The following is a 60,948-nucleotide window of genomic DNA, read 5'->3' as shown; positions in this document are numbered from 1 at the left end:
ATACCCGGCAAATTGAAGTGATCCCAGTTTTGGTGGCATCAATACAGCTCTCTGATTGAAATTCCAGATCATCAGATAGGTGAGTAGGTGACTATGCATATATCTGCCACATATTGAATCTCAGCATTAAATTCATCAGATGCAGCCGATGTAGAGATCCCATTCACTCGATGTAAACAAATATAATCAGTGTGACAGAATCAATGTACCATCTTAGTCTACAGTCCAATGCAGAAATTTAGAAAATGAAAATTTACTAAAAGAAAAGCTGGAGAAGATAAAGTTATCATGTTCAGTGATTCCATAGAAGGCTTTCAAGTAGAATCTCACTATGACAACCACAAGCTTTCAACAGAATTTGATTAAGAGAGAGCGAACTTCCTTGAAATTTTGATGAATGCTCTTGGCCTGTGATGTTTCAAAAGCTGGTACTAAACATTCAGGTCTACAAAAGGGTAAAAACCATAAGCTATTTTGGCACATAACAGGCAATTTTGACAACATTCGTGTGTAGTTTGTCAACAATGAAGAACGGGCAACAACATCCGTATTTCTCAACTTCCTATTAAGTAATGCATAGGAATTCCGAAATTGACTAGACTTCTGAAGTAAAAGTGAGCTCCCAATCTCTTTATTAGAACTAAGTTCTCTACTTCCCCTAAACAATCTGTAGAAACCACACTAGTAGACAATTGAGAGGCAGCCATTTCGACCAAAATTACAATTCTTGAGCAATCAAGTGAGACTACCCTGAAAGGGAAAAATCAAGCATGCAATGAAACATATGTAAACATTCTACATAGAAAATGCAGCGGAACCAGAAGGAAATTAACCCGGGCTAAAACTCCGGCTGAATAAAAAAAACTCAGTGAATTTTTTAATTTCGATCTTGTTATAACCTTAAAAATCAGTAATTTTATATTTGAGCCCTAGCTGAATTCAAACGATCACCTAAAAAATTACATTTTGTATTTCAGCCCCGGGTCTTTTCAATTCCTGGTTCCGCCAATTACAGTCAACCCAGAAAACAACATGACAGAACTCTAGAAATGCATAGATAAAAAATCTGAAATTTTGCATTGAAGTAATGAGAAAGACCAGATTTTACACATGATAATAACAAGCCTAGCAAGAAAAACAATGCCAAAAACAAATTAAAACAGATACTAGTAAAAACACAACATAAAGAGTAACAAGAATGGTAAAAGAAGCATCAACTAAACAAAAGGCAAAATGGGAAACGTAAACCCAAACGAAAATGAGTAACAAAAACTATTTATATATAATATATGATGTGATATAAAGCTGCAAAGCAAGAACAAGAACCTTAAATAAACAAGAAACAGTCGGGTGTGAGTAAATTAGAAAATACAAGGGCTGCACATAAAGGAAGCTGCATCGTATTAATCCTCTGCCAAGGTTTCGGTGATCATACTAGCCGGCGATTCTTGACGTTATATTTTGACATGTATTCTTTTTAAATTTCTTTTTTCTGAATAAAGTTTGAATTTAAATTTTTATTCAAAAATAAATAAATTACAAAAGTATTATAAAATTAAACGTAAATAACTATTTACCGGGACCGAGGGAGTACTACGTAACTAAATCTTCCACATATTTTTGAGACCTACAACTACGTGCTTGTTATACAAAGTCTCGCCAATTTACATTCCACAAGCAACCTTGACGATTCCATTTAATTCGAATAAAAGATCAGTGTTTGATACAAAACATCTTTTTTATTACATTATCAGGTACATTTAATAAATATTGCTATTCAAATGTTCTATTTTTGTTCCAAGCGGCGGAGCACCGATTCGGCGAAGCTTTTCTGCCTGCAAGTATGAAATCATCGTGAAGATTAGGACACATACAGATCTCTTTATAATCATTATTACGCAAGATAAGTCAAAGGACAAATAAAGCAAGACTGTGCAATCTTTACTGATGCTAGATGCTACCTAATCCAAATAAATTTCTTTGGAATAGCCAAGTAGCTATCAAATGATACAAAATCTACAGACTAAAAACCAGACTTCTGCAGTTTCAATCACTGCTAAGTGCAACTTGATAATGAGAGCATGTGTCTAAGGTCAACACGCTTAATTTAATGCCAGCAAACATAAATAAAAGAAGCCGAACTAGTGTGAAATTGTGTAATGCCCTTACATTGCATGCCTTCAGATCATTTCACAACTTAAAAGCAAGAGTCATTCAGACACCAAACAAATGCCATAGTGGACCTAAACATTTATTTGATCAATGTCTCTATCCACATGATTCAGTTCATATTTTTTGTGCATAAACATGAACTTTTCATATTTCTATTTCCACATACCATGAAGTGTATACAACTTTAACAATGCCACAACTACAATTATATCATCAACTCTTGTCTACATACTTTTTTTTTTCCATTTCAGAAGCAACTTTACCCCTCACACACACACACACACCATCTTTAGAAATAACCAGTTTTTAGAGCTATATTGCCTCTTGTAAATGCCACTAGTTTGCAGGAAGCAATATCAATACAAAGCCCCTTAAAGGAAAATTAATGTCATACCAGCATGGACTCTTGGACATATATTTAATTATTACAGGTGGAAGGTTTCATATTACTTCCATGTAGCATGAATATTTTATACAGTTCATTGTGAGTAAGATGGAGAGCAAGTGAAAAAAATTGAGTAAAATTTCCCAATGCCAACTTACTTTTGTTCTCTGTGCTTGGGGCTAGGTCGAGAATATTTCAAATATCCATCCCACGGAACCATCTTAAGGCCTGCACGCGTAGAAATGATATTCCTGACCCTGAAAGCAGCACCATTTGTTTTTCATATGTTAGGAGCACCATATTTAAGTACAGCAATTGAAAATACTAGAAATCAAGTCAAAGGTATATCGTGTTTCCCAAAGACACTTGACTGTATGATACTAACTATGCAACTTTAAACAGATGTTCACCTCTCCGCAAACTCTATGGGTGTCTCTCCAGGCTTCAGATTTTGGGGCTCCAGGTACCATACATCACATACAACTGCCCATGATGTCATAAGCTGCAAGAGGTGCTTCGTAAAAGACTGCCTGCAGTGATAATACACAGCAATAAAATTACTCGCTTAATTCAACTCAATAACTGAGTATTGTCAAAAAAATGTTAGGCAACATTAAAAAGAACAAACAAATTCTTGTACCACCAAAACCCCTTATAAGCCAAACCTGTTTCATGGGTAAAAAGTAATATACGAACAGTCACAACCTCAGACATCCTCTGAGTTGTGTGTGTATGAGTGCATTAGCACATCATACTGACAACCTCCCTTAAGAAACTTAAGGTTGGATAGCTAGAAGATTAAAAAATCAAAACTGGGCAGATAATAGACAAGTTCCCTTGAGAATATTGAATTTTCAACAAGAAAAATCACTCGTCTCTCCACACAACGAACCTGCTCTGATACCATGTCAAGGTTTATGTTTAAGAGGACAGAATATAGAGAGAAAGATAATGAATACAAGAGGCGCGGTGAACTGTGTGTATTTTCTATGACACTGCTTCTGCTGCATATTCTGTTGTGGGGTGCTATTACGAGGACTAAGCCTCTTTATAAAGATAAACGCAGCTTCCTCCTAGAGCTCACTACAGTATTTAGTTGGTGGCTACTCATGCTGTCATTAGTAATGACTCATTACAGTGACATCATCTTCATTAAGTCACTTCCTAATTCATACTTAACACATAAAAACTGGAGCCTAAATCTTATACTAAAAAGAAATAAACCAATTAGCTTTAAAAGGAAAAAAAAAAAAAGCAGCTAAGAACCAGGCCTTAAAAGAGCAAAAAGTGAAAGTAGCATGCATGGGACAAATGGTAATTTATATCATCAATAACACACACACACACACATTTTCAGAATAGTGGCATTACTGGTCCAGATCAAAATTGGTTCCATAATATTAAAAGGATCTTACTTTCTGCTATTCCAGAAGGCATCTACGAAGATTTTGTTGTACTTGATTGCTATTGGGCAAACGGTGCTGCCAAGTTCAAATGCACCCTAAGCACAAGAGAATTTGGTTAAGGATTATTTAAACAGTGCGATGACTGCAAAACAAGATCAGAAAAACTTACCTTTTTAAACATGACACTGTAATGATTATTTACACAGGTTCCTTCAGGAAATATGAGAAGTGGGTTATTGTCTGCCCCTTCCACATGTTCTCTTAACCTGAAAAGCACAGGTGTAGCTCTTATGAAACATCTTCCTAGATAAATACAATTTTGATCAGTTACTGAGAACATACTTTCTTGCTACAATTTCACGATCTTTTGCTTCTGTTCGGTTGAACCAAATACATCCTACACTTTCCAAAATGGTGCTCTGCAATAGTCCTGCACATTAATCACTTTAAATAAACTACTCCAAATTACAAAATCAAAATCTAAAAGCAGTTGCTATCTACCCCAATCTTCTGTATTAGATAATCTTAAAATACTTGGAAAATGAATTCACAAATTAATTCAGATACTCGACTATTTGAACCATGTCTCTGATATATAGAAAAAAGTTGGAAAGTTGTACTTAAGCAGACGGTATGTTGTCAGCCAAAGCTTGAGGTTAGCTACGTATTAATGATTTCTTCTATATCACCTGACGACCTTAAAGTAATTCAACAAATCAATACAACTTCTAATATATTTGAGGACAAAGGGAAATCTCACTGTTTGTTTCTTGATCCCATTTGTTCGAATGTATTATTTAGTTGAACTACTTGCTAGCTTTCATATATACGTTCCAACTTGATAGACAATTAGACATACACTAGCCATAGTGACTTACCAACCCAACCAGGATGTTTTTGCATGATAACAGCAAAAGCAGTCATCTGCTCTAAAATGATGAAATCAATCATTGATGTGTGATTGGCTACAAAAACCTGTTGACATCATTCACACGACCGTCAGATATTCCTTTAAACCTGAACATCTAAGTTAAATGAGAGCATTAACAAGTCCATTAAAAGAAAACTGAAGTGAACTATAATCATTACCAAGACTGACCTGCTTTGGTCGAATGCTAGGTCGTGGACCATGGTACTTGACAACACCAGTCCAGGACGCAACAAAGAAACTGCAAATTAACTCCACCAGACTTCTCTGAATAATATTAATAAAATAAATACTAGTCAATTTAAGCCATTAAAATATATTCTTCCAGAAGAGGATGCATACATGTAACAAAAGGATGGTTCAGTTCTTAAAAATTCAAGACAGCTAAGCAAATATAAAATAGTTCTTGAAAACATAATCAAGGGTTGAAGATTAAATATAACCACCAAGATACACACCTCTAAATTTTTCCTCAACTTCTCCTGCCCTTTTAATAGGAAATGCACAGAGAAGTAGGATGAAAGGAATATTATCCATCCTATGGTCAATACTATAACCCTGCAGTAGAAAAAAGAAACATCAATTGGCTATCAAGCAATAAGCAAAGTAAGTAATAGGAACATGTGCAAATACTTTCTGCAACTATCACCAACTAAAAACTGACTAAATTGGAATACTTGCAAATGCATAGAAAATTCTTTGCATCTTAATTTTGACTAATATATCCGACATTCTTGTTAAAATTCTTAGCATAATTTAAACTGTGAACTATTTAGTATTTACTAAATAGAAAGTACAGTAAATATCAAATTACTCCGCAAATTGTAGGCTCATTAATATTATTCAGAAGCCGGAAAACTAACCGTATAGGGAAAAGTATCCCATATCTGATTACCACCCCCAAACACCACATTGGAAATAAATATATATTCCAGTTCCAAGGTTCTGGAGGATTAGACTTGAAACATCTTGTAAAAGAGTCCTGCGGATACATCAGAATTTCCTCAAAAACCAATTATGGTCAGTTCACAATATATATTTAATTGAACAGGAGTAGGGTACAAAAAGATGAGTAAGGGAGAGGGAGAGGGGGGATAGAGTTGAGTTATCTGCTGACTTGTACACTCAGGTAGGACATATGCTTGCATAGTACAGCTACTTTATAACGTTTAAGCTAAAATATGGGATATTTTATAAGGTTAAAAGTGAGTTACATGAAGTCATACTTCAAGGTACTCTATTAAGGCAATGGGGAACAACTCATATCTATAAAATTATGCTCTTGGGTCAGTAGTCTGTATACCTCATACGCTATTCAGTTTTTTTTAGGGGTATCCGACCCTAAATATTTTGAAGGTGTAGCCTCCCTCTACAACAAACATGCAAGGATGTGGAATCACTTTTGTGGTGACAGTGACAGGAAATCCTCATAAATAAAGGGAACCTGTGCCCTATGGTAATAAGATCACGTGAGCATAGATGATATACTTTAAACTTTAAATTTTGGCATTACCTACCAAGTAGCACCAATTAGAATGACCTGATTCTTATGACACCAATTTGCTTCTCTTGCATGATCCGGATAATTATGAACTTTCTCAGAGTGTAATAAGCTTTCGCAACCCCTAGTGAAGCTGTGCCCTCCAATTATTTAAGCAACATTAATGCTAAGTAACTTCTATACTAAACCTGGGTTAAGTTCACAGCTAAACATTGAGCTTTGTTTGACTTTCATATTTATTCTTAATTATCTGCATGTGTTATGTTTGACTTGTGCAACTACGAGTCTATATCGGATCCCTATATAGCAATCCATATATAAATGGTGATATTCACCAGCAAACCAAGCACAGTATTCAAATAGCTGTCTATAATATTCTATTTCACTCCAAGTGTTAGAGCATACTAGTAATTGACTGGATCAAAATTATATAATGGCAAAGTCTCATAGAAAACGATAAAGCTGCAAACCATGTGGAGTAGGAAATGTGGAGCATATCAATAGGTTTTCTTGAACACAATATACAAGCATACATGTTGTAGACACCTATCAAGACTGTACTTTACACGTCTTCCATTCGACCAATACATAGGCTTGTTATAACAGATACTTCTGCCTCCCTTTCTCTCAAAGATATATACTCATTTCTATTCAGTTCACACAATATAACTTTTCTTGATTCTTTATTTAGTTGTAAGGTTTCGGACAAAAACAGAATAAGCGAGGTTTTATGTTGCTATATACTTGGCAATCCTGTAGTTGGGAGTTGGGGCATAAAAAAGGCCTGATTAAAACGCCTGAAACAATGAGGAAGACAATAGCATACAGCTAAGCCTAAACCAGCATACATTGTCACTATTATTAATTCATGTAAAGTAGGGGGTTCTAAGATGATCAAAGTGAAGGCATAGCAACTGATTTTCATACAAAAGCTACAATATTGACGGTATAGTCGTTAGAACAGAGCACAAATTTCGCAAATTTTAGCAGACAAGTTAAATAATAAAAAAAAGAGATGAGTAATAGATGCGATACATCGATAATAGCTCCAGCAGCCTCAGTTAGAGTGGGTGAAATGTCAAGCAAATCGCGGCTGCAGATCACATTACATACACACGAACATAATCATGATTAGTCGCAATAAACATTTGAAAATTAGTAGAGTTGAAAGTAGTTCAAGTAAATCAATTTAAAGAGTAAACAGAAGCAATTAGGGAGGGAGGGAGAGAGAGGGAGGGAGAGAGAGAGAGAGAGAGGGAGAGGGAGAGGGAGAGAGAGAGAGGGAGGGAGAGAGGGAGAGAGAGAGAGGGAGAGAGAGAGAGAGAGAGAGAGAGAGAGAGAGAGAGAGAGAGAGAGAGAGAGAGAGACTTACAGGTGAAGAAGGCGAGTGGGGGAAGGAGGGAGAGTGAAGGAATCAGAAGGGAGATAATCTTCAATATTAGGTCGATCCAACTCCAATTCGGAGCTTGAGGACTTCATCTTCTGCTGCACACAACACGCACACTATGCTATGATGATATTTATTGATCCACTATTTCATTCAAGTGTTTTTGTAAGATATATTGTCAGTAAATACGCACTCCGATGCAAACATCTATCTTATGTTCCCGGTAGCCCTGGGTCAAGCCCAAATATATGAGTTGGGCCTAGACTCCCCTCCCTCTCTCTTCATCGTCCTAATACGGCAGCGGGCAGTCAGCAGAATTCGGTTCGGATATCCGAAATTACTTGTTCGGATACCGAACTAATTAAATATGATTTATAGTATTTGGGAATTGGGATCATGGGATTATATAAATTTCTTCAGCATCTTTTCAGATCTTTGAATTATCCATATTATTTGATTATTTAAATTAATTAAAAAAAAATTAAAATATATATAATACTCCCTCTGTCCCATAATTTTTGGCTTGTTTCACTTTTAATGGTCAAATTGACCAAATTTTGACCACAAATTACATATATAATATGATTAAAAACAATCATAAAAATTATATCATTAAAAAATATATTTTACGTACTTTATTATGCATATTTTATATTTCTAAAATTACATGTAATTTGTAGTCAAAGTTCGGTCAATTTGATTATAAAAAGTCAAACAAGCCATGAATTAAGGGATGAAGGGAGTATATTATATACAATGATATTGTTCCTTGATTATTTTAGGTTATAAAAATTTATGTTCCTAATTTTCCTATTTACAATCTTATCAGAAAAATTATTTGTATTTGTATGGCCGGTCACTTCATTTTTTGTGATAAATCAAGATTTATCAAACGATGAATTATCATTTATCACTTTGTTGCACAAAATATGTATATATATTGCTCTTTGGACTCAGAATTATTGTCTCAATTTTTTACAACTTCTTAGAGAGCCAAAACCTTCTTATTTTTATACCAAGTAAAAACATAAATATATAATCTCTTTAAATAATTCAATTGCGTTGATAAATCATCTTAATGTTATATACACACCGTCAATATATATTGTAATATATTATATTGAAAATTTGTAAGCATTTTTGTTTTACAAGAATGGGAACTAAAGATTTAATGTCAAAAAAATGAAATACTAATATTTTTCCGTCATTCAAAAAATATGAATACTAATAAAATCTCGAATTAATGTATCGCTACATTTTAAAAAATATATGAATGATCATGATGAAGTAAGAGGTAAGTTTCATTAATTTAGTGAAAATTAGACTACTTAATCAACAAATGGAAAAACTGATTTGTTAAATCACTTAAAAAATTGTAAAAGTTCAGTTCAAACACAAAAATCTTTTAAACCATCTGAGGAAAGTGATAATGCTCTTAGTGTTTGGAGATTTGAAGCTCAAATTGCTAAGCAAATTTTAGTTTAAATAATTTATTGTCATCGCGTATCCTAAATTTCAAATTATTTATGGATGAACGGTTGATTGTAATTGTTTGAGCTATTTATGAATCATAAAAACGAACTAGAAATTTAGTTGAGTAATTCCAGTTAAAGTATTTGTTTAACTATAGATACATGGATATCAAATCAGAAAATATTGGAAGTTGCATAAAAAGATTATAAATTTATATCCAATTATAGTTGAGAGAGATAGATGGGAAATTGCTTTGTTGATTGAGAAGCACATGCCAGAATGAGATACTAGTAAAATTTAACTATAGCAGTTGACAATACTAGTCCTAATGATGTGGTATTAACTAAGATGAAAGTTAAAATGACTAATTGGACCTAGCATTTTGAGGTATGAATATCTGCACATGCGATATACATATCTTGAATTTAATTGTTCAAGATTAACATCTTCAGTAAAATACATAAGATATCATCCATTTTTTAACATATCTGAATATTAACTATAAATTCATATTTTTAATTATAAGATGTGATTGTCGTTATTGAAAGAGATTTTCCTTTAAGAAGATTGATGAATGGGAATCGAATGTCTCAAGCACAAATTAAATTTGAAATAACTAATGGAAGGTATATATCTGCCTTAATTTGAATACACTTTATGGGTCGAATTCGTGTCAGCTTATCGAGTCGTGTCTGAAATTGCTAACCCCAATTATAACCCTTCATCAATAGGTGTGTTCCAAGCTTAAATGTAGGCTTGACACCTGTTCATTTCAGAAAAACGTATCTCTGAAGTTGTATTGATATTATATCCTGTTTGATCCCATAAACTTCGTTGACATTTGTATAAAACGAAGCTAAATGACCATATCATGAACTCTATAGTTGTACCCTTGACTTTGTTGATAACTTTACTTCACGGTTGATTGGTTAACATGTCGGCATCTCTTCTTCACGATAAGTTAACTGACTTGTCGACAACTTTATGATAAGCATTTTGGGTTGTTGACGTCTCCATTTTATTACATGCTTTTTCGAGTTTACTACTGCTAAATTCACCTATAATATATTTAAATTTACTATGAGTTATGGTAGCATACTTGACTTTATGATAAGTTAATTGAGATTTTATCATAGACTTAAACATGTGTCGATAACTCGACTTTACAGTAATTTGACCACAATTCTCGATATGTAGTAAAAAGTTTATTGTCGACATCGTTACTTAGAATATTTTTCAGTTCTCAAAGGATATTGTTGGAATATAAGCCTCGGCCCAATACGCCAAGGCCCAAGAGAGGCCCAACCCATTATTTGAACATCCATCAACGCTCCTAGTCCACAACGGTCGAAGGGCGGAGATCCCGCCTCATTAACTCGCCATCACTTCCCTCCCGCATCGGGCGGGGACGTTACACAGCAGGGATCCTCATCCTCCTATATAAAGGACTGGTAAAACAAGGGTAATACATTCACATACACACTCATACATACACACTTACGCTTGCAGTTCCAACACCCCTTCCCAGAGCCACTAACTTATTCTCACGCCGGAGGTGAATCGGGGGACAATCCCTCGCATTCTTCTCTGTTTCAGGTCACTTTCAGGCTTCGGCATCCGGCAGAACTTTGGCTCCAACAGATATATTGCAAGTTTTGTTCTTCAGTTACAAGGTATGATGATGAACTTAATATTCCTCAAAAAAATTTCTTTATTATAGTTTTATTATATTGTGAAGGAAAAAAAACTCAAAAATAAGCTTTTTTTTATTTTACAGACTCTACTGCATAGATCAATTTGAACCATTACTAAAATTGAACAATAATACCAAGAAAGTCAATGAGACAAAGACTCGCTATCTCGGTATGCATAACTTGCTCAACACAATTGTTCTTTAAAGCCCGATAATGTCTAAACTCTTAGAGTTCCCTTTTCTTTTCCGATGCACTCGCCGAGTAAATATGTGTGTGTGAATATATACAATACATTTGGTGGCATCAATTATCGGGGAAAAAAATATTCTCAAAATGACTTATAATAAATAAGACTATATGTTCAGTTCAAATTGTGTGTGCGTACCCATCCCTCCTCTCTATCCACACACATTTGATGATCCTTCAGTAATAATATTAAATTACAAAAATAGAATTATCGCTCGTATAACATCATCACGGTCACCGAGGTTTTTTTCTTGTAGTCAATTCGTCAAGCACCTTTGAAAAAGATGGTCGGGACTCACTCAAGGTGATATAATATTTAAAAAGTATGATCGATCAAAAGGTGATTTTGTTGATGATTTTATAGATATTTTACTTTTGGATTCGGTAAGTTTACTCCTCAATATTATACATAATCACGATATCTCCCTCTTTGAAAAGGTATGTATTTTTCTTTTTCTTTCGAATATTTTGTTGTGATCAAAGATAAATGTTTGTTGTGTGTTTTGTTGCTTGTTTTATTGTTTTGTATATTATGATATCATATCTACATCATAGAAATTTTTTTATGTTTTTCATCTTTTAATTTTAAGATTGCATAGATTTTTTTAGATGATGATTTGTATTTGATTTGAATTTTTTGTTTAGATTAGTTTTGTAGATCAAGTCGAGTTATGTATCCACCTTTTTTCGATATTTTCTGACATGTTTTGTCCGGCTCAAAATTTTGATTTGAAATTAGGTATTTTACAGATTTTGATATGTGTTCTTGGTGTTCTTGACTGTGTGAGTTTGTTAATTGTGTGATTTGATATTCTAAAAAAAAATAAATATGTTTTTTAACATATTTTTAGGTGCATGTTCTATTGTTGAGAAATTTGTTTGATTTGAATTTCAATTTATTTTTAATTATGACATTGTTTTTATATATTATATTTGTATGTATATTTATGTGCAATATTTTTTAGATTGGAAGGATTAAAATTTTTCAGTTAACTTTGATAAAGAATATATCTTGGTCTAATTTGGTGTGTTTAGTCATTAGACTTTACTAATTTAAAATTTACTAATGTTATATATTTCATGCGCTAATTTTATGAGTAATCTAATTATCAATTTTTAATTGTCTGCATTTAAATTGATTAATTTGTTTGACTGTAATTTATTCAATTTGTAAGATGAGATATAATTTGTTTTTGTCTCATATGCTAATGTTATAGGTAATTGTTATATTTCAAATCTCTTGCATAATAAATATTTTTTATAAATATTTTATAACATTTATGGTGATCATTATTGATGATTTTAAACAGTTTAATTTTTAATTGTGCCTTGATTGAGGCGTTTGTACCATTCATGGGTGGTCATATGTGATGGCCTATATTTCGGCTTTTAAGAAGCAATCTATTATCTATTATATATCTAATACAACAATCATGAGTAATTTAATTCAAAATGACGAATCTACCCCTTGCTCATTATACATATATTTATATATGTGAAGGTCATTATTGACTTTTAATACTAACGTATTTATTAAACATTAATGTCTAATCATTAATATATATTAAATTACTTCATAATTAAAATTCCAATACATATATAATATATTTATATTCATGATTTAATAATAAATGAATAAATATCCAATGTTATAAGAAACGAAAAATCAGAAAATCGGCGATTAATCGGAATTGATGATTACATTATTCAGAACTAATATTATTTTATATATGTAAAAATAATAAATATATAATAATTCTTAAAATTTTAAATTTTCCCCACAAATTTTGTAATTTTTAACCAATTAATCCAATTTTTGCCCAATTAGTCATCGATTTTAATCGAATTTTGTCAATTCTATTATATATCTAATACAACAATAATGAGCACTTAGCAAAAGAAGAAGAAGAAAATAATGAGTAAATTTAGGTGGGTGGTAATTTAATTATATAATAGTAAATTTTAAATAATGTATATTTTTTGTATTTATAATTTAATAAAGATCATTATAGTGAGGATATGTGTGTACATATAGATATCAATATAATATGACTTAAAATACAAATAAATTTAAATTATTTTTATAATATAAATAATCTCAATTTAAAAAAGATGAACAAAAAGATATAACATACATTAAAAAAAGGGTTAATTATCTGATTGGGCACTCACTACACACCAATATATCATCCGGGGCACTATCAAATTTTCAATCTCATTTAAAACACTATTTTCAGATATTGTATCAGTCTTAAAAGTAAAAAGTTAAATTCAAAAACATATCGGCAGTTTGAGAAGTGTTACTCATGGGGATTTAACACAATAGGCTATAGAGATTATGTAGATATGATTAATTGAATTTTTGCGTCCAAAAAATGGCTATATATGGATTATTAGGGTTCTTTATAACCCATCTCTTCTACCATCAATTTTACCAATTTTATGGACGCGGAAATTCAATTAATCGTACTTACATAATCTCTATAGCCTAATGTGTTAAATTTCCATAAGTAACACTTCTCAAACTGTCGATTTGTTTTCGAATTTAACATTTTGTTTTCGAACTTAACGTTTTATTTTTAAGACTGATACAATTTCTGAAAATGGTGTTCTAAATGAGACCGAAAATTCGAAAGTGCCCTGGATGATATATTGGTGTGAAGTGAGTGCCCAATTAGATAATTAACCCATTAAAAAAATAATTTAAAGCAACCCGTGCTTTGCACGGGTTAAGAAGCTAGTTAATTATTATTAGTTACTTTAGTGTCTAACTCGAGATCCTTCTTTGGTTGAGACTTTTTCTTTTTTTACTTTAGAAAATATATAAACACACTTTTAAAAATAATTTCTTTTTGTATATATTATCCCTTATAATTTGTATAATGTATATAATTTTATATATGAACTTATGTTCTTCTTGCTTTGCTTGTTTTTTGCAGGATCCTTGGTAGAGATTTTTATTGGTTTTTTCCTCTCAGACATTAAAGTATTATTATTTAAACGTCCAGAGATATATTGCATGTCTTTCAGTTAGATGATAATCTTTTTTGGATGAATGAAATCCCTTGCAGTGGCTATTGTATCTTGAGATACAACTCATCTACGAATATGTATATGTAGACACTGACAAAAAAAAATAAGACTATATGTATTGTACGAACACTTTACTAGATGTAAATCATTTGCAAGGGACGGAAGATTTTTAGTTGACCAACCAACTCTAACTTGTCATAACTATCCATAAAGTCTCACGTAACTCTCCGCATACCCTACCTTTCTCTTCTGCGTCTCTTTCTTTTCTTGTTAGGCAGCCGGGGGGCTTCCACTGGATCTCAACCGGTGGAAAATCCCAAAATCTTTTATTTTTTTGTTTGTTCTTCCTTCTTCCAATAAAATTCATTTTGAAGTTTTTTTCTTAAGTTTTGGTATTAGTTTGTTTTTTCGGATCTAAGGATTCAAAGCCTTTTCCGATTTGACCTTCTTTCTCTTAGATCTCAATTCCACGGAGTTACGGATTTCTCGTTCTTCTCGATGATTTTGTTCTCGACAGTGGTCGGAGTTATCTTGTTTTTGTGGGCTTGTTCCCCAGATCTAAAGATTATTTTGGTTTAGATATTATTTCATTTACGCATTTGCAAATTTAAGGTTGCTAGGTTGTGGTTTTGGTTTTTGTTTTCTCACTGTTTGTGTGAATTTTTTATTTTCTCACCATTTGTGTGAGTATGTTGTTTGATTTAGTAATAAAAGTTGACGCGAAAGTGGTTATGACGGAAGCGAAAGTGACGAAGCATGTGTATATATCATCTTCAACAAATCACGTGATTTTATCTCCAAAAAGAATGGATTGATCGGTGATTGTTTCTGAATTTTGTTTGTTCGACGCTACTGTTTATGTAGATGTCGTATGGCCTTTTATTATTGAATGAACTCATTTATTCAAAAAAAAAAGTCTAACTTGTCATATTTTAAATTTTTCATGTACTTTTCCGGAATTTTTTTTGAATAAAATCACTTCATGCTAAGCAAATTTACATATTATCTTAAATGTTTGATTGAGCTGATAGGTTTAGCCAACACAGTTAGAGATACTCTTCTGTTATTATGTACCCCCTCCGTCTTAATTTATTTGTCTTGTTTGACTTTTTGTGGTCAAATTGATCAAATTTTGACTGAAATTTACATATATTAAATAAATAAATAAATTTATAAAAAACATATTACTAAAATCTACATATATTCTATTTTAAAATATATTTTTTTTCAATTTTCAGTATCATGTAAGAATAATTACTAATGAACGGTCAAAGTTTGTTCAATTTGACCATAGAAAGTCAAATAAGACAAATAAATTGATATGGAGGGAGTATATAATAATGGGTAATTCATTAAGGAAAATCTAATGTGCTTACCTGTAAGCTTCGGATTAAACAAATATTTATAAATTGGGAAAATAGATTTTTTGCCACTCAACTTATAGTGTTTTTAGAAACTTGCCACCCAACTATTTTTTTTCTTCTTTTAGTCACTAATGTTAGATTTGGTTTTATTTTTAGCCACCAACTTAGGTTCGGATTTGATTACTAGTATTATGATAATTATTTGTAGCATCATTTATACATAGTGATAGACTGATAGTATGTAATATTTTGATGATGTGTCGTATGTTTATATCTTTATATATAGCAATAATAATATAAAATGAGCCGATGAAAAATTAAAATCAGGAAAAATCGTAATTAGATTCTAAAAATTCAATAATAAATCATGAATATGAAATCAATGACTTCAAACAATTCACCCTCTCTCATATGATAAAGTGTAATTGAGTGATATGACGCATCATCTTTCGTTATTAACGTTTCAATCGACTAGCTCAGTCTAACATCTCTCTTAAATTTATCTTCAAAAATTTTAATAACTTTATCCGATTACAATTTTCAAGATAAATAAATAGAAAGGAAAACTTAATTTTCAATGATTGTCCTTTATATATAATGCATCATTTTATATTATTATTACTCCCTCTGTCCCTCTCATTAGTTTACAGTTTTTTCTACTACTTAGCGCGTATTTAAAACTCTTATAAAACATAGTTTCATAACTTATTTTTGTGAAGTTTTTTTGTGTGTAAAAATTCAAATGCTGAATTTTCATTCGGAAGAAAAAAAATAAAGTTATATATGAAACTACAACTTTTAAAAGCCATAAAATGCGTGTAAAATTCTTATCATTTAAGGTAAACGACCTTGGAGACATAAAAAGTACTATATATAAAGATACAAACATATATCAAATCATCAAAATATTAAAGACTACCACTATATTTTAATAATGCTACACATAAAATGTAATGCTAATAATCAAATCCGAACCTAACTCCAGTGACAAAAAAATAGATGAATCTAACACTAGTGAGTAAAATAAAAAAATTATAGTTGAGTGGTTAGTTTCCAAAGACGCAATAAGTTTAGTGACAAAATAAATTATCATAATACTAGTAATCAAATCCGAACCTAAGTTGGTGGCTAAAAAAAACACCAAACCTAACATTAGTGAGTAAAAGGGAAAAAAATTAGTTGGGTGGTAAGTTTCTAAAAGTACAATAAGTTGAGTGGGAAAAAATCTATTTTCCCTTATAAATTTTGATACATTATTTTATAAAAAGGGAACAAAATTTATTTTTATTACAAAATAATAATCCCTTCGTCGCACCTAAATGTTTATATTTGGATTGGGTATGGAGGTTAAAAAAATAAGAAAAGTAAGAGTCGAAATTAGTAAAAACAAGAATAATGATGAGACTAGTTGATATTTAATACATAAAATAAATATATTAAAGAAAAATAATGAAATTAGTTGATAAATTTTAAAGAAAAAATTAGATAAAATATCTCAGAAAAAAATGTAAAGAAATGTTCCGGAGGAGTGCATAGACGCTGGTACCAGCTTCAAAGGGCAGCAAGCAAATCTGGGTGCTTGTTCACAAACTTGTATATTGATTGACCACCAAAATTTATTTTGTATCAATAAACACTTAATTTGAGATTATTTTTATAGTTGTCATTTCTTCCAAAGAATATATATTTATGATCATTCCAATTTTGTAAAATTAAGCATATATTTTTACCAAAATTTATATATTTACATATTGTTTAAAGAAAATAAGTACTTACACTTTGATTTTAGCAAATATTTTATTCTTGTATTTAATAGGAAATTCGCATTAAGATACCGAATTACAAAAAAATCTTATTGCAGGAGAGTATCTCACAGATTACCTTAAATCTTAACTATAAACATTGTTTTGACTGGCCAGATTTGTAGCTGATCCGAGTGTTAATCGGAAAGGATGTAAATATTTAAGAACATATTACAGCAAAACACTGGCAAGGAAAGAGTCATCTATTGTACTTTGTCATAAGCCATGAGATGACCCCCTCAATCGCTCTTTTACTCAAGAATAAAAATCTTTCAAAATATCATTAAATTTTAAATGTGCATCTTTTAATCCTCTTCTGCTTGTATATTACCTGCACCCTCCCATCTCTAAAAATCTGTCATAAATAGCTATACTTATTTTTCTATTGCAGTTATAAATTAGTGGGCTTTAATTCGAAAATAAATTTTAAGATCAGTCAAAATCAAACATAATATCAAAATGAGCTAAATACATACTCCCCTCTCATTTTTTTAAATTTTTTTCCCAACAGCTTGATACGCATTTTAACATGCATATAAAGCATATGTTCACAATATTTTTTGAAAATTTCTTGTTATTATGTATGAAAATTTGAACATTAAATTTTATTCATAAAAAAAATAAAATATAAATTATTAAATTATATTTTACAAGAATTTTAAAATACGAAATCTCCGTCCCCAAATATAAACAATTGGGTGACGGGGAGAGCATACCATTTAACAGTGAGCGAATACAGTCATACAGACACCAAGTACTCAAGTCAAGTAGAGACCCTAAAAAAGCTGAGAAACTGCAACAATTGTACTTTCTCTTGCACACCAGGAATAAATATTCCGGTATCTATGCCGTCCAATAGAAAAGCCCACATCAAACGGGCGATCCTTTTTTACCGTATCACGATATCATTTCTTAGATTCATACAACGCCAGAAATCCAAGCGATATTAAATTCATTTATTTAAATCTTTTACCTCGTCCGATAAATTCGAGGAACGCACGTATAAAACATCTTTTTCATTTCATTTCTCATCATCTATCTCCTCTCTCTATATTTTCTCTCCAATATTTTATACTAGTATTATTTTATACTCCCGTTTAGCAATGAACAACAGGAAAAACGTGTACGCTGTTTACAACATTAATGTGCTTCTCGGAGTCGAGGTGCTTGCATGGTTGCTCACGTCCCGCCGGCTCCGCCGTCTTCCGCCGCTTTTCGCCGTCGCCGTCGTGATCTTACTAGGAGTCTTCGCTTTCATTTCCTTGCTCTCCCCTCCCATCACCAATCACCAGCTTTACCACACCAATCGCCGCTCGGTATTCATCCCGTAGAATTTCGACAAATATAATCACGTTCGAGTTTCTCGTAAAAATTTGAACTATGTTATGAATAAATGTGATACGAGATGAGTTTGTGTTATGTTTTTGCTACAGTTAAACACGGTTCTCGGGGCACGAGCGAATGTCCAAAATGAGATTGTTTTTCGTGTTCCGGTAAGCGTTACTGCCTTGTAAGACTTCTTCTATTACGTTACTACTTTTATTAATTATTATCCTTTTATTTATTTCTATTTATTTTTTTTGAATTAGTCTCTCGTTTCATATTTAATTACTGATCAGATAATGTTTGAAATTCTTTTGGATATGTATTTGGCTTTGCTATGTCTCTGATCACGTGACGATTGAGCAAAAATCACGTGGCACGTATAACACGCTTCTCGTCTGTTGTGTTCTTGTCTGAAAATGTATGTTTTGATTATGTTCTTGTCTGAAAATTTTGATTTTTGATTTTTTTTTAATTTTAGAAACATGGAGGGAGTTTGATTCATGAGTTGTGGAGCTCCAGCAACTCGAAATATTACTATGGTTGTAGCAACTCCAGTCAGGATTTTCGACGTAAGCACCCTGTGGCGATTTTTGAATTTTAGTTTTTTTTAGGAGGTTTTCTTTTTTGTAGCTTATGAAGCGGAAAAATTGTTGATATGTCTGTGTTTTTGATTTTGAAGTGTTTGTTTTGAATTTTGTGAATTGCAGCGGCTGAGTTGAAGACAAACCCTGATTGGTACTTGATGATCGCGACGAGTGGAGGACTGAATCAGCAGAGAACGGGGGTACATTTCTTGATTATGCTGACTATTGATTTGAGATCAGCATTTTTAATTAGAGCATGATTGTCTTTACGAACTGCTCTTGTTTGCATAGTCTAGAACCGTAGAAGGGAATGTAATGATGATGGCAAGTCTGTGTAATTAATCACCGTTGCTTTACGTTCTTATTTTATTAATCTTTTTCTGTTGCAAGGGTTCTGGTTCTGCTTTCTTTTTCGATTGAATTTTATGAGGTTTCTCTGTTACTTAAGTAAAAGGGGGATGACTATAATGGCTGAATGTAGTGAAAGAGAGGTTATATGGCAAATGCATAGTTTGTTAGTATTTGTTAGTATATTCACATCATAGTTGTTAGGAGAAAACTACAATGTAAACTGAACTTTTAAGGCAGGGTTCAGCGTAGGTGTTAATGAGACCTCACTAGAGTCATTTTCTTCGAAAATCTTTTGTCTATATCGCAGTAAATGGTGATATGGGCAACATAATAATCGGACGATTCTGCTTTGGAGATCCTTGTGCCAGTGAAGATTGCTTCTAATGATCGGGAAATAATAAATACAAAAACCATTGCTTTCTTTCCAACACTCCATTGGCTAAATTTGGAATAATTCATCTACTAAATATTAAAATTTACATGCATAAATACAGCACGTACTGTATACTTGAAATATTATATATATTCACAGTATAGAAATTTATTAATGAGGGCCAATACCGAAGGAAATGAGTTTTACTAGTTTGCTTTTGACAGTAGATTGAATGAAATTAATTATTTTCTGTATGGTGTTCACAGATTATAGATGCTGTTGTTGCGGCCTATATATTAAATGCAACCCTTGTTGTTCCAAATCTAGACCAGAATTCCTATTGGGAGGATAAAAGGTTTGTAGTAGAATTTAATTAATAGATGAGGATCCTTTAATTCTCAAGTTATGGATAATACAGTGCTGATGAATGAATGATATGTTGTGACGTGTCCAGCAATTTCTCGGAAATCTTCAATATTGATCGGTTTGTTTCGTATCTCTCAAAAGATGTCAAGATAATCAAGCAACTTCCAGAAAGGGAAGGGAATGTCACATTTCCGCATCATATGCGTGTACCAAGAAAGTGCAATTCAACCTGTTATGTTAATCGTGTATTACCTGTTCTTAAAAAGAAGCATGTAAGCATTCTGCTCCTTGTTTAATGCTCAAGATGTTAATTGTTCCTTTTTCTTTTTGTGGGCACACTTTGCATCCATATTCATAATTCTGCTTACAGACAAACTTTAGTGCCAGCTATCATATATTAGCAAGCCAAGGGGATTTGATAAGAAGTTAGCAGCATTTTTGGTCTTAATTAAAGAATCAATATACATAGTGAACTAGAAAAACAGGATCTGCTAGTGCGAGAGCTAATTTGCATTCATCTTGCTGAAGGTGACACTTCAGGAGAGTACTTATATGGTGTAGAGAAGCCTGTGCAGAACAACGTTCTGCGCTTTTGTTACTGGTGTATATGTTAAGTAATAGCTGTATTATGATAACTCCCTTCTTTTGGGTGGGAAGCAGTGCCAGACCAAAATACCCAACAAAAAATGCCTTGATTTTGGTATTTTCTCTTTCTTCAGATGATATGATGGGCCAATCATTTTTTCCTTCCATCCCAAGAACTGAAATTATATCCCATTTCATCGTCAGGCAGGAAGATGACAGTGGACAAATGGAGGTGGAAGTGAATAATTTGTTAGACAATGTCAAACAAATAGCTTATAATGTGTTCTACTCTTTCTGCTCTAAGCGTGCACTGATAGGCAACATTAGTATTCACTACAGCTATATTTGCTCTATTCTGTTAAAAGTGGGAAAATTTTAAGTGTGTTTGCCTGTCCCAGTTATTGACACTTGGAGCTGATCCTGAAATTTACTTGGCAGGTTGTTCAGCTAACCAAGTTTGATTATAGGCTGTCAAATCAGTTGGAAAGTAATCTGCAGAAGCTGCGATGCAGAGTCAATTACCACGCTTTGATGTTCACTGATTCAATCCTTCAGATGGGTAGGAAATTGGTCGAAAGAATGAAGATGAAAAGCAAGGATTATATTGCCTTGCACTTGAGGTAATTGCAAGATAGAGGATCAATATATTGATAGATATGTACGGTTTTAGACATGACTAAGTATACACAGCCATGATATACAAGTGGCTTGAGCAGTTCTTGATGCTCCATAGCATCAGTAAATTCTAAAATGCAAACTAAACGATCTTTTGTCCAAGTCAAACTACATGATTAGATTTTACTATTGGGATAAAATGAGATAATTAAGATATTATAATAATCCTCTGGTTTGCAGCTTTGATTTTGGTGATACTTATAAAAAAAAATTGCTGATATTACAAGTTTATTTTAGCCTGATATATATATCGGAGCAAGGCGGACACGAACTAAATGTGCATATCATGTACGAATTGAATCTTAGGAGTAAACTAAATTATATATATTGTTAATGACTATTCACTAGTGTTCGACATTGAAGAATATAAAAGTGTGAAGTTTCTTGTTTCAAACAATTATTGCGTGTTCTAGGTTTGAATCTGATATGCTTGCGTTCTCTGGATGTGATTATGGTGGAGGAGAGAAGGAAAGAATAGAGCTAGGTGCAATGCGCAAGAGGTGGAAAACCTTACATGTGAGATTCCTATTCCATGAGTACAATATTGTGCTATCAGTTATTTCAGAGATACCTTATTTACTTGGTAACATTCTATAATGTAGAAAAGTAACCCTGACAAGGAACGGAGACAAGGAAAATGCCCACTATCTCCTGAAGAAGTAGGTCTTATGCTGAGGGCACTGGGTTTTGGCAGTGATGTTCATATTTATGTGGCATCTGGCGAACTATACGGAGGCGAGGAGACCTTGGCACCGCTAAAGGCTATTTTTCCTAATTTCCATACAAAAGAGACTATTGCAACCAAAGAAGAACTAGCACCATATTCAGCCTTTTCTTCTCGAATGGCAGCACTAGACTTTATAGTTTGTGAAGAGAGCAGTGTTTTCGTCACCAATAATAATGGTAACATGGCAAGAATGTTAGCTGGAAGAAGGTATGTTACGGTCACAAATTAATATAATTTTGAACTCTCATGCACGGATTAGGATACTTTTACTTTCATTATATCGCTAAAATTTACAAGTCTAAAAATGTTGTGTTATTGCAAATTCGATTGATTTTAACATTAGAAGAAAGTCGATCTCAATGCAAGCACAGCCGCTTCTCTAAAATGATACTACATGGTAGATAGATTTATACAAAATGCTATTTAATGTTGAACCATCAATGACATCGGAAGTTTGATCCACCCTGAATGGCATCAATGTAAAAGTCAGTTTTTTATGCATGTGTACAACAATGCACTGAACAAACTGGTGACCTGATACATGTAAACATTTTCACCTGTTGCAGGAGATACTTTGGCCACAAACCAACAATTCGCCCAAATGCAAAGAAACTATCTCAGCTGTTTAAAAATCGGAATAGCATGGCATGGGAAGAATTTTCTTCAAGAGTCCGGACTTTACAAATCGGCTTCATGGGTGAGCCAAATGAGGTTAGGCCTGGCAGGGGAGAGTTCCATGAAAATCCATCATCATGCATATGTAAATACCCAAATGCTAATCTGTGGGAAGATTCAATTTCTCGGACGCAAGACACCATTGGCAATAAGTACAGCCAAGGATTTGATACAAACAAGTTAACTAGTGAAGATTTTGATGAGCAGTTAGCCGAGGATGAGCATGACATATTCGACCATCTTGATCATACAGATAATAAAAAACTTCTCTAGAGGCAGTGTTGCTGAAGAGAAGATACTGATCCTGATCTTCTCGTCATTGGAGCAACCGCTTCAGAATAACAGTCATCATCAAGATTCGAAGAAAACAAGGGCCATTTCGCTTATCAAATTTTCTTTAAAATCTTTGTTCAGAACAAGTAGTCTTTGCTGGTTTATTTTTACCAGGGCTGCTATTATTAGATTAGCACAGAAAAAAGCTGTATACAAAGTTTGAATAGCTGATATCAATTCTTTAGTCATTAGGGTGCAGTCCTGAGGTAAAAACTGAGCTGCCCAATGTAGTCTTGGTTGATATCATCATGTTCATATTCCAAATATATGCAGAAACTTCCATCAGTATATGTAGCCAATTCTTTTTCATGTTCTTTTATAATCGAAGATAGGTAGAGCAACTCCAACCCAACGCTATAATGCTATTAGAGTGTAAGGTTAAGTTATAGTGTAAAATCAATTTCAATGCAACACTAGAATGATGTAAAATCTATTTTTGGTGTCAAAAATATATTTAACGTAATTGTATATCAAATTTGGTGTCTCTCATTATTCCAACAATATCCTTATTCGTGTTAACAAAACAAATTATATAAATAAAATATTATTTTACAGTAAATTATAGTATTAATAAATTGTAATATATTTTAAATTTTTAATAAGAACAGAAAGGTCAAAATTAAAAATAAACTGTAATGGAAGTATGAAACATTTTCTCCAGCAAGGCTGAGACAGTGTGGGGCCATACTCTATCCAATCCAGTGAATGAGAAAGAGGGGATACGTGGTACAACTTGGATCAATTGTCTTGATGTCCACTCTCTTTCTCTACAAGGTTAACTGAGTTAAACTGTATGTACAAACCATAGGTACAGATATATTATACATACACTGATACACACTGTGTTACAGAGAGAGAGAGAGAGAAAGAATGGCTCTAAGAATCCCAATACATCATATGACCATGAAGAAGCTCAATTCTCATTCAAATGGTCACACCCCATTATCTTGGAGGTGCAATTTGGCAACTGATGCCCTTCTTTCTCCTCAATCTTCCATTTTTCTACCCAGTTGCTCTCCCTCAGGTACTCTCTCCCTCCCTCCCTCTCTCTCTCTCTCTCATTCTCTCTCCCACACACACACACACACCCTTCTTGGTTCAATTCAATCATTATGGAAGGTGGTTGTAATTTTATATGTATTTAGCCTTAAAATGGATTAGCTTGAATTCAACAATTTGATGTTTAATTTTATGATTAAAGATGAAACCTTTTTTAGCTTATCAATATATATGTATTGTTTCCTTAGTTATTAAATTAAAAAAGTAATTAGTTGTTAGTTATGATAGTATATTATTTGATGATTGTTTATTGAATAGACTGAAGATCAAATGTTATTTAAAGACTAAAATATAGAAGAATGTGGGAATTTCAGGGCAGGTTAAACCGCTGTTAGTTACATGTGCTTCCGGGGCAGCACCTTCAGCAGCCAATCTGGCTCCAGGGACACCCGTGAGGCCCACTAGCATATTGGTGGTGGGTGCCACTGGAACTCTTGGCAGACAGGTAGTACGAAGGGCGCTAGATGAGGGATATGACGTTCGGTGCTTAGTGAGGCCTAGACCTATTCCTGCTGATTTCCTTCGTGACTGGGGCGCCATTGTTGTCAATGTATTTACTAACCTTTATACTAGCAGCATCTAATGCAATTTATTTAAATGACATAACTAGTTAGTTATCTAGCCTCTGTACAGTTTTTGCCTAGACGAATTCACTACAATCTTGAAGTTCCTGCTCTAACCATGCCATAGTTGTTAAATCATGGTTGTTATTGTGTAATGGTTAGCTTATCAAATTGGTATTAAACAGAGCTCAGATATTTATTTTACATTTTTGTCCATTACATGTTACCAGGGGCGTAGCCACGTTAAGCACAGGGGGTCATTTGCACCCCCTTGCTCTTTAATATCCTCTTATGTATATTATATAAAATTTAATTTTTGGAATTTTGACCCCAAGCAATAAATTTTTTGACCCCCAAACATAAAATATTTGATCCCAAAAGTAGATAAAAATATTAAAAAGATGAAATCATCTTTTTATGTTTATAAAAATTGGTTAAAATAGAGTATATTGTAAATTGTAAGTACAATTTTAAAATTGTGATATTTGTATTTTTATATATTAGGTTCAATTTATCATATTTTTTAGGGATTTTCTATGTGTGCCCAAGGGCACACAATGGTCACTAACTTTCGTGATAATAGTAAGTTTTGGTTGGTGGATAAATAATTACTTTCGTGATAATAGTCATTTGCATGAGAGTGTTTATTGTATGCTCTTGAGCACACACTATAAAGACGATTTTTTTATGAGGTTGTTTTTCGACCCCCCTCATCATATATTCTGGCTACGCCCCTGCATGTTACTAACTTAATATGCTATTTTATAAGGGTCCGAGTCCCTGACAAACGATTGATGTACCCATCTTTGAGCACTTTTTTATTGCTAAAAGGCATCAACCCTAAATTTTTTATGTGAATACAGGGGAGAACTCATTTATCAGTGGTTTAATCACCCAGTATTGGGTTTTTGTCGTCCAGCTATTAAAAACCTCTGGTCGATGGTAACACAGAACCGCTTGTCAGGACTGACTTCCATTTTATATTTTCAATATGTATCTATCAAACTTCAATGTGAATCCTACCAACCAGAAGAAATCTTCCGGCCCTGATGTTTTTTAATTTTTTGTAAACCTTGTATTTGGGGAGGTAAATGCATATAACAAGTACATAAACTCAGACGCACCAGCATTTATACTTACAAATTCATATTAAATATATAATAAGATCATAATGATAAGCATGAATATGTGTGTGCCGTTTAATGCACTCATGTATTGCCCTTTCCTGTTTAAATTTATATATAAATAAAGCGTATATGTGCATATGCAGTTATTGAGAATTGTTTTAGAGCCAAATTGTCTATGATACTTGTATAAAAACGTTTCTCCTTGGTCCATGTTATAAAATACTGATTGTCGAACTGTTTCTGAGCAGGGAGATCTGAGCAAGCCCGAAACAATACCTGCAACTTTGGTGGGTGTGCATACGATCATTGATTGTGCCACTGGGCGACCGGAAGAACCAATAAAAACTGTAAGCAATGCGGTCAATATTTTGTAATATGAGAAGGATATACCTATGGCAGTCCCATGGTTTTGATCTATAAACTTTATCCAACTATTAGTTTAGACTCTCTAATGTTCTTGTATGTTCATTCGAATAAATTCTTTATAACTATATGGCTCCACCATCAGTATCCTTTTGCTGGTCAACCTGCAACATCTAATCTACTCTTTTTTAGGTAGATTGGGAAGGAAAAGTTGCTTTAATACAATGTGCAAAAGCCATGGGAATCCAAAAATATGTATTTTTTTCCATCCATAATTGTGACAAACACCCTGAAGTTCCTTTAATGGAGATCAAGTACTGCACAGAGAAATTTCTGCAGGATTCAGGCATAAATCACACAATAATCCGGCTATGTGGATTTATGCAGGTACTTGAATATAAGCTTGTGTAACAACATTTTCTTCATAATGGTGTGATTGATATGTCTCTTAGCATTTCAAATCAGTTATTTAAGTGTCTTAAAAGACCTACAAATCCGCATGTTATTTATTTTTCCCAAACAAACATATTAGTATATGTTTTCTTTCTATCTTATTACTTGACTCATTTCTTCCAGGGGTTGATTGGGCAATATGCAGTTCCTATACTAGAAGAAAAATCTGTCTGGGGGACAGATGCTCCAACACGGATAGCTTACATGGACACCCAAGTAATATCATTAAACAAATATCATCCTTTATCTGTTTGAGTGAGAGCGGTGTTTAAGCATGTGATTGGTGTTCTTACAGGATATAGCTCGATTGACATTAATAGCTTTAAGGAATGAAAAGGTTAACGGAAAGCTTCTCACTTTTGCTGGGCCTCGTGCATGGACAACTCAAGAGGTAAAATTGGACATGCTTTGAAATTTGACAAACTCAGACTGTTGGAATCTCTCATGATGGCCAAATTGTTTTTGAAGTTAAAATTGCTTAATTCAGAATTATTTTCTTTCAAACTTTTTGCTAAGATTGCTGATCGATGAATACGAACGGTTATTGAAATTTAAGGATGTATCTTTATTTTATTTATCCTTCAGGTGATAGCATTGTGTGAGAGGCTTGGAGGGCAAGATGCAAACGTGACTACTGTTCCTGTCTCAGTTTTGAAACTAACCCGCCAGCTGACTCGGCTATTTGAGTGGACTAGTGATGTTGCTGATAGATTAGCATTTTCAGAGGTACACAGTTAATATTTTTAGACTTGTCAAGTAAAATATAGACCCTGAGAAAGGTATAGCCTCAAGTTCTATCTATCTTATCATGCATGCAGTGAAAAATCTGTTTCTCAGGAAATTTAGAAAGAAAAAAACATATGTTGCCTGTTGTCAAGCAGCATGACATGTTCTAATGTATTAATGACTGTATGTTGAAACCATCTGTAGGTTCTTTCAAGTGATACTGTATTCTCAGTTCCAATGACCGAAACATATAGTCTTCTTGGCGTGGATTCAAAAGATATTGCTTCTCTGGAGAAATATCTGCAGGATTACTTCACAAACATATTGAAGAAACTGAAAAACATCAAAGCTCAATCAAAGCAAAGCGACTTCTACATATAGAATACTACACTTTCCTTGCATTGTACATCAGGCTGTATATGTATTAAATATGACTTGTACCATGCAACAATGAAGCAAAGGTATGAATGTCGTGCATTTGAAATTTTTCGCAATATTTTTGTTTATAGCATCTTCAGTCCTACATAAGAAGAGATTATAAAGAGAGAATGTTCAAAGTAGGTTCCTTGGAGTTTATAGTTTTCTGCTTTCATGTACATGTTCAAGTAATTTGTGGACTATATCAAATAATTTTTTTGAATGATCATGAAAAAAAAGTTGTACAAGTCTCATGGAATTTTCACTATTTAGCATATGTTCCTCCTAGTGGGCCTACATATTGCCCATGAAATGAAATTTTTTGGAGTTGCTTTTATTTGGGCCTGAATAATCCATAACAAGTTGCCAGAGTTCTCAGCAGTAAGCAAAGGACTACACATCAAACCTATAACAAGTACCCAATCCTCTCAGACCAGATCAACAACTGCACAACTTAGTTGAATGCTATTTTTTGCATGCCTGATAATTAAACACACTCACACGTCCAGGAATTTCGATAAATCGTGATGATAATTAAACACACTCACACGTCCAGGAATTTCGATAAATCGTGAATTAAACCTTCGAAAAGGCGAAATTGTTCGAGTAAGTTTCTGTCATAAAGATCCAACTTCTGCATGGCATTTTAAGACAGAAAAAGCAGAGGAAAACAGGAAGAAGATAAGAAGTGAAATAACAAGATGATTGCCTGGTGGGGGTAAGATATAAGATGAAATATAAATGATTATAAGTTGAAAGTAAGAGCAGTAGCTAATTTGAACTTTTACTGGCCCATACAAGACATGTATCATCCTACTCAGCCTGCCAAAATCAAAAGCTCCATCCCACCAAACTTTAATAAGTGGCTTGCCCCATTTCCGTACCATTTGATCCCTGTTGGGCTATTCATTATTATTATTCCTTACTATCACTCACAGGATTTCAAATGGTAACATTAGCCTTCAAATTCAGGTACTGCCTTTTTACCCATCCAAGGGCCGTTTGTTTTGATTTCATTACAACGAATCTCTGAGTGTCTCGTTCTTGCTCCGCTTAATGGAAGTCGAGTGTTTGAAACTTATCAAATATAATACAAATGATAAGTGTTAGTATGTCATTAGTCATCTTGAGTAGAGGGCCTATCAGGATCATCATTCTCCCTTATCCTTTACTTGAAAGTCATGTATAGATTCGAACTCGAGTTTTTGCGAGATTAAGATATCCTAGTATAAAGGATCCGTTTATTTAAAATATCAAGTGTTGCTCATTTATAGATTCGAACTCGAACTTTTCGCGGGATTATACTCTGAAATCATGAAATCATGTTAAGTGACTCTTTTATCTAGAATATCAAATCTTAGGAGGTGGGTCTACTGAGATCATATAGTATTATAACAGTACGTGTGTTTATTTATCAAGCAAAATCTTGTGATAAAATAAAATATATTAAACAAAATCGAAATAGTTTCGGCTACTAATCTCAATAAATGAATAAAATTATATCATTCCCAGAATGTTCGAGGTTTAACGGTAGTTAGAAGGGGGCCAAAGTAGCTAAGGAAAGACACAATGAAAAAAGAAATGGACATGAAATCTATGACTTACATGTGAATGGAGTTGTTTAAAATATTAACAAGGAATTAGAGGTGAAAAAACAAGGGCACAGGTGAGGCTCACCATCACCAAGAATGAAGGAATATAAAAAGAGAGTGAAAAGGAAAAATTCCTGCAAGCTTCTGAGAGAATCTCAACTGGATCTCATGCATGGAAAGTAGTTCATCATACATACAAAATAAGTAAATACAATGAGAATCAATAAAAGTAAAGCAGCAGCAGTAGTTCATAACATATTATTTAATAATTATTATATGCTACAGAATTTCATTAGAAAGTAGAAACAGACAAATATCCCATGGAGGCCACTCAATAGTCAGTACTATTCACACAACAAGTGTTTAATATTCAGATAAGCAGACTCTTATTTGGTACTAAACCATTAATTAATCAATATATTATTGTTTAATATAACTATATGTACTAACCCCATGTACATGGAAATAATAACAATAAATAATATCATTTCTTTTTTTTTGCTTTTCCTGGGAAAAGAAGTTAAGCAAGCAAACCACAAGCAGAAAAGTGAAAAGCTAAATGTAACCCAACCAACATGAAGGAAGACCTAAAGCATTTCTACAAATCACATACTGCCTAAATATATATGACTAATCTTCCACATGCATGACTTTGTTGATCCTATTCAGGACCTTGAAAATTGTCATATACTAAGACATGTCAGCTAAACCTAATTAGTTGGGCATGACGTCGTAGAAATCGGGAATCGGACAAATCAATATATTTATTAATTCAGAATTTATCGGTGATTTTTAGTTAAATCAGGATGTAATCTATAAATCAGTAAAATATTTTTTAAAAATTAAGTGATGATTTGTTGAAATTTTTTCAAGAAATCGGATTTTTTTTTTCCGTAGGAACCCGCAGCCGCTACGATCCAGAAAGCATAATCACACATTCTCCCCCTTTCGGGAGTCGAACCTGTGACCAAGAGGGGCAAATTGGATATATTTAGAACATTGATCCTGCCATATAAATTAACACCAACATTGAGTTTTTGTATATAAACATGTTTGATAAAAACTAAAATAGAGTGTCACATAGTAATCAAGAACGGTACAACCTATGTTCATAGTCTCTTTTCTATGCACTACATAAGAATTACATAGTTCATTTTCATGTAATAGTTCCTAATCTTATTTTGGTAATAATTTTTAGAAATTGAGTAGAAATAGATAGTTAATTACTTTGTGTCAATCACATGGGCACCAACCAAAAACACTAGGAATCAAACAAAAGAATGTAGCTACATTCCAATTTCAAAAGGACCGACCAACCATTTCATGACAGCCCAGCACTTCCTCAGTCCTCACCACTAACAATACTTTAGTTATATTTTCATTAATTTAGTTTAAATATGTTCGAATTTAAATTTTGAAAATCATATATTATAATGAGCCGTTGAAAAGAACACAAATTATCATAATTCTTACATTAGATAAAAACAAAAGATAACATCAGTTACCAAGTTGTGATACCACTACTTGCAATAGTCATGCACTACTTTAATCGCTCACATGATACATTTTATAACTTATAAATTATTTATAAATATAAATTATTTTGTTTTATTACTAACTTACGGTTACTTATAAGTCTTTATTTAATTCTAAACTCTGCTTTATTTTTTTTATTTTTAAGTAAAAAATATTTATCTTAAATTCATCTAACGATCCCATTTTAAATTTAGACAAAACAATGCACAAATGTATGTGACTACGCATACTTCCTCAAATTATAAGTCAATGTCAGTGTTATAAAAGCGGAGGTTGAACTTGATCGGTAAAATCACTCGAACAAAGATTGATAAAAAATTAATTGAATTAATTGAGATTAATCGGATTGATCGATGATTAATCGAAAATTTAATTAATTCGGAAAATAAAGGAACAAAAACTAATCAATTAATCACTAATTTTTAATCAAAAATAAATGTCAATAAATAAATTTTAAAATTGGATATACCAAGAGACGAAAATCCTTTTCGTACCAGCACCCCAACCAACGTGCACGACAATTATGATCGAATCACCGGAAACAAATCACAATTGATGATAGTAAGATCATTTCCGATCATAATTTTATAAATAAAATAATTTCATCTTCATTTTCATCTTTTTCACTTTATATTTTTATTCCATCTCCAACTATTACTTCATTTTATAAATAAAGCAATTTGTGTCTTATCTTCAAGTTTAACTTCATATATAGAGTAGGTGCATGATTTTATATATAAAGATAGAGTAATGGATTACTGTATTTATAAAGTTAAAAGTGAAGAAATATAAAGTTTAGAGTGATGTTGGAGATGCCATATAACATATCACTGCAAGTGCAACATATACACCTCCACTGCCACTAAGATTTAGGAGTTTAAATATTTAATTATAAAATATTTATAATATGAAAAAATATACACTATTAATAAAAATGCAACTAATCATTAATTTCCAATAGTTTGTACTATTCTTTTATGAAGAGTAATGGATGATAGTTGGATCATGCGATTTTGCATATTTTGATAGGGTTGTAAAATAGTTTCGTTGTCCACACTTGCAAAATAGTTTTCTCAATATATATCATCATCCTCCCATCTTATTATACTGATAAGTCTGGATTGTATTCATAGCAGAAAAAACTCTCTCAACAATAACAGTGGCAACAAAAAATCAGAGTTAACTCAACCAGAAGATAACTAAAGCACGAGCAGTGTGTGTCTTAACCATTATGACAGAAAGATTCCCTATACTTTGAAATCCAAATAAATCTTTATCTATTCTCACATCATAGATAAAATTATCTAACTGATTTGGCTAGGTTTGGTATAGAGAAATCTTTTGAAAGTAAGTAATAGCTTGTCCCTCACACCTTGAGCGACCTCGCATATCCAATATGTCTTCCATATGAGGTATTTTAGTCAAATTATCATTACAAAATTTCTTCACATGTTCTAAAAATGTTTCTTATTCGTCCTCTCTTAATAGCTGCAATTTAATCTTCATACTTCGAATCATTATCATAGCATTTATAATATTCTGAGTCTGTTGTTGTAAAGTTTCTTATTAATCATTAGTAATTGCAAACTAATTGTCAAAATAACTTTCATCAAGTACAACATAAAGAAAAATTTAAAAGTCTCAATATTTTCAAGTAAGCCTTCCGCAATTCCTTTTGATTCTTGATTGGTAGCATCTTGATGTATATCCCCAAGTACATCCACTACGTTTAGCCAAGTTAAAAAAGACGAAATATTGCTCTATGATGTGAATCCCAACATATATCTCCCGGTCGAGTTAAAGAAAATTCTTGATTCTTTCCTTTTTCATAAATATCTCACCACTTTCTAAACGTTTCGGTGTAAGTTCATGTTGTTTTTGTTGAAACATATTGACATCAATAATTCAGTAGGCGCTAAAAAAAATATATACTATTTTTTTTAGGTTGCGGGGTCTAGCATTACCTAACCCACTCTAGTTCCGCTAGAGATAAATTTTATAATACATTATGTATGTTTAACTTTTTGGATGACGGCGAGACTATATTATGTTCATATTAATTTTTAGAAGCAAATATTTAAAAGCATATATATTAAATTTATTTTATGTAATTTTTTAATATTATTTACAATCATTCGGAGAAAAATAAGGTATTATCGAGCCAACTTGAACTTAAATATGAAAGTAGGCAGCATGCAACAACATATATGTACTTCACGCGGCAATAGCATGCATATCACCAGTAGCTCATTTTATACATTTTCTGTACTGGTCAAAATAAGTCAAACAGAGAAGCGGTTCAGGCGTCACTAATTAGGGACCCCCATCATTTTCTTTTACCAAAAATATCAAAATATATTTTTAAGGCTATAATCGTAATAATCAGTCAACTGAACAATCAAGAAATAAAAATCTCCAACTCCCTCAATTTATCGGACCGAATATACCCAACTCGGATGTCGCAATTGGAAAACTGATGCTAGATTTTAACATGAACTATAGAACAACCACAATTTTTTTAATAAATTCCTAAAATACATAATAAATGTATAATAATATACTCCGCAGAGGACATGTCAGTATAATTATATTCTTTGTATAAATTAATGCGTACATACAATTAAGAAAGGAGAAGTGTCCCTTTCCAGGTTTTAATTACATATCTAACTTGATACTCCCTCTGTTTTTTAATACATGACGTTTGACTTTTTGGCACACACTTTTAAGTGCTTTGACCGGATAGTTAAAAGTATTATTTTTGAATTTTTCTTTTTCTGAATAAAAATATACAATCAAAATTTTAATTCACAAAAAAAATCAATCAAAAATAATGATTTTTACTATCCGGTCAACACACCTAAAGTTATGTGCCCAAGTCAAAAGTGTCATATAAAAAAAAACAGAGGGAGTAGTAAATTCGTAAGATTCCATAGGCATAGAGACATAGGCTCATAGCATAGCATCGGTTAGAATGTTAGATACTACAACATCACAGATGTTACTTCCTCATCACACCTCGTCTGCTTTAAATCGTCTTTTAATCTCTCCTCCCCCTTTGGTTTAGTTCCAAAAAGAGTGTGCTATCACACTTGCACAGAGGACCTTGCAAGTTGCAGCAAGTTAAGGTTACATTCATGGGTAGCAAGGGAACACAAATATCAACTTTTAAAACATCATCAAATTCCTCTTCAATAATGAACGTATCAGGATGCCTCGACATAAAATAAAATTCGTAATTTACTTCTTTTAGTATTTTAAGTTGATTCTACTTCTTGAGTATAGTTTGAAAGACTTTTGAAACTAGAAGTTAAAAGTTAAATTATACTATTTTTATTTAAAAAATTTAGTGACTTATTTTATATGAAGTTTTCAATCTTTTAATGTGTAGCAAATTTTATTTATTATTAATTTTTTTAAAAAACCTCTCTATGAAAACTTTTAAACTCTTTTTGTTCTTGGAGTAGGCGCCTCTATTATTTGAGGGGCTTCCATCAATCTTTTAATGTGTAGCAAATTTTATTTATTATTAATTTTTTTTAAAAACCTCTCTCTGAAAACTCTAAACTCTCTTTGTTCTTGGAGTAGGCGCCTCTATTATTTGAGGGGCTTCCATCAATTTTTACCGACGGAAGCCTCAAATGTTTATTTTCGTTTTGTATGAACTGTTTTCTCCAATAATCTTACTCTTCGGGGAAGGATTTCTATCCTTTTGATTAGATTTGGTTTGTTATTCTAGATCTAAATCGTCAGATCTTTTGGTTTATTTTTTTTTTTCGGTTCAAGTGGAGCATATCGCATTTGAAAGTTAATAGCTTATCTCGTGGTTTCGACTATCAGATTTAAGTTTTCTATTTTGATTTTTTTTCAGTTTGCTTTTATTTTAGTTTTTGACTTGGATTTTCAGGATGTTTTCTCTCCTTGGTGAGAGGTTTATTTTTGCTTATCGATTGTAAGCAGTAGTCTTGATTTGGTGATGAAATTTCATATGAAATCAGTTCCCGCTCAATAGTTTCATCAGGATATCATGAGAAGGATACCACTAATTCAACGAGAATGCATGAATTTGCATTTGTATATACATTATTCATCAAAATATCGTTTAACTCTGTCTATCCATAGGAGATGCAATTATAATTTACCGTTTATTTGACTCGATCATTGGTGTAGATGCCATATTGTTTTCTATTATTAGATTAACACTTTTGTTTCTAAAAAAAATCTTGTATTTAAAAATTTGATTTTTTATTTATAAATTTAAATGACCAGACAATGAATTGATTTATAAGTAAAATTATTTAAACACTTTTAACAACTTATATAAGTCAATTTCACTTATCATTTATAATCCTCTTGTTTGCTTTAAATAATAAGTCATTTTTTTAAGTTAAGTCAAACGAGCCCTAAATATTTGAGCTCAAATTCAATTAATTCATAATTTTTGAGATTGATTGTTCAACATGATATAAGTATCAAAAATTTGAAATAGACTTATGAATTTGATTCCATACCATACACACACACATGAGGTCTCCATTCCCTGTAATTATTTATTTATAACTCATATATAAATTATCTATATATACTCATAAATATACCAAAATTTATACTGATAAAATATACTAAAAAGTTAGAAAATATTTATTTATATATTAATTTGAACCGTGTATCATATATGCAAAATTACTTATAAAAAATAACATAATACGAGTGCATAGAGGGGTGTTACTACGAGGATCGTGTTTTATTTAAATTTAATCTTATTATCACATTTATAATCATATTCAAATTATATTTTTGAGTCATGTAATATTAGACCATCGCAAACCCCGTCGATTTACATGCCTATCTTACCATGACACGAAATGGAAGGAGTTAATTATCGGTGAGAAAGTATAATTACCTTTTGTGGGTGGCTTGTTTGGCTGGCCATGTAAATTTCACCACAAAGAGGAGGCAAAAGAGAGGTGGAGTTTGATTCACTCTTGTCATCCTTTAATATAATAATAATATTTAATTTATTTTATTTTATCATGTTTGTTCTTTATCCTCCTCCTCTCACTTGCTCATTGCATGATCATACAATTGAGTACTACTCCATTTTATCACAATCCATGAATTATTGACTGCTGAGTCAAAGTAGGTCCACTCACTTTTTCACTATGCTTACACCATTATTCATATTTCATAACATTCCTTTGCTTACACTAAACCCCATTAACAAATATTAACATTCATCTTTATGTGACACTCGGTCAAAAAAATTGACATGTTAATTGTTTAATGGAAAACGTATTAAACGTATGAGAGTATTATATCAAAACGTATACGATGTGTATCAAAACAGTCTAAACAAAGTCAAAAGAAAAATATATTCAAAAAGAAAATTGCGTTTTCTATACTTACATGTACATACTCTCTTGTATTCATAGGATTAGGGATGAAAAACGATATATCTGCCTCCGAATCCATCCGATAACTTATCTTAACTGATGTAATTTTTGTAAAATATGTATATTATTAAAATGCACTCTAAGCCACTTAAAATAAACTAAATTTAATAAAATACAATGCTTGAGATGTGCGTATAAACACATAAAACAAAAAATTCAATAAATAATCTATTTAAATAAATTTGTTACTTTCACGATACATAAGATTTGTTTATTTTTATCATGTTAATAGTCAATTTTTGATACTCAACAAAATTATGAAAATATTAACAGATATGTTATGATAATTTAATTATTATGTATAAAATTATATTTTTTTATCTTATTTAATTCTATACATTTTTTTTCCATTTCTCGTCACACATTTTAAATAATATTATAAAATTATTTACAAGAATATTAAATATATGCACCGTTTCTCAATATACGAGTAACTGACGGAGGGTGTGCAAAATAGTATCCGTCCATGTATACGTATACGGTAGACATATAAGTGAAAGTGGTCCCAGGGAGTCACACAAACAGTGAGTCAGTTCGCACACAAAACAATACGACTGTTCTGCCCTCCCCCATAGCCCCCAATCTCTCTCTCTCTCTCAATCTCTCTCTATTATTATTAATAAAAACACACACAAAAAGCACACACAAATCTCTCTCTCTCTCTCTCTCTCATGGGCTGTACAAGCTCAAAGCTCGACGACCTACCGGCGGTGGCTCTATGCCGCGACCGCTGCAACTTTCTCAACGACGCAATCCACCACCGCTACGCACTCGCCGACGCTCATCTCGCCTACTTTCTCTCTCTCAAATCAATCGGCATCTCTCTCCACCGCTTCTTCCACCTCCGCTTCACCGCCTCGCCGGCGCCGCCGATTCTCAATCTTCCGACTCAACGGAAACTCGATCCGTCACCGCCAGCCTCGCCAATTCATCACATTCACTCTCACTCGAACTCTGTTGGCTCGCATCTGCAATTCAATTCATCCGACGACGACGTTTCGGACTCCGAGCATCTTCATCTTCATTCCGAGTCAGATTCTCCGATTCATAATCATAATCATCAGAATCATCATAATAATTATAATAGTAATTATAATGATAATTATATTAATAATGATAATAGTCCGTACGGTCATCTGAATTATATAGATCATGAAACCCTAGCTCAATACAACAATAATGATACGAGTCATTTTATGAATATGAATTATATGAGGCGTAATACGACGCCGTCTGTGTTGTATGAGCAACGGCCGCCTGTTTCGGAAACTGTTAAATTTGGGGATTTTTCGGGTTCTAGTAGTTCAGCTGCTGCTTATAATCCTTATATGTATAATAATAATAGTCAGGTTGCTAGTACTAGTTATTCTAGTTATGGAAATAGTAGTTATGGTGGATTTTTCGGTTCATTGCCGCCGGAAAATGTGATTCCGGCGGCTGCTACTACTGCAGCTTCGACATCCAAGCCGCCACCATCACCTCCGCGAGGTGGTTCGGCTTGGGATTTTTTGAACCCGTTTGAGACGTTTCAGGAATATTATCCTCCTCCGCATACTCCGAGTATGAATTCGAAGGAGTTGAGGGAGGAGGAAGGGATTCCGGATTTGGAGGATGAGGATGAGGTGTTGAAGGAAGTACAGGGAAACCAGAAGTTTGTCGATGAAGGCGGAGGTGGAGGTGGTCCTGGAGGTAGTCGTGTTAGCAGAGATGAGTATTTTAAGGCGGCATTGGAGGATCAGGTGGAAGGGAAAGGGAAGGAAAGTAGTCATGAGACGGAGGTGCATTATCGGACTAGTAGGGGGAGGGAGTCGATGGATGAGGATCCAGTGGAGTATGAAGTGCATATGATTGATAAGAAAGTTGTTGATAAGGATGAGGATAAGTCTGGTGGCCATCGCCCTGGATTGAAGACTTTTCGTGATGATTCTGAGGTGGTTAGGGAAATCCAGGTTCAATTTGAAAGAGCTTCTGAAATGGGAAATGAGCTCTCGAAAATGCTTGAAATCGGAAAACATCCGCACAGTCGCAAGCATGCGGCCTATCAAGGTGAATTACTTATTGATTTAGTAATTAAAAGACTTGTAAGAACTAATCTGGCATACTAGATTTGTGTATGCAATAAAAATACAAACTTTCATGTAACAGAAAGAATAAAAAGACAAACTTTGTTTGCTATTTTGAAATATTGTTTCGTTAGAGATTCTTATTTTTTGTTGTTTCAATGTGTCTTCAGCTGTTTCCTCCAAGATGTTGAATGCAATTGCTCCCTCACTTTCAATAGTATCATCAGAAGCTTCTACGTCTGAAAGTGCTCCTAGCTTAAATTATGATGATACTGTGGGGTTAAGTTCCACAAATCTTTCCTCTACTTTGCAGAAGTTATTGCTCTGGGAAAAGAAATTGTATGAGGAAGTTAAGGTATACGTCGCAACCGTTTTAGTCGTTAAGATTCGTTTATTATATCTACGCCTACAATTTATTTTGTCTTTTATTGCTCTGTCGTTTTTGTAACTTTGCACATATATGTAGAGTATTTCATATTCTTTGCAAGTTATGATTTGATTTGTACTGATATGGTTCCTCGCTGGAATTAGTACTTCAGGTTATATATATGTTAATTTTAGCCACTGCTAATTATTTAGTCCACTGAGTTTTACTTGATTATACCTCGTGATAATTGCCATATAATAAATGTAATGCAGGGAGGCTGTCAGTTGACGTAACCGTTGTAGTCATTAAGATTTGTTTATTATATCTACGCCTACAATTTATTTTTATTTTTTATTGCTGTGTTCTGTTTGTAACTTTGCACATGTATATAAAGTGGTTCATATTCTCTGCAAGTCTTGACATGATTTGTACTGATACGGGTTCCTGGCTGGAATTAGTAGTTTAGGTTATATATATGCTAATTTTGCCACTGTTAATTATTTAAGTCCACTTAGTTTTACTTGCTTATACCTTGTGATAGTTGGCACTCAATAAATTTAATGCAGGTTGGTTGTCCGTTGACGTTAATATCATATATAAATGTCCAAAAATATAATTCTCTCAAATGCATTGCATCATTTATAAGAGGAAGTGGATCTCTCTCTTCTTATAGGAGTGATATACTTATATATATGTTCAGTCAGTTACTATTTCCGCTGCGAAACCGTCTTCTTTTAAGCTTGAATTTATTTTTAACGGGTTGCTTCATTTTCGAGTTTTGAGGATACTTTACTTTGTTGATTCATTGCAGGATACATCTACAAATCACATTTGTGGTTTCATCTTTTTGTGTCTATTTTTCACATTTTTTTTGCGTGAACATGTATACATGTATTATTTATTTTCTTGTTATAGAACAGATTGGTATTTAAAGTATCATACTTTATTACTATCTTTTTAATACGTGATCTTTTGCGTATTTTTTCCCGGATTTCTTTTGCATATTTACCTTTATTGGTTGAATTTTCTTAAACACCCATGAATTAGCTTAACTTAATAAAAATAAAAAAATAAGATTAAAATTTAGGATAATAGATGCACGGATCATACTAAGGTATTGTATTTTCAGTTGCCTTCTGATTTTTTCTTTTTACCAAGCAGTTGCCTTTCGATGTTAAAACTACTATCTGTTTACCTAGACAATAACGGAACAATTTTGAAAACCATTCTTGGAGCTTAAACCTTGCCATTTACTTAACTTCGGATATCTGATTACTGGTTATCTGTGTTGCAGATAGAGGAGAAATTGAGGGTACAACATGAAAGGAAGTCCAGAAAGCTAAAACGTCTGAGTGAAAAGGGTGCTGAGGCTCACAAGATTGAAACAACTCGAATTTTAGTTAGGACTCTTTCCACAAAAACTAGAATCGCAATTCAAGCTGTTGATAAGATATCTGTGAAGATAAATGAGTTGAGAGATAATGAATTGTGGCCACAATTAATTGGATTCATTCAGGGGTATATGATTCTCTAACCTTTAATGTGCTTTGCATGCATTTCTTATTTCTTTGCAGCTTTAGTTCATTCTACACTGCCTTGCACATCCAACAAAGTTATATTTAATACTGTTTTGAAGTAATTCTGTTATGTTTTAGGAGAAAATTTTATTAATAACAAAAGTATAATTTAGATCCCAAATGGAGTCCATTGAAACTGTTACATGACATATCCTTGTGATTTTCAGCTTCTCTTCACTCGTCTAGTATTACCTTATAATTTGAATCCCCCTCTTCTCCCATGCTTATGTTATGAAGGATAAAAATAGAGTACATTATGTCGATTAATTTCATTGAATCAAATATATAACGTAAATATTAAGTCAGTTATGGAACTTTGCACTTTAAAACTTTCAAGCTCTGGATTTGAAGAATCAGACAATATATGGCCCTTTCACTTTATTAGAACTAGCCTTCCTAGACTGCATTGTTATTGTTGAAGTTGTGGAAATGACTCCCTAATTGCAATTTATTTGGGCATAGTTATATGAAGGACTGTTAGTGATTGAAAAATAACCTACCAGATGCTTTATGTGCAGAGCAATGAAGCTCCAAAATAATTTAGCTTTTATATGTATTATATTAATCAGCTGATCTTAGGTTAGGAGAGTTTTATTAATATATGTGCATTTTCTTCGTTTTCTTAAACCCAGCACCTCGCACTGTTTGACAATCATGTCCTTAGATATAATTGATATGTTCATATTATCTGATATGGGGGTTTGTTCTCGTTACTAAGGTTGACCAGACTCTGGAAAGCTATGCTTGACTGCCATCAAAGTCAACTTCAAGCCATTGGAGCAGCTAGACAATTAGATGATATTGTATCCAACAGATACTCGAGTGATGCTCATCTTGAAGCCACATTGCAGCTTGAACAAGAGCTTCTTAACTGGGTTTTTAGATTTTCTTGTTGGGTTGCTTCCCAGAAGGGATATGTCAAAGCATTAAACAGCTGGCTTCTGAAGTGTCTTCTGTATGAACCCGAAGAAACAGCCGATGGGATAGCACCTTTCTCTCCTGGTAGAATGGGAGCACCGCCTGTGTTTGTGATCTGCAATCAGTGGTCACAAGCACTAGATACAATTTCTGAGAAGGAAGTGATTGAGACAATGCGATACTTCGCGGCAAGTGTGCTACAGCTATGGGAACGGGATAAGTCAGAAATGCGCCAGAGAATGACAGTGAACAAGGAGACAGAGTTGAAAGTTAAGAACTTGGAGAGGGAAGATCAGAAGATACATAAGGAGATTCAGGAGTTGGATAAAAGGATTGTTTTGGTTTCTGGGGACGCCAACAGCCTCTCTGTAACTGGGCACGTGGTGTATCAAAGTGAAACTAGCAGCAACACCAGTTTTCAGTTGAGTATGCAGCGGATTTTTGAGGCTATGGAAAAGTTCACTGCTAGCTCGTTGAAGGCTTATGAGGAGTTGTTGCAGCGTAGTGAAGATCTTAGGCTTGCCGGAGAGCAGGATACATTTTCGTAGGGATGATATCTATACATAAATGTGTTATCTCGGTTGTAAATGTGATTTAAGTGACATAACAAGGAATTCCTTTGCATGCTCGTTGGAGCTTTGAAGTAAATGAGGGGTTTGATAAATTGAAGTGGCAAAATTTTCTGTTGAATGACGTGATGATATTTTACTACATGCTGTCTTCAAAGCTATACACACTGGTTTGTTGAGTTGCATCATTACTTGGATCTTGTAAACAGTCGTGGATAATGGATATATTATATGATGGCCTGATGGCAATGGATTGCATCTGTAAATTCTGTTGTTCCAGTCAGTAGGTCTAGTACCACTGGCGAAGAAGAATCTATATACAAGGGAGGATCGGATGATATTTGTTATCATCATGAGCCAGTTCGCAAGCTGTAGTAGCTTGCACAACTGGTTTGATGCTATATTATCTTGGCTGCAAAACTGGCCTTGTAAATGATGATATGGCTGGAAGTTGCTACTTTGATTACATACAGAGCCAAATGAGCCCCTCAAGTATAACCCAGAGGATGTGAGACAACCCATTGAGCTCCCCATGACATTGCAGATGACACAACTGAGGCTGGTGCTGTTTCCGCTTCCTATTATTACAATTGGAAAGGGGAAGCAGCTCTGTTTATCAAGTGGTCAAGTGCCTCTGTGCTGCGATTCACATGAGCAGCAGAGGTAAGTTGTCTAGGAGGATGCTACAAGTTTTGCATTAAGATTATTTGCTTAGCTGTTTAGTGATGAATTTCTAGTCTACACTCAACTGATAGAACTCAAACAATGATATCTTTGTATGTTAGGGTAGTTCTCTATTAATTTTGTTTCATATTCATTGCACATAAATCTATTTAATTAAAGTGGACCCTCAATTGCTTCATTAACTTTAGCTGATTACCATCCTGTATAATTTACAAGAAAGAAATTCGCAGAATCTGTAACATGTCTTTTGGCTGCTGTGCTGCTCTGGCGTGACCTGGTTCTGCTGTTAGCTGGCCAGGATCTCCTCTTATTTCATTGGCTTGAATCGTTAATCATGGTACAACCTAAACCTGTTCAGGACTGTTCTATATATTATTATTATTACATTTTTTATAGCACCAGGAGTCACTACTGAAGTACTGTAGAATATTGTATGTGCTAACCCTTGCAGTGTATAATTAAACGAGTTTGTTGTGAACAAGATTAAGCTCACTTGATTCGTTTTGCTTACATGATGAATATTAAAATGGAACAATCTCATTATAAACAAGTAGATCGTCAAAATAATGTTATTTTCCTGATCTGGATTGCGTATCCGAATTGTGTACTAGAAAAAATTGCTTGTACGTGAAGGCAATGAATGTGTGGACTAGGAGTTGACATTTCATACCATTTTATCAAGCATTTCAAGATTGTAGTCCTATTACTAAATGGGAAACAAAGCTCGGCTTCGTGTATGCGCACACACAATTCCTGCAGGATGATACAAATGTGAAATAATGCAAGTGTACAAGTTTCTTTTAGTTGTAGTTTTGACTTGTCATTGCCGGGGACCCTGAAAGATACCCTTCACTAAAGTTAGTACCCAGCCTCTGCACAAACTCATATGCCCAATATATCACTACCGTAACATTTGTGATTTATTCTTGTATCGATCAATTTCACAACGCCGCTGAGTCGGAAGAGTGTAACAAATTATAAATCGAATTAAAATAATAGTAACAATTTACCTTATCAAAAAAAAGTTGGTAACAAATTATAAATTATGCTACTGAATTACAAATCACAAGTTAAAATATAATGAATGAAAAAAGGTTTTGGATGTTATAAAACTCACAAGTAATGTCCAAAATAACCGAGTTTAGGAAAATTGTCCAACATATCATTTATTAGCGATTGGATAATTAAGCGTTTTGATTTTTGAAAGACAACGTTAGATCGTGTCGCGTTTTGGTATGAAATACCTTACATAAGGTAACATGATCTACATGAGATTGATTTCAAATGCTAAATCATGTAGCACTTTTGATTCTAAAGCGAGGTCGGAGCCATCTTCTCCAACGCATGGGGCTGTTTTCATCAAATTTCTGGCACCCAGTACCAACATCAAAATATAATAGAACTGTACGTGTGTTCGTTTTCATTAAATTTGTGACACTCAAGGCCCATATCAAAATATAATACTCTCTGTCTTGACAACGATCATTGTTTTTACATATTTTTTACATTCCTCTCAATCTTTTATATTATAAATTTTTCTAAAAATACTAAAATTTTATAATATAAAAATTACTTCATGAATTAAAATTTAATAAAGTCTATGATAATGTCCATATTTCTTTGTTTTTTTACTATCTTTTATATATTTTTTAAATTTCATGTCATGTTCAAATATAAAAAATTGTATAGTACTGATAAAAATAAAATGGACTGATAAAAATAAAAAAGTTACGGATCGAACGAGAATATCAAGCGGTTAAATACTATTCTCTTGTCCCAATCATTTCTTTACTATTTCTTTTCAAGACGTCTGATCTAACTCTTTACATTTTAAAATTTCTCAAATATATTAAAACTTTATAATATAAAATTCAACTAACCCCACTATTTTTCTTCACTATACTTACTTTATGCATTAAATATCGATCCCATCGCTGTTTCCTACCCAATTTTTTTTATCTTCTCATCGTTATTTTACTTACTCTCTTAATTTCTGTGTCCAATTCAAATATAAACAATTGGATGAGAGCGAGGGAGTAAAATGTCTAAAGATATTGGGGTTAAAATGTTAAATTGGCATTATAGTGACTCACTGTAATGTTAAATTGGATGAGAGCGAGGGAGTAATTTGTCTAAAGACATGTTATCGAACGTTACAACCACAAGATGCTATTACATACTATGGATTGTGAATGGAGATCCAGCTAGAGAGATACATCTAAAATTCATTACTCCCTCCGTCCCCCTCAATTGTTTACATTGGAGGGGGACACGGAGACCAAGACAATGTATGAAAAATGAGTAAAGTTAGATGAAAAGTGGGTAAAGTGGTGGGACCTATCAATATTTAATGATAGATTTGAGATAGTGGAGGAAAGTAGTGGGTGTAATAGTAGTTTTTATTGTTAAATATGAGATAGTGGAGGAAGATAGTGGGTGTAATGATGAGAAAAACTTACTATTTATGGTAATGTAAAGAAATGAGAGGGACATCCCAAAATAATAACTGTAAACAAATGAGAGGGACAGAGGGAGTATAATGTTTGGAACCTGGACATAACATGACTCAAACTGAATATATTTAGTTTAGTAGGATTGGACAGCTGGACAACATTGCACAATATGTCTTATCTATCAAATCACCAATAGGAATATTACTCCTGAAAATACATCTAAAATCTAGCATATTTCAGGTAAAAAGCTGTCAATGCAAGTTTTTAACTCAAAATATGATACAACCAACTGAAACAAAATAAATCACAACTTAGTGCTCTTGTTTGGACAAACATGTAGTAATCCAATTACAGTGCTTTAGTATTTTCAATCTTTTTCTATCTTTAATCAGAATTCTTACAAAAATAAAATTTGCGTACATCTTATCAGACCCTACTCTAGAAGCTTAAATATATTAATTATGCTGAGTTTGTTTTACTAATAAACAACTAACATAATCAAAAGATATTATATTAAATTAGAATACAAAAGGAAGAATGTTGTGGCTCTGTTATCTTCACATTCCTCTATTATTTTCTACCTACCAAACCACTTGAGAAAGATGCTGAGATATGAACGTAGGAAACTTCAAATGCAGAAAATGGAAAGCTTTGAATAATCTATCTTAACACCTTTTAATTAAAGATTAAATTCTCATGACACACCACTAAACATCCATCATTAATAAACTAATTGTGTTTATTAATACAGTTAAACCACCAACAACTAGCCACCATTTATCACTGCAAGTAAAACACACGCATATATATTCACATTTCAACAACATACAAGTACATAAAAGCCCAAAAAGATCCCATTTTTCCCATACCCATCTGCTAATTCATCTTTTTTGTGCCCAAATTAGTCAATTTTGCAGTAGTTTTCAAGAAAAGAAGTGACTTTTAATTATGGGTTGCTGGCAATCATCTTTGTCAGCTGAGACCCATCAAGAAAAAGATGGGAAGCATCACAATCAGCAACTCCACAGCCGGAATCCACCGTTTTCCGGCGGAGTTGAGGCGGTTCCGGCCACCGGAGTCCCACCCTTTTCGAAATTCTCCTTTGTGGACCTCAAGGCTGCAACTAAGAACTTCAGCTCTGAGTTTATAGTGTCTGAGAGTGGTGAGAAGGCCCCTAATCTTGTTTACAAAGGTCAACTCAATGATGGCCGTTGGATTGCTGTCAAGAAATTCTCTAAAGTGGCTTGGCCTGATCCTAAGCAGTTTGCTGTAATGTTTATAATTTAAGTAGATGGTGTTTTTTAGTATATTTAAATTGTGATTGTGTTTGATGTTATGATTGGATTGATTGTGTGTGTAGGAGGAGGCTAAGGGTGTTGGGAAGTTGCGATTTCGGAGGCTTGCTAATTTGATTGGTTATTGCTGTGATGGAGATGAGAGATTACTTGTTGCTGAGTACATGCCTAATGACACCCTTGCTATGCATCTGTTTCACTGTATGTGTATACTTAGTAGCTTTACAGTTTGATTTCCAAAGTTTTTTTAGTATAGATGATTAAATGGCATTGTTAATTCACTTCATACCAAGTTAAGCATGTTTTGGTATGTCTGTACTCCCTTAAATGTTGCGACTTGTAATCATCTGGTACCCAGTATTCAGTGTCTATGTCGCGGCCTTGTTTTATTATTTTTATCTGAGGTTAGTTGGCATGCGTCCCACCCCCTGATCGGCAATGAGACCTAACATATTATTTGTTTAGAAAGTATGTACACATTATCAGGTTTTCAATTATTGTGTTAACTGGTTCATTGTTCCATCAAATGTGATTTATTGGTCAGTATGGATGGTAGGAATTTGTTCTATATGTAATAGGGGCTCTATACAATACTCTTTTTATCATGAATAATTAATCTACATAAGTAAGTTATTTCTTTTGTGGACTAGACATAATTCAAAAAGCAGTGTATTCTCGTACTTGCAATATCTTATAATCCAGTGGAGCCTCTTCTTACCATCTTTTACTTTCATTAGTTTCATAATGTTCATATCTTCAAAATGAAGCTTTTGCAGTAAATTTATATCTGAAATTTTGTTTTAATGACAGGGGAAAATCAAACCATTGAATGGGCCATGCGCTTAAGAGTTGCATTTTATATTGCTGAAGCCTTAGATTATTGTCGCAGTGAAGGTCATTCACTATATCATGACCTTAATGCTTACAGGGTTCTTTTTGATAAGGTTTGTTTTATAATTTCCATCTTCAAACATCAAGTTGTATTGTTACTGTATGGACGTGCGGACAGTTAATTTTTCTACTTATATTTATTTACTAATGGATCTTGGTTATGTGTGCCTTGTAGGATGGCGATCCTCGACTTTCATGTTTCGGTCTGATGAGAAATAGTAGGGATGGGAAAAGCTACAGCACAAATTTGGCCTACACACCTCCAGAATATTTGAGAAATGGTGACTGCTTCTCTGTAATAAGCAATAAGAGTAACCCTATACTTATCAAAAAGAAGGTTTTTTGACTTGTATGATAGCATGTCCAGTGCATGCTATAGCTATAACTAAAACTAAAAATTAGAGCACACCTCTCCAATAGTTTAATGTAATGTAAACATGAATGTAAGAAAAAGGATGGAAAGGGATAGTAAAAGCTAGCATGCTTTCTTAAATATGGATAGATGCAAAGTTATTAAATTTGAAAATATTTTGATCTTTTCTTAAGACTATGCATTGGACTGTAAGTTCAATTTAACACCAAAAGTCAATTTTTTTGTGTCATGATATAGATATATGCCTAAATGTAATTTAGCATTAGCATTGGCTGCTCTGATTAATTTTTCAAAAATACTTTCTTTGTAGGGAGAGTCACACCTGAAAGTGTAATATTCAGCTTCGGCACCATTCTCCTGGATCTGCTAAGTGGAAAGCACATCCCCCCTAATCATGTAAGCTGCTTTGTTTATATGTCTTTTCAGTTGAATGTAAGTTTTTGTTTATAACTTGAGATTCTTTTCAGAATTTGTTGATCTTTAGTCCTGATGAGGGAAATATCTCGATGCTACTGTCAGTGTCTTATTGGTGGTTGTATATATACTGGTTCATCAGATAGTTAGATATATTCATTACAAATGGAAACACCAATACATGTGTGTGCCTCTGCATGCGTGCGTGTGCACAGATGTGTTAAAATTAGATTCCTTTTTTTGTAAATTCTATAATATGGGATTAGTTTTTTCTATGGTGCTATTCAGAGAATGACTGATGACATCTGTTTGAAAATATGTATAGCTGTAAACTGCTTCTTGTTCTGATAGCTCTTTGTATGCAGGCTCTTGATATGATACGAACAAAAAATATTCTTCTTCTAATTGATTCACATTTGGAGGGGAAGTTTTCAATGGATGAAGCAACAATTGTAGTTGATATTGCCTCTAAATGTTTGCAATATGAACCTAAGGATCGGCCTACTGCAAAGGACCTAGTGGCAACACTTCTGCCACTGCAAACGGGATTGGATGTAAGGAACTTCTTCTTTTCTGTTTCTTCTTTAGCAGACCCCTGTCAGGTTTTCTAAAATTCAATTATATATGTTAGCATCTTCAATTAGTTGATGTCATCCCAGTAAACCAATATAGAAATCCTTCAGCCAAAAAACATTGTTAGGAACTAAGCATACATTTTATCATTGGATTCATTGCTGTAATATGTATCTAGTTGACTTAACTAAAGGTCACTGAAAGCCCAAGAGGGTCTATATAGCTCTATAGTAAAAGAGATACAAAGTTTATCTTACTATCAACTGTATTGGTTTTAGAAGTAGATATGCTATCTCTTTGGGTATCGTAATAATGTTACCACTTACCTAAAACCTGCAAATGAAAAAAAAAATAAAAGAAAATTCTTTTGAAGGTTACTGTACTACCTTGCTTCATTTTTTGAATTTTGAAGATTTAAATTCTGTTTAAGCCACTGGTGAGGTTGATAGGGAAAAGAAACTGTTTCTTGCATGACCGCATCTGTACAATGCTTTATTGTGAATACTGAGAGTTCAGCAAAACATTTCCTTTTGTCAGCCTCTATATATATTTGAATATTTTAAAATATACAAAATCTGAATTAATGTTGGAGTCTAATGGATACGATATTTATGATTTCAGGTTCCATCCCATGTCATGCTTGGTATCTCAAAGAACGTAGATGCCCCACCTACCCCTCAGCGTCCCCTTTCACCACTTGGTGAGGCATGCTCACGGAAGGACTTAACAGCAATTCATCAGATCTTAGTTATGACACACTACCGGGATGATGAAGGAACCAATGAGGTACTTGAGTGGTAGGTGTTCATATTTACACTGTCTATGCACGTATAACTAATGCAGTTACCTTTTTGTTTTAGTTATCGTTCCAAGAATGGACCCAACAAATGAGAGATATGCTTGAAGCAAGAAAGCGTGGTGATTTTGCTTTCCGTGATAAAGATTTCAAAACCGCAATTGATTGTTATTCCCAGGTAGGTTATATATATGTTTTATATGTGTATAATGCAAATTACCAATATGCATGGTCTCTATATCGGCGGATATTGAAATATGTCCATAAAAGTTGACACTGAAATCTATAGATATTCATGTATTTTGTTATCCTCCTTGGTAAATGCTCACCTGGCTGATGACTTAACAGAAGTGTGGATATATTTTACATGTAATTAGGTTATACTCATTAGAATCTTAATGCATTCATCCATTGTTTTTATCTGCAGTTCAACATCTTCGTTAATTTTTTATTTTTTTTTCGATAAATAACATCTTCGTTGATTGAATAATTGAAAAATTATATATGTATTAAGAGAGAATATTAGAACTAATTTTAGGATTGGTGATGTTGTGAACAAGCTTTTTCAAGTGCTTTTTCTTCAAGGTCTCAACCCTAAGATATGGGCTCAACAACACACCTCCATCCTCAAAAAGTAACTGTGCCCAAATTACTACACAGTAAAAATTTGACACACATTAAATATATTAATAACACAATTCATATATTTATTTTGTAACTCCAATATATCTTCAAATAATTTATCTTTTTAATTCGTGTTTTAAAAATGAAGTCAAACTAACATAATATATACAGGAGCGGAGCTAAGGCCAGGCCAGGACCCTCCTTGGCCCCCCCTGAAATTTCTATAAGTTATTGGTATATATTGAATAGTAACATGAGATAGGTAGCTCAATTGGTACAGATTATATTAAACCTATTTAAGTGTCATGTTCGACTCCTTACATAGTCTTCTTTTACATTTTCTACATTTTCTCCGAGTTCAATTTAAATCTTAATGTTTACTTCTTTTAAATTTACTCTGGTTTCAGTTTATATTTTAACGTTTAATTTTTTTATCCCATATTTCGGCCCTTCCTGAATTTCAGCTCTGGCTCCGCCACTGAATATATAGCACAACCAAAGACATCCTAATCTCATGCTATTACTTCCATCTCCTTTGCAGTTCATTGATGTAGGAACCATGGTGTCCCCGACTGTCTTTGCACGTAGAAGTTTGTGCAATCTCCTATGTGATCAGCCTGATGCTGCGCTCCGGGATGCAATGCAAGCACAATGTGTCTATCCGGACTGGCCAACGGCTTTCTATATGCAGTCAGTTGCCCTTGCTAAGTTAGACATGCAGCAGGATGCTGTTGATATGTTAAATGAGGGTGCCGGACTTGAAGAGAAGAGGCAAAAAAGTGGGAGAAGATCATAAGACCAAATCGTTAATTGCTAATCAAATCTGTAGATTTTTTTGGTTATATCTTCGCTGATGAAGTAGAAGGAGATTTCTTTTATGGTTATCGTCAAGTTTTTACATTGTTGTTATAGTACCGAGTAATCCTTTCCACCAGCTAAATGCACATTGCTGATGGTTGGTGAAAGGTAGTTTTCTAAGGCTCAGCTTTGGCAATGAACCTTAGTTCTAATGGAGTCGTAGTTCAAAAATTATGTACAGAGTGCAAGGATTGGTTTCGAGTTGTACAATCCAACTATGGGTATAGGATAACCGCTAAATTAATAAATTATGCGTTGAAGGCGTTTGAGAATGGAGGTTATGTTATACAATCTGTGCAAAAAACCAATATATGTGTTTGTGTGTGCGAAACAAAAGAAGAATGAAGGAGACAGATTAAACAGAAGGATATGAAGAAAATCTGAGTCCAGTGCGAAACTGTCTCCTTAAAGCGTATTCGCCCTCTCACCGTATGTGCGGAACGAAAGCTTCCCAGGATAAAACGGATTGCGATGTCGTTAACAAGAACGGCACCTTCGGCGAGCTTGAATCGAGCAAAAGAACTATCACCGGAAAGATTTAGGTTGTGGTATTGAGAGAGAGAGAGAAGGAGGATGTGTTTGATGATCCGAAACCCTTCAACCTATATGGGTATTTATAGGTGAAGAAAGACTTGTGCACTACTCTTTTCCATAATTAATCGTCATTAATTACAGAATCGGTGTAAAACTTGCACGCCACACTATTCCATAAATAATATGAAACAGAATCAAATAAATATTTGCAAGTTATTATATCCCATATATAATCTGAAACAGAATCAGATTAAATATATCAAGATATACATCATATCAATTAATCTGAAACAAAATCAAATTAATTTATGCCATAATATTTGAGCCGAATTCCACTTGGAAAAAATAATTTCCATTATCAAAAAGATATCATCATATCTCACACATAATGCTCAAAATATTATTTACCAATATGGGACTTATACCCATATTTTCCAACAATCCCCCACATGGGTGAGATTGGTGATCTTAGTAGTAGCACACACCAGACAGATAGACAGATAGACAGACACAAGGTTTGACTTGGTGATAGTTTTCTTCGATCAGATATAGCATACGACAGGTAGAGAATGCTCTTTGAACCTTCGCTTGAGTAAGTATACCGACTTTACTGGTAGACAGTAGACGTGCTTGTCCTTGAACTGTTCGACCGTTTGTGTAAACGATGATATACTTATCACTATATCCTTTCTGACTCGTTCAGCTCTCATGAGTATGTCCATTTTGGCCATGGAACATCGTCCTGGTTCTGCGGGAGTTTCTAAAGAATTGTGCCTCGCAATTCTCCTTTGAAGCGGCCCCACTTCTCTCCTACATAGGTGATCTTTATCTTATAGAGTAACCCGCGTTTACTCAACTGAATTCCATGCGTGTACCACTCCATGTATTCACCAAAGATCATTAAAAGCTCAAGGCTTAACCTCGTACCTTACGGGTCTCACTGTTTCTTCAATATAGGAATAGGCCTGGGGTTACCCCCACAGTGATTTGGTCATCATGATTTAGTTGTCCCATTGAACCAAGTTCTTGGGATTTCCAGTCAGCAATGGTTGGGTGTCCACCATGATGCCGTTAAGCGATAGGCTTAAGACCCATTCCTCTCGATGATATCTCAACCACTTCTCTTGGTAACCCTTTGGTTAGCGGATCCGCAATATTATCCTTTGACGGTATATAGTTAATAGTGATAATTCCGGTTGAGATTAATTGTCTAATGGAACTATGTCGTCATCGTATATGACGGGACTTCCCATTATACATTGTGCTATGTGCTCTGCCAATAGCGGATTGACTATCACAGTGTATCCCTATTGCAGTCACAGGCCTCGGTCATCTTGGAATATCCTCCAAAAATTGGCGTAGATATTCAGCCTCTTCAGTGCATTTATCTAGAGCCACAAACTCAGCTTCCATTGTGGAATGAGTTATTACCGTTTGTTTGGAGGATTTCCATGATATTGTTGCTCCAGCTAGTGTAAACACGTAGCCACTCGTAGACTTTAGTGCCTTCTTGCTAGATATCCAGTTTGCGTCAGTATATCCTTCTAATACTGCTGGGTATCTGCCATAATGCAATCCATAGTCTCGAGTTCCCCTTAGGTACCTTAGTACCCTTATGATCGCTTTCCAGTGATCATCTCCAGGATTACCCGTGAACCTACTCAACTTGCTAATTGAGTATGCAATGTCTGTTCTTGTACAACTCATTAGGTACATCAGACTTCCAATTATCCTAAAGTACTCCAACTGAGAGACCCCCACACCTTTATTCTTGGATAGATGTAAAGTCATATCCACAGGTGTCCTAGCTTTCTCAGTATCATCCTTAAGAAACCTCTCAAGGATCTTGTCAACGTAATGAGGTTGACTTAGTGCGAGACCCTCTGATGTTCTAGAAATTTGAATTCCTAGAATTACATTTGCCAGTCCCATGTCTTTCATGTCAAATCTTGATTTTAACATGTCCTTTGTGGATTTGATCACTTTATCATTGCTTCCGGCAATAAGTAGATCATCCACATACAATGTCATCATGACATAACCGTTCTCGTTATCCTAGGATTCATACAAAATCCATACCAGCATGATTCTAATCAAATTAGAAATCAATCAAACGATCGTCTCAAGATTCAAGTCATTATCGTCTGACTTGTGTCCTCGAAGACTCAATAAAGTTTTTAAGATTTTAATCATAAAAATTAAAACTCAAGTCTCATTAAAATTGCTCGAGATGATCCTTTCTTCATTACTTTTAGTAATAATCAGATCACTCGCGCGCAATTACATACGACTACCATTTCTTTCGTAAATGGTGTAAACTCATATGTTAATCTATTGACTATTTATCAATTTAACATCTCAACATTGGCATATTTCATATTTTGGTAATCATTTTACCAATTATCAGAGGCTTCAATTCGTTATATTGATATTACCAATTTTTAGCGTCCCAAAAATTAGCAATTTCAATTTGCCTTATTACCAAGTTTAAGCGTCCCCAAACTGGTAATACAGATCATCTATTTACCAAATTTGAGCGTCCTCAAAGTGGAAAATTAAGTCATTTAATTTGAAGCCATTGCTTATCATAGCAATATCAAATTCCGCATGCCACTGTTTGGGTGTCTATTTTGATTTCACAAAATATTTCACCTGGTCATAGTCTTTCTACACTTGCCTTAGCAACAAACCCTCGGGTTGTCTCACGTAGATTTATTTTAAACATCTATTTAGAAAGACTATCTCAATGTTCATTTGATTTACTTCTCAAATTTCGCAAAGCGACAATTTTTAAGTATCATCTTAATGAACCTTATTCTCATAAATCAAGAATATTTCTTAAAAAATATCAGGTCTTCACTTTGACTGTAAACCAAATTATCAGTCTGACCTTGTATTTTCCTTTAACCCGCACATCTATTTTAATTTAAAAAATTCTGGGTCCTGATAGCATCTTCACGAGAAGATCCACATAATTTTAAATATGATTCTACAAAGAAGAATCACTCTCTCTATTCTTTAACACCCTTTTCCCCCATAGAGGATATAGAGAGTTTAAATTATCCGTATACCACCACAGTCTATTTTGTAGCACGCATGTCAGAAATTTTTTGACTCATTGACTTCTTAACTTTAGTCAATTCTCCCCTTAATGTATTCTTTCACCAAAGAATTACTAGAGGAACACATAGCTTGCTACAAGCTTTATGGTTCTCCGTTGAGCAAATTTTCAGACATTCGAGGCTACCATATGTATATCTCAAGTCTGTTACTCAATCTCATTTTTATCAGAGAGCTTACAAACTCACTTGGATTAATTATGGATCTACAAAATTGCAGAATTCTTATCAAAGTATCCTCAGACTCCGAAATATCCACTTTCGTGAATCTCAAATTTAGATTCACATGCAGGATGTAATCAGACACAACCATTGTCTATATCAATCCAAAATATCTCAATTATTTTGGATCTTCTTTTACCTTTACAAGTAATGGTATCAAGACATCTTCTAGATACCCCCACATTTTAATAATATTTAAGAATGTTTTCCACATTCTAAAACTCGCAGAAAATTCTACAATTTTCTCGTCAAGATACCCCCACAACTTCATCATTCTTAAGAATGTTTCATACATTCTAGAACTTAATAGGAAATCTAGTTATTTCCTTTCAGGATATCTTGTTTAATATGATTAGTGTCCAAACAACTAATATCTTCATATTCAGTGACATTCTGAATTGATCAAAATCGCTTTCTTTCGCTAATTAAAGCGCGATGCAAGCTTGCAGCTACTTCACTAAAATAAAGCGAGTAATTTGCAGTTGCCGAATACACTCACAGTGTGAACAACAGTTCACCCAGTGATTATTCAACTCCATAATCATTCTTAACCATCTTAATAATTTAGAAAATGGCCACCAATCCACTTCTTGGCACCGACATCTTCGGTTTTATACTTACGGTCAAGTGATTCCCATAAGTCCTTAGATGTTATCTTCGAGCTGTACATATCATACAGCGGGCCAGACAAACCATTAAGCACATAGTTCCGACAGATATAGTCGGAGTGCTTCCATGCATCAACAGCAAACACCGTCTGTGTATCGCTCTCAGTAGTGAGCATAGGTGTCTCTTCACTCAGATAGCGAGACAAATTCAGTGTGGTCAGGTAGAACAACATCTTCTGCTGCCACTGTTTGAAGTTCGTTCCGTTGAACTTTTCCGGCCTTTCAGCGTGAGCAGTAGACACGTGAGGCATAGCTGGCGCAAAGGGCGCAACTGGCACAACAGGCGCTGTATGCACAGCAGTCACAACCGGAGGAGTAACATGTCCTGCCGGATCGAGTGGAACACTGAACTGACCAAAGGTCATTTGTCCCGCAGAACCATAGCCCGCAGGCATAGGCCCATAGCCGTAGCCCGAAGGCGTAGGCCCAGAAACGTAGCCTGCAGCCGTAGGCCCAGAAACATGTGGCACACCCCCATCTGGATTAACCAGTGCGTTGGGGTTAGCCTACAACTGCTGTGTCTGACCCCCATCTGGATTAACCAGTGCGTTGGGATCAACATGCGTACTGCTCGTGGGTATTGCTCCATTACTATTCTCCATCAAATCGGTTTCGTAGAATCAAAACACAAACAGATCGGATTAGTCACAGATGTATAATAAATTACGCTTTAAGATTGTTATACAATCTGTGCAAAAAACCAATATATGTGTTTGTGTGTGCGAAACAAAAGAAGAATGAAGGAGACAGATTAAACAGAAGGATATGAAGAAAATCCGAGTCCAGTGCGAAACTGTCTCCTTAAAGCGTATTCGCCCTCTCACCGTATGTGCGGAACGAAAGCTTCCCAGGATAAAACGGATTGCGATGTCGTTAACAAGAACGGCACCTTCGGCGAGCTTGAATCGAGCAAAAGAACTATCACCGGAAAGATTTAGGTTGTGGTATTGAGAGAGAGAGAAGGAGGATGTGTTTGATGATCCGAAACCCTTCAACCTATATGGGTATTTATAGGTGAAGAAAGACTTGTGCACTACTCTTTTCCATAATTAATCGTCATTAATTACAGAATCGGTGTAAAACTTGCACGCCACACTATTCCATAAATAATATGAAACAGAATCAAATAAATATTTGCAAGTTATTATATCCCATATATAATCTGAAACAGAATCAGATTAAATATATCAAGATATACACCATATCAATTAATCTGAAACAAAATCAAATTAATTTATGCCATAATATTTGAGCCGAATTCCACTTGGAAAAAATAATTTCCATTATCAAAAAGATATCATCATATCTCACACATAATGCTCAAAATATTATTTACCAATATGGGACTTATACCCATATTTTCCAACAGGTTACTACTATATATTTGCTACAATATTTCTTTCAATGTACTGGGAATTTCCTTTGTATCTGATATTCACACACACACACACAGTAGAATAAATGACTACCATTTTTATACATGTCATAAGAAATCTGAAGTTGAAGAATTCAGGCTTTTGAGAATTCACATAAGGACTATTTTGTCAATGAATAATGCACATTGTAGGATTAATTAATAGGATTTTGAACTCATCCCTTTAAGCATTGTACAAAGCTTTAGAGATTATATACATTTGCATATGAGATGAACCAATTGTCAAGCCAAGGGCTGCATAATGGTGTGAGAAAGGGGTCTTGGCTACTGAATTTTGGCAATTGGAGATCCATGCTCTCCATACCAGTTGGCAAATGGAGACTTGAGCATTTTGTATTTGCTCCAGCTTCACCACTTGGAAAAGATAGCATTGTATCTTCTTCTTCGACGATTTCCTCCTTCATAAACGACTCTTTTGCTCCTGCTGCTGCCAAATCTTGATCTTTGCTTGAAAATGAGGCAGTGGTGTCCATTGAAATCACTGGCGACGTTGTTTGCGGAGATGGAGAATCGGAACAGGTACTGTTATTGGTTTTCATTATTTCCTCTTCCATTGCCGCCCTTTGCTCTAACACCTTCAATGATGTAGCTTTCCTATATATCTTGCACAACACAATATCCTGTATTTGTAAACACATGCATCACTATATTAGTAATTAGAAGAAGTTTCAACACAAAAGGGTGCAGGATATGTGAATTCTGCAAGATTACCTTGTGTAAAGGGCACGAAGCAGGCAAGCGATACTCATTCATGACCCAATCAGTTTTGGTTCCCCTTGGTGCTCTTCCTTTGTAGAAAACCAGAGTCTTCTTCAGTCCGATGACCCTCTTGGGATCGGATAAAGTAACAATCTTGCGGTCAGAACCAGTGGCCTTCCAGAACCCATTTGCAGTGGTTCTGTTAGGCCTCCCTCCACTCCCATGCTTTGTGTCCCTTGGAACAAAGAAGTACCACTCCCTCTCCCCAATCTTTGCTAGCTCTGTAATATGCATGTCAATACAGTCAGTCACAGATACCTTATCCAGCATAAGCATAAGTAACTTTTAGCAGAACAAAGAAATTATTGACAGAAATGAGTTACACACCTGGCAAATACCAAGGATCATAACCATAGATATTGAGCACACCAATGATATCACAGTGCAATTTCTTTCCATAAAGGGTGTTTTTGAGGTAGAATTCGATGAGCTCTTCCTCGGTAGGGTGGAACCGAAAGCCGGGCAATTCAAGCTTTGTTGGTGATGATTCACCCATATCACAGATGAGCCAAGTCCAGTTGTGTTAGTATTATCTGACCTGATCACAGTTAAGCTAAGTACCTGATTCTCCTAGCAAGAGTTGTATGCTACTTGTTGCATGTTACTCCTGTTTCTGTTATGTACTAGTACTACTATAATAGTTGGCACCACACACTAAGATCTTATATGGAGAAAAATGTTGGTGACATTGACTCATGTCCCCACCTCATGACTCCCCACATCCAAGAAGACCTGGAATATAAGAAGTCTTTGCATGAACTTACTATGCAAGTATGTGTATACGGAAGCGGGGGCGAATCTAGGATTCAAACTGTAAAGGATACTAATCAAATTTTCGGAAAAATTTTATATATTTTGAAATTTTTTGAGGGCACTTTTATAATTTTGTAAATTTAGAATGATGAAAAAATATTTTAAAAAAAAATTAGAAGAACACGTGTCCCCGTGCCTCTTAGATCCGCCCCTGTGTGGAAGTCTGGTTCTTAATCCAATGGTCATAAAATGAGAAGTTGGCCAAACTACACATCATTAGAAGTGGATCCACGCGGTTTTTAGACTAAAAGGTTTCATGATAATGACTGAGGAGGCAGCCAAGCATTTCTGTTATTACATGGAGTCTAGTCCAGCTTTTGTCTTGATTCTTCATTTTACCATTTTCTGTGGACCTTTACTTGGAAATTCCTTTTTATCTATCAATTTCCACTTGAAGTTTGCCCCATTCAAATGCCCCTTTTCTTCATCAAACTCATTGCTATTGCATTGAATTGGTCATACTTCTTATTTTTATTAGTTACTAATTCAAATGAACATCTCTCTCGAAGCATATGCTCAAGCTAGAGAAGATTTTACTCAAATTACCGGACTAACTTTTAAAACAACAAAAAAAAATATTATAATAATACTTCATTTCTCAAATTATTTGAAAAAAATTGTAATTAGCTGCTTAAATACTAATTAAACTTGATATATGAGATCTAATACCAAACTCATCCAAATTATTTTTTTTGAAAAACAAACTCATTCAAATTGTTGATATTATATTATAGAATCCAGAACACTATACCTATATATATATATATATATATATATATATATATATATATATATATATATATATATATATATATATATATATATATATATATATTGAACGATAAATTTTACATAATAGATTAATAAATATGTTATCATACATAATATTAATATTATATTCTAAACGCATATTCATTTTTAATAATAGATTAATTAATATGTTATCATCCATAATAATGGATTAATTAATTTAAAATCAATATACTTATATATAAAGGAGAAGCGAGAGGCGTGTAGGTGGCGCCTATCATATCACTCCGTTCTATTTTTCTAATTTTATGGAATATATTTGGATGAAAAATATCAATAATTAGAACTACCTTTTTTAGTTTCGGGTATATTAGAAGCAAGTTTCAGAATCTGATTTTGTTTCAGATTATTTATGGAATATAGTAGTTTGAAAGTTTTAATCTGATTTTGTTTCAGATTATTTAATTATGGGAAGGAGTAGCACACAAGTCTCTATGCACTTATAAATACCCTTATAGATTATAGGTTTTGGATCATCTAAACACAACCTCCTCTCTCCCGATACCACAACTCAACCTCTCTCTTGATAGTTCTCTTGCTTGATTTCTAACTCGGTGGTGCCGTAACGATAAGTGAAGGCTGTTTATATTGTATTAAAAAAACTAAATGTTGCAAGCAAAGGTAGTTATAGATCGCTATGTGGGAGTCGACAAATTGAAACAGGGGAAAAAGATATAGTCTTGACATGAAATTGATGGATGATATCAATAAATTAACTATTAGTGACGTATGTTTGTTGGTTATTCTTTTATAATACTAGTTGAGAAGCCGCGCGTTGCGACGGCCTATAAAAATTATATTAACGATTTGATATTAATATTTGTATAATAAAATAATTTTGTGACTGTCTATAAAATGTATATTAATGTTTCAAAATTAATATTCGTTGGATAAAATATATTTTATATGATAAAAATTTTGATGTAATGCCAATACTAACATATAAAATTGCAAAAGTGGACTATAATTAATGGTGAAAAAATAAAAATAAATTTATACACGTAATTAACAATTTAAAGCACGACGAATCTTAATTTTATTTGTGTGTTTTTTTTTAAAAAGTAATCATTTTCTTACATTGTCACCTTCCTCCAATTTTTTGATTGATTGTGCACAAAAACATCTAACTTAAATTCATGAGATAGCGGTCTATAACTACCCTTGCTTGTAACAATCTTTATTTTTTAATACCGTATAAACAACCTTCACTTAAAAGTTGCTTGAATGGAGCAAACAGATTATGCATGAATAATTTTTTCCTATATATATACAAAGTATATTATATAAAAATAACAACAACAAACATGTCCGATGAATAAAACAAATATTATAAAAGAATAGCCAACAAACATACATCACCAATAGTTAATTTATTGATATCATCAATCAATGTCATGTCAAGACTATATTTTTTTTCTCGTGTTTGGATTTGTCGACTCCCACGTAGCGGTCTATAACTAC

General features: G+C 33.7%; 6 protein-coding genes across 6 annotated transcripts; 4 read left to right on the top strand and 2 right to left on the bottom strand.

The window, feature by feature from the left end:
* Nucleotides 1–1,663: 1,663 nt before the first annotated feature.
* On the bottom strand, nt 1,664–7,989 carry LOC108215846 (glycerol-3-phosphate acyltransferase 9). The gene is made up of 12 exons (XM_017388438.2): nt 7,765–7,989; nt 7,428–7,485; nt 5,755–5,873; nt 5,350–5,449; nt 5,063–5,158; nt 4,842–4,938; nt 4,306–4,393; nt 4,133–4,229; nt 3,973–4,058; nt 2,968–3,087; nt 2,716–2,814; nt 1,664–1,835 (listed from the first exon to the last, which is right to left on the bottom strand). The coding sequence occupies exons 1-12, from the start codon at nt 7,869–7,871 to the stop codon at nt 1,787–1,789; spliced, it is 1,116 nt and encodes a 371-aa protein (XP_017243927.1). The 5' UTR covers nt 7,872–7,989; the 3' UTR covers nt 1,664–1,786.
* Nucleotides 7,990–18,147: 10,158 nt separating this feature from the next.
* On the top strand, nt 18,148–23,672 carry LOC108217935 (protein ROOT HAIR SPECIFIC 17). The gene is made up of 10 exons (XM_017390848.2): nt 18,148–18,707; nt 18,825–18,884; nt 19,196–19,286; nt 19,425–19,501; nt 20,292–20,380; nt 20,480–20,663; nt 21,415–21,596; nt 22,065–22,167; nt 22,254–22,585; nt 22,945–23,672. The coding sequence occupies exons 1-10, from the start codon at nt 18,495–18,497 to the stop codon at nt 23,324–23,326; spliced, it is 1,713 nt and encodes a 570-aa protein (XP_017246337.1). The 5' UTR covers nt 18,148–18,494; the 3' UTR covers nt 23,327–23,672.
* Nucleotides 23,673–24,122: 450 nt separating this feature from the next.
* LOC108215899 (protein HIGH CHLOROPHYLL FLUORESCENCE PHENOTYPE 244, chloroplastic) lies at nt 24,123–28,237 on the top strand. The gene is made up of 8 exons (XM_017388514.2): nt 24,123–24,410; nt 24,760–24,995; nt 26,384–26,482; nt 26,691–26,885; nt 27,075–27,167; nt 27,247–27,342; nt 27,537–27,677; nt 27,882–28,237. The coding sequence occupies exons 1-8, from the start codon at nt 24,257–24,259 to the stop codon at nt 28,056–28,058; spliced, it is 1,191 nt and encodes a 396-aa protein (XP_017244003.1). The 5' UTR covers nt 24,123–24,256; the 3' UTR covers nt 28,059–28,237.
* An 8,962-nt stretch (nt 28,238–37,199) lies between these two features.
* LOC108218788 (nitrate regulatory gene2 protein) lies at nt 37,200–43,028 on the top strand. The gene is made up of 4 exons (XM_017391896.2): nt 37,200–38,718; nt 38,906–39,090; nt 40,397–40,620; nt 41,398–43,028. Exons 1-4 carry the CDS (start codon nt 37,344–37,346, stop codon nt 42,143–42,145), a joined length of 2,532 nt encoding a protein of 843 aa, XP_017247385.1. The 5' UTR covers nt 37,200–37,343; the 3' UTR covers nt 42,146–43,028.
* Nucleotides 43,029–46,034: 3,006 nt separating this feature from the next.
* On the top strand, nt 46,035–51,399 carry LOC108218925 (serine/threonine-protein kinase BSK1). The gene is made up of 9 exons (XM_017392097.2): nt 46,035–46,572; nt 46,664–46,799; nt 47,409–47,542; nt 47,665–47,770; nt 48,173–48,258; nt 48,642–48,830; nt 49,471–49,635; nt 49,710–49,823; nt 50,811–51,399. Exons 1-9 carry the CDS (start codon nt 46,252–46,254, stop codon nt 51,063–51,065), a joined length of 1,506 nt encoding a protein of 501 aa, XP_017247586.1. The 5' UTR covers nt 46,035–46,251; the 3' UTR covers nt 51,066–51,399.
* A 5,724-nt stretch (nt 51,400–57,123) lies between these two features.
* Nucleotides 57,124–58,500, bottom strand: LOC108218926 (NAC domain-containing protein 6). Its single transcript, XM_017392098.2, has 3 exons — nt 58,192–58,500; nt 57,817–58,085; nt 57,124–57,725 (listed from the first exon to the last, which is right to left on the bottom strand). The coding sequence occupies exons 1-3, from the start codon at nt 58,358–58,360 to the stop codon at nt 57,288–57,290; spliced, it is 876 nt and encodes a 291-aa protein (XP_017247587.1). The 5' UTR covers nt 58,361–58,500; the 3' UTR covers nt 57,124–57,287.
* Nucleotides 58,501–60,948: the final 2,448 nt, after the last annotated feature.

Source organism: Daucus carota, chromosome 4 (assembly GCF_001625215.2).
Source record: "Daucus carota subsp. sativus chromosome 4, DH1 v3.0, whole genome shotgun sequence".
In the NCBI taxonomy this organism is placed as follows: Eukaryota; Viridiplantae; Streptophyta; class Magnoliopsida; order Apiales; family Apiaceae; genus Daucus; species Daucus carota.
Note: the sequence above shows the minus strand (reverse complement) of the source record. Positions and strands in the feature narration are given on the sequence as shown.

Coding starts and splice junctions, on each gene's coding strand:
- LOC108215846 (XM_017388438.2), bottom strand. CDS start 7,871: ATGAAGTCCTCAAGCTCCGAATTGGAGTTGGATCGACCTAATATTGAA. Junction 4,394..4,841: donor AAAACATCCTGGTTGGGTTG/GTAAGTCACTAT, acceptor ATTAATGTGCAG/GACTATTGCAGAGCACCATT. Junction 4,059..4,132: donor ACAGTGTCATGTTTAAAAAG/GTAAGTTTTTCT, acceptor TCTTGTGCTTAG/GGTGCATTTGAACTTGGCAG.
- LOC108217935 (XM_017390848.2), top strand. CDS start 18,495: ATGAACAACAGGAAAAACGTGTACGCTGTTTACAACATTAATGTGCTT. Junction 18,708..18,824: donor ACCACACCAATCGCCGCTCG/GTATTCATCCCG, acceptor TTTTTGCTACAG/TTAAACACGGTTCTCGGGGC. Junction 19,502..20,291: donor TGAATCAGCAGAGAACGGGG/GTACATTTCTTG, acceptor TGGTGTTCACAG/ATTATAGATGCTGTTGTTGC.
- LOC108215899 (XM_017388514.2), top strand. CDS start 24,257: ATGGCTCTAAGAATCCCAATACATCATATGACCATGAAGAAGCTCAAT. Junction 26,886..27,074: donor GGCTATGTGGATTTATGCAG/GTACTTGAATAT, acceptor CATTTCTTCCAG/GGGTTGATTGGGCAATATGC. Junction 27,168..27,246: donor TAGCTTACATGGACACCCAA/GTAATATCATTA, acceptor GTGTTCTTACAG/GATATAGCTCGATTGACATT.
- LOC108218788 (XM_017391896.2), top strand. CDS start 37,344: ATGGGCTGTACAAGCTCAAAGCTCGACGACCTACCGGCGGTGGCTCTA. Junction 38,719..38,905: donor CAAGCATGCGGCCTATCAAG/GTGAATTACTTA, acceptor ATGTGTCTTCAG/CTGTTTCCTCCAAGATGTTG. Junction 40,621..41,397: donor TTAATTGGATTCATTCAGGG/GTATATGATTCT, acceptor CTCGTTACTAAG/GTTGACCAGACTCTGGAAAG.
- LOC108218925 (XM_017392097.2), top strand. CDS start 46,252: ATGGGTTGCTGGCAATCATCTTTGTCAGCTGAGACCCATCAAGAAAAA. Junction 46,573..46,663: donor CTGATCCTAAGCAGTTTGCT/GTAATGTTTATA, acceptor TTGTGTGTGTAG/GAGGAGGCTAAGGGTGTTGG. Junction 48,831..49,470: donor CACTGCAAACGGGATTGGAT/GTAAGGAACTTC, acceptor TTATGATTTCAG/GTTCCATCCCATGTCATGCT.
- LOC108218926 (XM_017392098.2), bottom strand. CDS start 58,360: ATGGGTGAATCATCACCAACAAAGCTTGAATTGCCCGGCTTTCGGTTC. Junction 58,086..58,191: donor TGATCCTTGGTATTTGCCAG/GTGTGTAACTCA, acceptor TGCATATTACAG/AGCTAGCAAAGATTGGGGAG. Junction 57,726..57,816: donor CTTCGTGCCCTTTACACAAG/GTAATCTTGCAG, acceptor TTACAAATACAG/GATATTGTGTTGTGCAAGAT.